Here is a 60,948-nt window from a genome sequence, read left to right on the forward strand (position 1 = left end):
GTAGAATGCCCTTGGTTTCCATCCCCAGTACCATAAATAAATAAATAAATAAATAAATAAATAAATAAATAAAATATCCAAAACAAAACCCAAGTATTTCATATTCAGAAAAACCATCCTTCAAAATTCAAGAATTTCAGCCGGGCGTGGTGTAATCCCAGTTTGTAATCCCAGCATTAGGGAAGCTGAGACCAGAGAATTACGGTTCCAGGACAGGCTCAGCTACTTAGGCCCTGTGCAACTTAGTGGTGTAGCCTGGGGAATCGAATGCCCCTGGGTTTCATCCCCAGACACACACACACACACACACACACACACTCCAAGAATTTTTAAAATTTATTTATTTATTGAGGTACTGGGTAAAGACCCCAGGGACATTCTACCTCCAAGCTACACCCCAGCCCTATTTTATTCTTTATTTTGAAACAAGATCTCATTATGTTGCTGAGATCCTTACTAAATTGCTGAGGCTGGCTTCAAACCTGAATTTCTCTTAGCCTCCCAAGTACTGGGATTGCACACATAGGCCAACCTGCCTGGCTCCCAGCCCAGTTTTTAAATTGTTTTGTTTTGTTTTGAAACCAGCTCTCAGCTGGGTGTGGTGGCGCAGGTTTGTAATCCCAGTATTTGGGGTGGGCGGGGCTGAGACAGGATTGTGCAGGTTCAAAGCCAGCCTCAGCTACTTAGTGAGATTCACAGCAACTTAGTGAAACCCTGTTTCCCAATAAAATATTAAAAAAAAAAAAAAATGGTCTGAGCCCGGCGTGGTGGCGCACGCTTGTAATCCCAGCATTTGGGAGGCTGAGACCTGGAGGATCACGGTTCGCGGACAGCCTCAGCTACTTAGTGAGGCCCTCTGCAACTCAGTGAGACCCGGTTTCAAAATAAAGAATAAAAAGTAGGGCAGGGGGTGTAGCTCGGAGGCCAAATGCCCCTGGGTTCCATCCCCAAACCCACAAAAAAAAAAAAAAAAAAAAAAAAGGTCTGGGAGTGTAGCCCGGAGGTAGAATGCCCCTGGGTTCCATGCTCAGTACCATCAAATAAACCAACCAACCAGATCTCACTAGGTTGTTGAGTCTCCCTAAATTGCTGAGACTGGCAGCAAACGTGTGATCCTCTAGTCTCAGCCTCCCACGTACTGGGATTACAGGCGTGTGTCAGCAGAACCAGCCACAAATCTGTGTGTGTGTGTGTGTGTGTGTACTGGAGATTGAATCCAGGGACATTCTACCTCCGAGCTACATCCCAGCTCTAATTTATTTTTATTTTGAAGCAGTCTCACGGGGTTGATGGGAGTCTCACACTCGCTGAGGCTGTCTTCCAACCTGCGATCCTCCTGTCTCAGCCTCCCAAGTACTAGGATTACAAGCGTGTTGCCCCTACACCCGGCCACAAATCTCAGGTGTAACAGCCACAGGTCGCCACGATCTCAGGCCCCCCCACACACACACACACTCCAACATTTACATCTGCTGCCTGCCTCTGCTCCTCTTCCCCCCCTAAAGGAGGCGGGAAACGTTTCCCGCGCAGGGTCGAGGTGAGGGTCCACGTTTCCATCCCCCGCTCCAAGTGCCCGCCAGGCAGGTGGAGTAAACCCGATCTCGGTCCCGGATTGAGGACACGAGGTTTATGCCCTATGCTGCCAGCAGCCAGGGGAGGAACCAGCGACCGACTTGAGCAAAAGGTATCTATCTAGGTGCAGGTTTCTGGCTGGACTGAACCGAAGCGCCAGCGAGTCCCTCCTTCCCGCGGAGCCGCAGACCGAGCCGCCAACTTGGCAGCCTCCGCAGGTCCCCGGCCAGGCGCGCTCGGGATCATCGATCAGCTCGAAGTTCTACTGATCCAGCCCCGGGGGGGAGGCGGGCCCGTTTGGCCTCAGGTGGTCTAACAGGCGCCGGGGACAACCAATGGCGTGGCGCAGGACTCCGCCTCTTCCTTCCGATTGGCCGGGAGCCTGCGAGCGGGGCGGAGAGCGGCCCCAGGCTCGGGGAGTCGGCGGGAGCCGGAGCGGGTCGCACTCCGCCCGCGAGCTGGGAGGTCTCCGCGCCCCGCCGTCCTCGGCCCGCTCTGCCCGCCGCCGCCATGGCCCAGTGAGTGGCGGGCGCGTGCGGCGGGGCCGGGCCGGCCTGGTTCTCCCGGGGCCGGGCGGGCGGAGCTCCGGGGCTCGCGGAGGGGGCGGGCCGCCCCCCAGGCGACGCCGCGACCCCGGCCCCGCGCAGCCCCGAGGCCCGCGGGCGGCCTCCAGCGCCGGCGGGAGGGTGCGGAGGGAAGCAGGTCTGCGGCCGGTCCGGAGCGATCCAGGCATCACGACTTTCTTTGTTCTTTCAGAGCTGACATCGCCCTGATTGGACTGGCCGTCATGGGCCAGAACCTGATTTTGAACATGAATGACCATGGCTTTGTGGTAAGTGGGCCCGCGCACGCCGCCGACCTCGTGGGTCTGCCCGTCCATTAGCCGGATGTCGCAGGTGCCACGGAATCGGGACGCGCTTCCCGTTCGGTGCTTGGTTTTATTTGGCTGCTGTGGCCTTTTTGTACGAGAAGTGCCCTTTTAGTTGTGGGTGTGGAAGGCGTGTCCCCGAAGTTCAAGGAAGAGGTTTCCGGTAAGGCCCAGTCTCTCAAGTACCCTGCAGTTCCTGGAAAAAGACTCCCGTAGTAAGGTTTAGTATCCAAACTAGAAATGATTGAGGAAGGGGACGTCCTGCTGGGTGTAGAGCTCACTGGGCAGTTCCTTTCTTTCTTCCTGAAAATTGAACCTAGCTCCTTTCTTCCTTTCTTTTTTCTCCTTTCCCTTTCCTTTCTCCCTCCCCCCTCCCTCCTTGCACATGCCAGGCAAGCCCTGTACAACCGAGCTTTCTTTTTTCCTTATGAAGAAACAGTCTTACTAAGTTTCCCAGGCAGGCCTCAGCCTTGTGATCCTCCTGCCTCGGCCTCCTGAGCAGCTAGGATTTCCAGTGTGTCACCCCACCTGGCTAGAACGCTTAACTTTATTCCCAAGTGAGACCTGGAGAGCGTGAAAGTGTCTTGTCCAACTCCTGGCTCAAGCAGTAGTCATGCTTCGGCTTCCTAGGTGGCCCAGACTGTAGGTAAAGGGCCACCATTATCTTTCTAGATAATGAAGGCCGAGAAGCCGGGGATAGGCACACGCACACACAAAGAAGCGGGGACAAGAGACGAAGCCCCGTGTGGGACTGACTGGTGCCTTGATCTGATTCTGAATCCGTGTGTGTGTGTGTTTCTGGGGATTGAACCCAGGGAACATTCTACCTCTGAGTTACACTCCCAGCACCTTTTATTTTTTGTTTTGAAACAGAGTCTCACTAGGTTGCCGAGAGTCTTGCTAAATTGCTCAGGCTGGTCCCAAACTCAAGATCCTCTGTTTTATCCTCCCATGTAAGATTCTGACTCGTAACCAGTAGTGACTCTTTTTCTTTATTTTTTTTGGTGGTACTGGGGGTGGAACACAGAGGCTTTCTACCTCCGGGCTACATTCCCAGACCTTTTTTCTATTTTATTTGGAAACAGGGTCTCACTAAGTTGCTGAGAGCCTCACTAAGTAGCTGAGGCTGGCTTCGAACCCGTGCGATCCTCCTGTCTCAGCCTCCCAAGCGCGGGGATTACAAGCGTGCGACCAGCAGTGACTTAACCTCCCCTGCTCTGTGTGGGCAGTTGACCTTTGCCCCAGTCCCCTGCTCTTGCAGCCCACTGAGGGGAGCTAACTTCATAGGGATCGACCAGCACTGCGGAGAGGAGTGGGAAAGGCGGCTGGGGCCCCCAGAACCTTGGGCTGCGTAGACGTTGCACTGTTGCTGGGGCCCCAGTCTGAAGGTCCTGTGTGCCCAGATCTCCTAACAGCCCTTTTGTCTTTCTAGGTCTGTGCTTTTAATAGGACAGTCTCCAAAGTGGACGATTTCTTGGCCAACGAGGCCAAAGGAACCAAAGTGGTTGGTGCGAAGTCCTTGGAGGAGATGGTCTCCAAGCTGAAGAAGCCGCGGCGGATCATTCTCCTTGTGAAGGCTGGCCAGGCCGTGGACGACTTCATTGACAAGCTGGTGAGGCCGGCTCCGCGCTCAGTTTGGTTATTGTTCCGGCCTCTTGAATCTCTTTTACTTCGGGGACTTTTCAGTTGCAGTTTGGGGAGATGAACCATTCGGTCCTGAGGAGATGATTGCTTAAGGGTTTCAGTGTTGGTTAACTTGATGGGTGCTAATTAAGTAACAGTGTGTCCTCTGGGGTAATGCTTGGAGGTATTCAGTAAGAATTTGTAACAGTAAGAATTGGAACAGTAGTGATCTGTGAATATTTCTCTGTCTTTGAGAGTCAAAAAGATCTTAGCCCTAGCCAGGTGTGGTGGCCCACGCTTATAATCCCAGTCCTTGGGGGGGCAGAGACAGGAGGATGGCGCAGGTTCGAAGCCAGCCTCTCTGGCTTAAGAGACCCTATTTCCAAATAAAGATAGGTCTGGGAGTGTAGCCCTGAGGTATAAGGGTTTCCAGGAACTCAGTACCACCAGGGGGAAAAAAAAGATCTTAATCCTAGTGCCCCCTCAGGGAATGGAACCTCGGGCCTTGTGCATTCTAGCCGAAGCAAACTCCCTGCCCCAAGATCTTACAGTTTTGATTTCAAAACAAAGAATAAGCCAGGCCTGGTGGTGTGGGCCTGTGATCCCAGTACTTGGGAGGCTGAGACAGGGTAACCACAAGTTCAAGGCCAGCCTGGACGACTAAGTGACATCCCATCCCGTTTCAAAGTAAAAAGGTGAAGGTGTAGCTTGGAGGTAGAATGCCCCTGAATTCAATCCCCATTTTGAAACCAGGTCTCGCTAAGTTACTGAGACTGGCCTTGAACCTGTGATCCTCTTATCTCAGCTTCACAATCACTAATAAATGTCAATGTCCAAATTTAGAAAGAGAAATTTTTCTCAATGTTTCTTTCTTTTTTTTTTTTTTTTTTATGGAGCCTGGGATGGAACCCAAGGATATTCTACCTCTGAGCTACACCCCCAGCTCTATTTTTTATTCTTTATTTTGAAACAGGGTCTCACTGAGTTGCAAAGGGCCTCACTGAGTAGTTGTGGTTCTCCGGGTTGTCTGTGAACCGCGATCTTCCTGTCTCAGCCTCCCAAATGCTGGGTTTACAAGCGTCCTCCACCACGCCTGGCTATTTTTATTTTGAAATAGGGTCTCACTACGTTGTGGAGGACCTCACTAAGTAGCTGAGGCTGGCCACAAACCCAGATCCTCCTGTCTCAGTCTCCCAAATACTAGGATTACAAGGTTGTGCCACCACGCTGGCTTCCCAGCCTTTTTTTGTGTGTGTAATTTTTTTTTCATTTTTGTGGTATTGGAGATTGAACCCGTAGGTATTCTACCTCTGAGCTATACCCCCAGCCAGATTGTGTGTGTGTGTGTGTGTGTGTGTGTGTGTGTGTGTGTGTGTGTGTGTGGTACTGAGGATTGAATCCAGGATCATTCTACATCCAAGCTACACCCCCAGCCCATTTTTTATTATTTATTTTTAAACGGTCTCATTAAGTTATGGTGGACCTGACTAAATGTCTGAGGTTGGCTGCGAACCTACAATCCTCCTGTGTCAACCTTCCAAGTGCTGGGATTACGAGTGTGTACCACCACACCCAGCCTATTTTTATTCTTTATTTAGAAACAGTGTCTCATTAAGTTGTAGAGGGCCTCATGAAGTAACTAAGGCCTTAAACCTTCGGTCCTCCTGACTCAGCCTCCTAAGTATTGGGATTACAAGCTTGGGCCACCATGCCCAGATTTTTTGTAATTTTTCAAAAATGCTCTTACTAGCCAGGCAGGGTGGCACATGCTTGTAATCCCAACATTTGGGAGGTTGAGACAGGTGGATCAAAGGTTCATAGCCAGCCTCAGCTACTTAGTGAAGTCCTTTGCAATTCAGTGAAACCCTATTTCAAAACAAAGAATAAAAAATAGGGTTGGGGGTGTAGCTCAAAGATAGAATGCCCCCAGGTTCCGTGCCCAGTGCCACAAAAAAACAAAACCAAACCACTCTCACTGGGTTGCTGAGAGTCTAAGTTGCTGAGGCTGCCCTTGAACCCGCCAGCCTCCTTTCTCAGCCTCCCAATTACTGGGTTTACAGGTGTGCACCACCACCCTGGTAACCATTCTTTTTGAGAAGAGTCATGTTTAACTGTAGGGTTGTTTCCACAGGGAGAAAAATTTGTAACCATTCTGTTGCCATTGTTAAATAAATGGCCTAGAAGGGAAGGACAGCCTGATAAAGACAGGACACATGAAGTTACTGTGCAGCTAGATGCCAGGCTGCCCATGATAACTACCACGTGCACTGAACACCAGTAGATTCTTCTCCAACATAGGGAAGTACTGAGCAGCAATAAAGCCCACCTGATTCGTGTGCTCAGGGAGAGCTCAGTCTCTTCCTGCAGTCTCCAGCTGTGGCCCAAACCATGCACTCATATGTTGAACCATTGGACCGAACCACTAGACCTGTTCGGACCAGGCCCCTCCTTGGTCTGCCCACAGGTTCGTGTTTGTTTGTTTGTGGTGTTGGGGATTGAGCACATGGGCATTCTACCTCTGAGCTATATGTCAGCCCCTTCTGTTTTTTTATTTTGAAACAAGGACTTGCTAAGTTACCACATGCTGCCGTCCTCCTGTCTCAGCCTCCCCAGTACTAGGATGGTAGATGTGTGTCACTGTACCTGGCTTCCACGGATTTTACGGGATGTGGGGGTTTTGCGTGTATGGGGGTTACTGAGGATGGAACCGAGGGGCCTTCTACCTCTGAGCTCCACCCCCAGCCCTATTTTTTATTCTTTATTTTTTTGAAACAGCGTCTCAATAATTTGCGAAGGGCCTCACTAAGTAGCTGAGGCTGTCCACGAACCATGATCCTTCTGTCTCAACCTCCCAAATGTTGTTTTTGCAGAACTGGAACTGGGGATGGAACCCAGGGGCATTTGACCTCTGAGCTACACCCCCAGCCCTATTTTTTATTTATTCATTTAATTTTGGGGGTCTGGGGATGGAACCCAGGGGCATTCAACCTCCAAGCTACACCCCCTGTCCTATTTTTTATTCTTTATTTTGAAACTGGGTCTCACTGAATTGCAGAGGGCCTCACTAAGTAGCTGAGGCTGTCCGCGAACCGCAATCCTCCGGTCTCAGCTTCCCGAATGCTGGGATGACAAGCGTGCACCACCACGCCGGCTGCCAAGGCATGTTTTATTTGGCTTTGTTCCGTCCTAATGCTAGCCTCTGGTTACAGGTGCCATTGCTGGACACTGGGGACATCATCATTGACGGAGGCAATTCTGAATATCGGGATACCACGGTAAGTGCAGTTCAGATCCTCCACATACTGCCGACATGCTGGAAAGAAGAACCAGCTTTGCACTTGTGACCCCGCAGTGACCTGCCCCGTGGCCTGGAGTGGGAGTTCTTAGGCTCTTTTCTTCTGAGTCTCCCTCTCTCTCTCTGGTTCTTGTTCTCTCTCTTTTTTTAACCTTACTTCCAACATTTCAACCTTTCTTCTTCTAAGATACAATTGATGAGCCGGGGAGGGTGGCAGGTGCTTATGATCCTACCCAGTACTTGGGTGTCTGAATCCCACATACAGTTCAGGAGAGCCCAGGCCTGGTGGCGTAAGCCTGTGATACCAGTCCTCGGGAGGCTGAGCAAGAGGAAGCATCATGGATTTGTTTTCCTCTCCTTCAGAGGCGGTGCCGAGACCTCAAGGCCAAGGGGATCTTGTTTGTGGGGAGCGGAGTCAGTGGCGGCGAGGAAGGGGCCCGGTACGGCCCGTCACTCATGCCAGGTGGCAACAAAGACGCTTGGTAAGTGCCGTTGCTGGCGCCTGCATTTCAGCACAGCCCGCCAGGCCCCGGAGAGCAGCTGGAGCAGTTCTGCGCCGACCTCCACGCTGGGGCCGGGGGTCAGAGCCAGGGGGCAGAGGAAATAGTTCTTTCTTCTAGACATTTTCTATTTGTACTTTTGGCAGTGGGGGTTGAACCCAGGGGCATTCTACCTACAAGCCACACCCCCTAGTCATTATATTTTTTTTTTTTTTTTTTTTTTGCGGGTCTGGAGATGGAACCCAGGGGCATTCGACCTCTGAGCTACACCCCCTGCCCTATTTTTTATTCTTTATTTTGAAACCGGGTCTCACTGAGTTGCAGAGGGCCTCGCTAAGTAGCTGAGGCTGTCTGCGAACCGCGATCCTCCAGGTCTCAGCCTCCCGAATGCTGGGATTACAAGCGTGCGCCACCACGCCCGGCTATTATATTTTTTAATTTGAAGCCCTCACTAAGTTGCTCAGGCTGGCCTCAAACCTGCGGTCCTCTTGTCTCAGCCTCCCAAGTACGGGGATCATAGGTGTGCACCACCGTGCCCGGCTGTCTCGACATTTTTTTCTCCGGTATAGCATCTATGTGTGTGCTCCCTCTTGTCTTCTGTTACTCCCTCCAAGACTGCTTCCAGAAGGTTTAGCTGGGCCGACAGGAAGCACTGCAGGGCAGTCTGTGCACTGACTGCATTAGTAGTCAGGTCTGCCGCTAGTAGCCAATGTACAATCTGAAAATAACTATTATTTTAGTACTAGGAATGAAACTATTATTTTAGTACTAGGAATGAAACCCAGGGGCATTCTATCTCTAAGCTATACCCCCAGCCCTATTCTATTTAAATTTTTTAATGTATTCATTTTTGCGGGTCTGGGGATGGAACCCAGGGGCATTCTACCTCTGAGCTACACCTCCTGCCCTATTTTTTATTCTTTATTTTGAAACAGGGTCTTACTGACTCACAAAGGGCCTCACTAAGTAGCTGAGGCTGTCGGCGAGCCTCGATCCTCTAGTCTCAGCCCCCGAGTGCTGGGATTACAAGTGTGCGCCACCACGCCCGGCGTTCGGTGCTTGTTATGAGCACTTGTACCTCCCCTCAGAAAGCAGCACCTTGGGGCGGTGCCCCTGAGTGCTGGACTGAGACCCCGGCCCGCCTCTGGCTGAACTGCACCGTTTCTTTCCGCAGGCCTCACATCAAGACGATCTTCCAAGGCGTTGCTGCAAAAGTAGGCAGCGGAGAACCGTGCTGTGACTGGGCAAGTTCTGGGCCCCTGGAGCCCAGTGGGCCGCCTGGAAACCTCGGCGTGGGCGCCGGCACAGCGAGCGGGGCCCTGGTGTGGTCAGCTCATGGCCGCACTCTCAGTCCCAGCCAGTCCCCAGCCCGTGGCTAACAAGCACGCGTGCGCCTTCACGTCCTCTCGTCTCACTGACGCCTCCGAGGCTGGAGGCGTTGCTGTTAGGCACAGCCTTCCTCAGTTCAGCTCCGAGATGGCTCCTTAGGGTGTTTGTCAGATCGGTGTGCGGCTTGCTGTGGGGGAAAGGAGGAGGACCGGGTGGGCTCCTGTGTCTGGGGCCCTGGCCATGTACGCTCAAGGATCCCCTCCCTGTACCTTGGGATTTGGGTTTTCTGTGCATGGACCCTCACAGCAGTGGCCTGGGGCAGTCCTCAGGCCTCTCCCCTTCCTGTATTCTTGTTTCTGGGGGTCAGCCCTAGCCCACCCTGCGGCTTCTGCCCGCATCGTAGCTGGGGGAGAACGCCCACCGGGGAAGGCGAGAGCTGGCCATCCCCCAGGAACTGATGGTGACATTGGGCAGCTCTCTTCCCCGCGTGGACTTGGGCTCTTTATCTGGGCGTTGGGTTGGTGACCTCCAAGAGCTCCCTGGTCCCCCTTCTCCCAGCCGCCCCACGTGCTGAGGTGACTGCCCTGGTGTCACTATGCGAGGTGAGGCTGGTCTTGAGCCTGCGATCCTCCCATCTCAGCCTCCCCAGGTGTGCGCCACCAGGCTTGGCTGCCCTTATGTATCCTAAACAACCCTGATTTTCCCTAGCCTTCAGGCTGAGGCCCAGGTCACTGGGGAAAAAATACTAAAGAGGCCAAAATGAGGGCACCTCAGCTCACTGTTGAAGTAGCAGGAAGGATGAAGCAAGATGCTGTTAGCACAGGGCTGCGTGGCTCGGTGTCAGAATCAGAAGGGGAAACAGGCCAAGAAAGGCTCGGATGCAGGCTTCCACAGTATGGATCCAGGCAGTGACCTCCAGGAGAGAGACCCTCATGGTCACCAGCCGGCCTCGGCAGGTGCCTTCCTGTCGAGGAGACGGTGCTCGTGACAGCCAGGCCGGTGCTGTAAAGGAACTTGACTCCTGTTACTTGGTCCTCATTCTTTGCCTAATGGGCAGCCTTCAGATAATTTGGCGGAAGCTTGTGTTTGGGGAAAGAATGTACTGGTCACAGTCGCACTTGAAACCACTAAGGTCATGTGCTGAATTTCCCGTCATAAATTCATGAACTGTATTCTGACTCTGTCCACCTTGCTCACCGTGTGAGTTTACCTTGCCAGAGCCGGGTGTGGTAGCGCACCCTTGTAATCCCAAGGGAGATTGGAGTCAGACACTGTTTCAAAAATAAAAAAAAATAGTGCAGAATTTCAGTGCCCCTGGGTTCAATCTTCAGTACCAACAAAGCAAAAACATCCTTTCCGATAGTGGGATTCTAGAGGAAAGTGTTTCTGGTGGGCCTCACCTTGGCACTCCCTTCCATTTCACCCCTCAGTAGCCATGAGAAACAACTGCATCTAGAGGCCAGCTGTGGCTTGTCATCCCAGTACTGGGAGGCTGAGACGAGAGGATGGCAGGTTCGTGGCCAGCCTCGGCTACCGAGGCCCTCCACGACTTAGTGAGACCCTGCTTCAAAATAAAGAATAAAAAATAGGGCTGGGGGTGTTGCTTGGAGGTAGAAGGCCCCTGGCTTCCATCCCCAAAACTGCCAAAAAAAGAAAATACATCTAGAAAAACTACAAGTGGTTTAATTAGCCGATTTATTTTAACCTCCAGTTGCTAGAAAAAAGTGGTAACTTGAGGAGAAAGAAGATCTTTTAAACGAGGATGGGGGCTGGAGAGGAGGGAGTTGCTCTTAACAGCAGTAGGCGTGGAAGAGCCCGCTGCAGAGCTAAGGAACACTGGGAGATCGTGAAGTACCTTTAGGACGATAAATCAGAAAGGGCTTAAATTACACTGGGCTGGACGGAAGCTGGCGTCACAGCACTCTGTGATTCTTGTTTCAGAAGCTGTCTGCTTCACACTCGCCGCTCTGTACGTAGAGGGAGCCTTCCAGTCTTGGCCGCCGGGGTCCTGGGACGAGCTAGGGCGCCGCCCGCCCCTGAAGGCCTCTTGCTCTCTGTCCCCCTGGCAGGTGGGCGACGAGGGAGCCGGGCACTTCGTGAAGATGGTGCACAACGGGATCGAGTACGGGGACATGCAGCTGATCTGCGAGGCCTACCACTTGATGAAGGATGTCGTGGGCATGGGGCACGAGGAGATGGCCCAGGTGAGTGCCGGGCCCTGCCACCCGCCGCTGCTCAGGGGAGCGGCCACTTGCTACCGGCAATTAGTCCTTCCTCCTTCCTGTTCCCTGGCCAGCCAGTGGCCTGCGTGGCCTCAGCCTGATTCGAGGCAAGCTATGAGTAATGGGACCATAAAACATGCTAGCTAGTCACCAAGGAGCAGCTCCTCGGGAGTCTGGGCGATAATCACTGCCGCCAGCGGCACGCCTCGCTGTCGGGCGCAGAGTCCCTTCCATCCTTCTTCATCCTGCCATCGTCCAGGAAGGCAAGTGGCTTTCTTCTCTGATCAAGTTGGGACTGTCTTCTTGAGAGTTAATTAAAAGTGTGGTGGCGCACGCTTGTTATCCCAGTACTTGGGGGACAGACAGGAGGATCACAGGTTCCGGCCAGCCTCGGCAGCTTACTGAATAAAATAAAATAAAGAATAAAAAATAGGGCAGGGGGTGTAGCTCAGAGGTCAAGTGCCCCTGGGTTCCATCTCCAGACCTGCAAAAAAAAAAAAAATTTTTTTGAACTTAGTGTTTATAGAGACAGTGCTGTTCTTCTTGGCTTCATAACTGATTGGTTTACCTTTTTTTTTTTTTTCTTTCTTTTTTTTTTTTTTTTGGTGGTACTGGGGTTCCTGGAAGCCCTTCTACCTCGGGGCTACACTCCCAGACCTATTTTTACATTTTCATTTTGGAAACAGGGTCTCCTAAGCCAGCGCGCGGCTGGCTTCGAACCTGCGCGATCCTCCTGTCTCTGCCTCCCAAGCGCGGGGATTACAAGCGTGCGCCACCACGCCCGGCGGTTTACCATTTTTGATACTGGGATAGAACCCTGGGTTCCAGGGTCATTCTACCTTGACTCTACATCCATTTATTTTATTGGTTGATTGATTTTTTTCTTTTCTTTTGTAGTACTGGGGATTGAACCCAGGGGCATTCTACAACTGAGCTACACCCCCAGCTCTTTTTTATATTCTTTATTTTGAAACAGGGTCTCACTAAGCAGCTGAGGCTGGCTTTGAACCTGTGATCCTTCTATCTCAGCCTCCCAAGCGCTGGGATGCCAGGTATATGTCATCAAGCCTGGCTGGTTTGCAGAATATGTAATTCAGCAAGCAGATACGAGTGCTTACGGTACGTGCGGAACTAGTGTTAAAGAGGGAACAGCGAGGAGAGCAAAGCTCCTGCCCTTGTGAGTTGGAAAGACAGTAATAATTACATTGTGATATAAAGTTTGTTAGTGGTAACTATTGCAAAGGAAACTAAATGGGTAAGAGGCAGGTTTCTTTCAGTATGTTCTGCTGTGTTGGGGCATCTCACATGCCAGGTAACTCTAATCACTGAGCCGCGCCCCGGCCCTTAGCGGCGGGTTTTAGCTCAGGGGTGATGGAAGGCTTCCGGGGAGATGACAGTGTGCGTAGGGGCCCCGAGTGCAGCGAGGAGCTGGGCCCTAGGAGAGAACAGCTTTGGGAGGAGAAGGCTGGGCTGACCAGCGACGCCAGCTGGTTGACAGAGGTCTCAGTGGGCAGGCAGCGGAAGTGTGCAGACCTCCTGCAGGTGCCGGGCTGTGTGAGCACTGACCAGTGTGCGGGACGGACGAGGCGGGAGCAGAGGTCAGGTAGGGGAGCGTGCCCCGCACAGCCGGCTTCTCTCGTGTTCCACACACAGGTGTTTGAGGAGTGGAATAAGACAGAGCTGGACTCGTTCCTGATTGAGATCACCGCCAACATCCTCAAGTTCCGAGACGCCGACGGCAAACAGCTGCTGCCGAAGATCAGGGACAGCGCGGGGCAGAAGGGCACCGGGAAGTGGACCGCCATCTCGGCCCTGGAGTACGGCATGCCCGTCACCCTCATCGGTATGTCCGGCGCTCCCCCAGCCCTCCTGCCCGCGGTGCTCCCCGGCATCGTGGAAAACCCATCTGACAGGTCTTCCGGGGCCTGCTCAGGCCAGGCAGCCGGCACGGTGCTTTGCTCTTTGCACGTGAGAAGCTGCCCTGCTTTGGAGTCACTTTATGATCCTGACATCCTCCGAGCTCTGACGTGAATGTAGAGGTTGCTGTCCTTCCTGTCCAGTCGTACCTTTGGGATGCTTTAGCATTTGTGGTTTAATTGTAGTCTAATATGTCTCTCTGTTTGGGGTATTGAATTGAGGGGCATTCTACATCTGAGAAAAGCCCCCACCGCATTCTTTTTATTTTCTATTTTGAAATACGGCCTCACTAAATTATTAAGAGCCTAGGCAGGTGTGGTGGCTCACGCTTGTAATTCCAGCTTTTGGGAGGCTGAGACAGAAGGATTACGGTTCTTGGACAGCCCCATCTATTACTTAGTTAAGCACTTTGCAACTCAGTGAGACCCTGTTTCAAAATAAAGAATAAAAAATAGGGCTGGAGTTGTAGCTCAGAGGTAGAATGTCCCTGGGTTTCATCCCCAGTACTGCAAAAAAAATAAATAAATAAATAGACCCTCGCTTAAGTTGTTGAGGCTGGCCTCAAACCTGCCATCCTCCTGTCTCATTCGTCCAGTTACTGGGGTTATAAGCGAGCACCACTATGCCCAGAATAGTTAGCAGCTTTTTAGCTAATCAGAATGGCACCGGGAAGCCAGGCGTGGTGGCACACACTTGTAATCCCAGCATTCAGGAGGCTGAGACTGGAGGATCGCGGTTCGCAGACAGCCTCAGCCCCTTAGTGAGGCCCTCCATGACTTAATGAGACCTGTTTCAAAATAACAAATAAAAAATAGGGCTGGGGGTGTAGCTCAGAGGTTGAATGGCCCCGGGAGTGGGGGGCTGTGTATTCATCACAGGCTCAGATAGACGTAAGAGTATGATCTCCCATGGACCCCCTCTCCTCTCACCCTAGAGCGTGTTCCTTCCCACTAAGGCAGCAGGCATGTGGCTACCTTGCTCTTTCTCTTTGTACTGGGGATGGAACCCAGAGGCATTCTACTGCCAGACCGGTTTTATTTCTTATTTTGAATCAGGGCCTCACTAAGTCGCTGAGGCTGGCTGCAAGCCTGCGCTCCTCCTGTCCCGGCCTCCCAGGTCCTGGGATGACAGGCGTGCGTCACATGCCCGGCCTTAGCCGGCACCTCTCTGGGGAGCTAAGGGGATTGGTCTGGTCTGGTCTCCTCCTTGCACAACACAGGATGCTTTGCCACATACATTGTTGCACAATTGTCTTCAGAAGCTTCCTTCCACAAACACCAAGTCACCCTGCCGGGAGCTGCAGGGAGAACAATGCCTGGGCGAGGCGGAAGTCATCCGCCGCGGAGCCTGTGGGGCTGAGCTGGTGTTCTCAGGCTTCTGTTGATCCCAGAGAACTCAACGTGGTTTATTTGTAGGCCAAAAAGAGTTAAAGAATAATTCAGAGTGAGTGAGTTGTTTGTTAATTGCATTACTGGTGATGGAATACAGGGACATTTTATTGTATGTGAGGTACTTTTCTAAATGTTAAATATGGAGCTGGGCGTGGTGGCGCACACTTGTAATCCCAGAATTCGGGAAGATCAGACCAGAGGATCGTGGTTCGTGGACAGCCTCAGCTACTCAGCAAGGCCCTTCGCAAGGCAGTGTGACCCTGTTTCAAAAATAAAAAGATGCCGGGCGTGGTGGCGCACACTTGTAATCCCAGCATTTGGGAGGCTGAGACTGGAGGATCACTGTTCACAGCCAGCCTCAGCTACTTAGTGAGGCCCTCTGCAACTCAGCAAGACCCTGTTTCAGAGTAAAAAATAGGGCTGGGAGACTCGGCCTCCTAAGGTCTGGAATTACCAATGTGTGCTACCACGCCCAGCTTAATCGTAATACTATGTTGAAGCTAGGTGTGGTGACCCACGACTCTGACCCCAGAATGCCCCTGGGTTCCATCCCCAGTACTGCAAAAATAAATAAATAAATAAATGTCAAATATGTAATAGTGCAGAGAGCAAAGCTTCTGCCCTTGTAAGTTTTGAAAGACAATAATGATTATATTGTGATATAAAATTTGTTAGTGGTCACTATTACAAGGAAAGAGGGGTGGGCAAGAGGCAGGTTTGTTTCTCATTCTGCTGTGTTGGGGCAGGACCCAGGACATCTCACATGCTGGGCAAGCACTGGTCACTGCGCTGCACCCCGGCCTCACAGTGGGTTTTATGACAGTGTGTGTAGGGCCCGAGTGCAGCGAGGAGCTGGGCTCCCGGGAGAGAACAGCTTTGGGAGGAGAAAGTTGGGCTGACCAGTGATCCCAGCTGGTTGGCAGAACTCTCGGTGGGCCGGCAGCGGAAGTCTGCAGACCTAGGAAGTACTCAAGCTTGAACCAGAGGCATTCTCTCCCCAGCCCTATCTTATTTTTATTTTGAAATAGTCTTCCTAGGTGTGGTGGCGCACGCCTATAAATCCCAGTACTTGGGAGGGAGAGACAGGAGGATGGCAGATTCAAGGCCAGCCTCAGCAAGTCCTGAGACTTCATCAACTCAGTGAGACCCTGTTTCCAAATAAAAATAAAATAGGGCTGGGGGTATAGCTCAGAGGAGAGGCCCCCTGGGTTCAGTCTTCACTGCCACAAAACAAACGACATGGTCTTGCTGAGATGCTGAGGCCCCCGTGGACCTGCGATCCTTCTGCCTCAGCTTCCCAAGTACTGGGGTCAGAGTCGTGGGTCACCACACCTAGCTTCAACATAGTATTACGATCAAGCTTTGCGTGGTAGCACACATTGGTAATTCCAGACCTTAGGAGGCTGAGTCGGGAGGTTAATAGGTTCGCTGCCAGCCTCAGCAACTTAGACCCTATTTCCAAATAAAAAATGGCTGGTGTTGTAGCTCAGAGGTAGAATGCCCCAGTCCAATCCCCAGCACCACAAAAATAAACAAATAATCATTCCTAATTTAAAAACTACTTGTTCAATTGGAATTTATATAATTAAATTACTCTAGCCGGGTCGGGTGGCACATGCTTGTAATCTCAGTACTTGGGAGGCTGAGACAGGAGGATCTCTAAGCTATACCTCCAGGCGCCACTGTGCCCAGCATAGTTAGCAGCTTTATAGCTAAACAGAATGGCACCGGGAAGCGGGTTTGTGGGGGTGCACGCTTGTAATCTCAGCATTTGGGAGGCTGAAACAGGAGGGTCATGGTTTATGGCCAGCCTCAGCTGCTTAGTAAGCCCCTTTCCAACTCAGTGAGACTCTGTTTCAAAAATAAAGAATAAAAAAATAGGGCTGGGGGTGTAGCTCGGAGGTAGAATGTCCTTGGGTTCAACCCCCAGTACAAAAAAAAAAAAGAATAAATAATGGTACCAGGAGTGGGGAATGTGTATTTATTACGGGCTCAGCTGTACGTAAGAGTACTGTCTCCCACAGACCCCTCTCCTCTCACGCTAGAGCGCGTTCCTTCCTACCAAGGCAGCAGGTCAACCCTTGTTGCCACCTTGGTCTTTTTTTTTGTGCTTCGGAGACTGAGACAGGAGGATTGCAGGTTTGCGGCCAGCCTCAGCTAACTAGTGAGGCCCTCTGCAATTTAGTGAAACCCTATTCCAAAATAAAGAATAAAAAATAGGGCTAGAAGCCACATGAGGATCTTGGTTTGAGGCCAGCCTCAGCTACTAGAGAAACTAGAACCAAAAAGTAAAAAAATAATAATTCAAGTCCAGCGGGTGTGGTGGTACACGCCTGTGATCTCAGTACTCAGTACTTGGTAGACTCAGACAGGAGGATCACACAGCCTGGGCTACTTAGACCCTGTTTCAAAATAAAATGAAAAACTCGGGTGTGGTGGCGCACACTTGTCATCCCCACGCTTGGGAGGCGGAGACAGGAGGATCGCGCAGGTTCGAAGCCAGCCTTGCTGGCTTAAGAGACCCTGTTTCCAAATTTAAAAATATAAAATAGGTCTAGGAGTGTAGCCCGGAGGTAGAAGGGCTTCCAGGAACCCCAGTACCACCAATAAAAAATAAAAAAAATGAAAAAGATTGGAGGTGTAGCTCAGGGGTAGAATGCCCCTGGAACAATACACACATGTACGTGACACACACACACACACACACACACACACACACACACACACACACCCCTACCTGGTTAGAGGTGGTTTTTGTTTTTGTTTGGTTTTCCAGGGCTGTGGATTGAATTCAGGGCCTGCACATTCTGGGCCCGTGCTCTGCTGTGGGCTGTATCCCGAGCCCTATTTACAGCTTTTTATCTAGTTCTCTCTGACCCCGGTTGAATTCTGTGGGCGAAGGTGAGCACTGAGCTGTGTCTGAGCCCGGCCTGCCCCTGTGCCTCCGCGGGCTCGGCCGCGGTGCTCCTCCGGTGCTCCTCCCGGGCTCTGCCGAGGACGCGGGTCAGCGCTCTCCTCTCTGCCTCCGCAGGCGAAGCGGTCTTTGCTCGGTGCCTGTCGTCTCTCAAGGACGAGCGAGTGGAAGCCAGCAAAAAGCTGAGGGGCCCCCAGAAGACCCGGTTTGAAGGTGACAAGAGATCCTTCCTGGAGGACATTCGAAAGGTGGGCGGCCCGCGGCCGGGCTCCGCTGCGCCCTGAAGGCCGTGGGGCCACAGGCTCCTGGGCAGGAGGGCAGAGGCGGCCTCACCTGGGCCCCGATTCGCAGCCTTTCCTGTAACGTCCCTCCCTGGTGTCCGCTGCCGTGGACGTGCGGCCGCAGCAGTGTCACTGACAGGTCTGTCGCTCTAGGCCCTGTATGCGTCCAAGATCATCTCCTACGCGCAAGGCTTTATGCTGCTCAGACAGGCTGCCGCGGAGTTTGGCTGGACCCTCAATTACGGCGGCATCGCCCTGATGTGGAGAGGGGGCTGCATCATCAGGAGGTGAGTGCGGGCCTGGGGGCCGCTGCCGCGCGCCTGTGACCGGGCCCTGCGCACGCCAGCCTCTGCCTGTCACGGGAACGAGTCAGGGCTCCTCGGCTGCAGGACTGGGATTGTATCTAAGACACAGGGCACAGGCCTGTAGTCCTAGTTCTTGGGAGGCTGAGTCAGAACGATGGCAGGTTGAAGACCAGAGCACGGTAACTTAGTGAGACCCTCAGTAACTTAGCAAGACCATGTTAAATAAAATATAAAATGGGTCTGGGAGTATAGGCTGGAGGTAGAAAGCCTCTGGGTTCCACCCCGAGTACCACAAAAAAAAAGAAAAAAGAAAGAAAGAAAAAGGCTTGGAGATGTCACTTGGAGGTAAATTGTTCCTGGGTTCGATCTTTATGCAAACCCCCCTCCCCTGGGGACGTAGCTCAGTAGTAGAGAACATGTTTAACATGCATGGTCCTGCTTTGATCTCTAGCTCTGTGAAAATAAATAAATAACAATTGTATAGTGAATACCTGCAGACTTTTTTCCTTATTTCCCAATCAATATAACTACTTTTTTACTTTTTTTTGGTGGTAGTGGAGAAAGAACCTGTTGGCATTCTACCTCTAAGCTACAGGCCCAGCCTGTTTATTTTTTATTTCGAAACCCGGTCTCACTAGGTTGATGGGAGGCTCACTAATTGCTGAGGCTGGCCTCGAACCTGCGACCCTCCTGTCTTAGGCTCCCAAGGACTGTTACTGTAGGCGTGCACCACCAGGCCTAAGTATTTACACAGCATGTACATTGTATTAAATATTTGAACTCATGAGTGATTTAAAGTATACAGGAGGGCCGGGCGTGGCGTGCGCATGCTTGTCATCCCAGCACTCGGGAGCTGAGGCCGGAGGATCGCGGTTCAAGGCCAGCCTCAGCTACTCAGTGAGGCCCTCCGCAACTCTCAGACCCTGTTTCAAAATAAAGAATAAAAAATCGGGCAGGGGGTGTAGCTCGGAGGTAGAATGCCCCTGGTTCCATCCCTAGTACACCACCCACACAAAAAAATATCCAGGAGGATTCTATGTCCCTCTTTTTAGTACTGGAGGCTGAAACCAGAGGCATTCTAGCTCTGAGCTACACGCCTAGCCCTGTTTTATTTTATTTTTTTACTTATTTTTTGCGGGGCTGCCTCGGCCTTTCCTCTGAGGGCTCTGCTTTCGCTGGCGGCCAGCTGTAAGGACGAGGACGTCACTTCGCGCTGTCCCCGGGCGCACAGCAGCGGCCGCTTCCTGCTGGGTGTTCAGCTTGTAGAGATCAGATCCGTTGATTTCCTCCTTCCATTTCTTCAGTGTGTTCTTGGGAAAAATAAAAGATGCATTTGATCGGAACCCAAAACTGCAGAACCTGCTGCTAGATGACTTCTTTAAGTCCGCTGTGGAGAACTGCCAGGTACGTAGCTGAGAGCGGGCGAATTCCATCAGTGGGTTTTCTGTGGGTCTGACCTTCCTCTAGGACCTGATGCCTGTGAGAGGTTGTCCCTTTTTTTGGTTGGGAGGGAGGTGCTGGGGACTGAGCCCAGGGGCATTCTCCGAGCTACACCCTCAGCCCTGTTTGATTTTTTTTTTTTTTTTTTTTTGTGGTGATACTGGTGGTGGAACACAGAGGCTTTCTACCTCCAGGCTACACTCCCAGACCTTTTTTTTAATATTTTATTTGGAAACAGGGTCTCACTAAGTTGCTGAGAGCCTCACTAAGTAGCTGAGGCTGGCTTCGAACCCGTGAGATCCTCCTGTCTCAGCCTCCCAAGCGTGTGCCACCATGCCCGGCTAGCCCTATTTGATTTTTATTTTGAAACAGAGTCTTGCTAGGTTGGTGAGAGTCTTGCTAATTGCTGAGTCTGCCCTGAGATTCTCCTGTCTCAACCTCCCAAGTACTGCGGATTACAGGTGAATACACACCCAGCAAGTAGTCCTTCAAAATGGAATGAAGCTGGGCATGGTGGTGCAAGCCTGTCATCTCAGGACTTGGAGGCTGAGACAGGAGGATCACAGGTTCCAGGACAGCCTCAGCTACATAGAGACCCCCAGCAACCTAGTGAGACACTTTCAAAATGAAAATAAAGAACCGGGTCAGGTGACACACACAATCCCAGTACTTGGGAGGCTGAGACAAGAAGATTGAAAGTTTGTGGCCAGCCTCAGCTACTTAGTGAGACCCTGTTCCCAAAAAAAGAATTAAAAAAATAGGGCTGGAGGTGTGTGTGGCTCAGAGGCGAATGAATGACCCTGGGTTCAATCCCGAGTACCAAAAAAACCAGTCAGAGCTGGGGTTGTAAATCAGAGAACACCCCTGGGTTCAGTCTTTAGTACCAAAGAAAGAAAAGGGTTGGGGCCAGGACCAGTTGGCATCTCTGTGGCGAGCCAGCCCACTCACCGTGGCTTGCTTTCTGACAGGACTCCTGGCGGCGGGCAGTCAGCGCCGGGGTCCAGGCGGGCATCCCCATGCCCTGCTTCACCACCGCCCTCTCCTTCTACGACGGCTACAGACACGAGATGCTGCCGGCCAACCTCATCCAGGTAAGCGTGGCGCGGTGCTGAGCGCTGCGGCGCCCGCGGGGCCCGCGACCGCCCTGACCACCTCGCTCCTCCCCAGGCTCAGCGGGACTACTTCGGGGCCCACACCTACGAGCTCTTAGCCAGCCCTGGGCAGTTCATCCACACCAACTGGACAGGCCACGGCGGCAGCGTGTCGTCGTCGTCGTACAACGCCTAGCGGGACACCGCCCCGCTCCTGAGTCCACACACCGGGACATTCCAGGCGCCGCCAGCACTCCTCGAGAGGCCCTTTGCCCTCTTTCCTGCTCAGACTTCTAGCCACGTGTATGAGACTCCGGAAAAGGTCACACAGAGCGTATGCGTAAAGTGGTTCCGAAAGCCAGGGCGCCCTCTGCCCTCGGCTCCGGGTTCGCCCGGGCCTGGCCACGTGCGTGGTGCGTGGCAGGAAGCACTCCTGAAGCGGCCCGCTGGCTGTGCCCTGGCCGGCGCCCAAGGAGAGGGGTCTGCCTCGATCCACCGGAGCCGTGTCACTGGCGGATTTCCCTCTCCTCCGCCCAATAAAGCCTCGCTGTCTTTACACGCCGTCTCCACCCTTTTCCCCTCAGCCACGCTCAGCCCTGGGTGAAATGGCAGAAAGGTCTGCGGTGACTTTCTTTGCATTTAAATCAACTGATTTCCTTCTAATCTTGTTAGTTTTTTTTTTTTCCTTGGTTTTCTTTTTTGGGGGGTGTGGGAGGATTGAACCCAGGGGCATTTTACCTCCGAACTACATTCCCAGGCCAATTTTTTTTTTTTATCTTTGTTTTGAAACAGGGTCTCACTGATTTGCCAAGGGCCTAAGTAGCTGAGGCTGTCCGCAAACCCGGTCCTCCTGTCTCCGCCTCCCAAATGCTGGATTACACGTGTGCCACTATGCCTGGCCTTGCCTCTCTTTTTTTTTTTTTTTTTTTTAGAACTAAGAGAAGCTTGGCTTCAGTAATAGTGAGACCCTGTTTCAAAATAAATAAAATGGGGGCTGGGGGTGTACCTCAGTACTAAAAAAATAAAATAAAAAAATAAAGCGGGAAGCCAGGTGTGGTGGCGCACACTTGTAATCCCAGCATTTGGAAGGCAGAAACAGGAGGATGGCGGTTTGCGGACAGCCTCAGCTACTTAGTGAGGCCCTCTGCAACTCAGTGAGACCCTGTTTCAAAAGCAAGAATAAAAAATAGGCGGGCGTTCCATTTTTCTGGAATGCTTTGGGAAGTGTAAGAACAGTGAGAACAAACTGTCTTGGAACAGCTGGGTCTATGACTTGACCTCTGGCCCCGTCTCTGAAGAGTGCTGGGAAGGACCGGTGGATAAAAGACATCCTTCAGCTTTAAAAGTTCAGGGACAGCCTCGGCTACTTAGTGAGGCCTCCACAACTCACTGAGACCTTGTTTCAAAATGAAGGAAAATAGGGCTGGGGTGTACCTCAGAGGTAGATTGGCCCTGGGTTCCATCCCCAGTACCACACACACAACAAAAAAACAAGTTGCTGGAAACCAGGCATAGTGGCACACACTTAATAGTCCCAGTACTTGGGAGGCTGAGATAGGAAGATCACAGGTTCAAAGCCAGCCTTGGCAACTTAGGGAGGCCCTTAGCAACCCAGTGAGACCCTGTTTCAAGAAAAGAAAAAGGTGCGCCGGGCGTGGTGGGCACGCTTGTAATCCCCATGCTTGGGAGGTGGAGACGAGGATCGTGCAGGTTCGAAGCCAGCCTCGCTGGCTTAAGAGACCCTGTTTCCAAATAAAAATATAAAACAGGTCTGGGAGTGTAGCCCTGAGGTAGAAGGGTTTCCAGGAACCCCGGTACTACCAAAAAATAATGATAAATAAAAAGGGGGGCATTGGTGGTGCATGCTTATAATCCCAGCAGTTGGGAGGCTGAGATAGGAGAATCAAAGAATAAAAAATTGGGCTGGGTATGGACCTCAGGTAAAATGCCCCTGGGTTCAGCCCCTGTTACCACACACACACACACACAAAAGGCTGGAGATGTTTATTTTTCTTTTTTTTGCGGCACTGCAGATGGAACCCAAGGGCATTCTATCTCTGAGCTACACCCCTAGCCCTATTTTTTATTCTTTATTTATTTGTTTTGCGGTACTGGGGGAACCCAGGGGTATTTTACCTCTGAGCAACAGCCCCAGCCCTAGTTTTTAGTCTTTTTTTTTTATTATTGAAACAGAGTCTCGCTGAGTTGCAAAGAGCCTCACTAAGTAGCTGAGGCTGTCCACCAACCGCAGTCCTGTCTCAGCCTTCCAAATGCTGGGGTTACAAGTGTGCCCCACCACGCCCAGCTGGAGGTATATCTTGGAAGCATAATGCCTCTGGGTTTAATCCCCAGTACCAAAACCAAACAAACTTGCCTGAAACCAGGCATAGTGGTACGCACCTGTGATTTCAGTACTTGGGAGGCTGAGACAGGAGGATCACAGGTTCAAGGCCAGTTCGGCAATTTAGGGAGACCCTGTTTCAAAACAAAAAGGACTAGCCCTTTTTACAAGCATGGTGCCGCACACTTATAATACCAGCGCTTGGGAGTCTGAGACAGGATCTCAGGTTCGAAGCCAGCCTCAGCTACTTAGTGAGGCCTTCAGCAACTTAGTGAAACCCTGTTTCCAAATAAAATATAAAATAGGTCTGGGAGTGTAGCCCGGAGGTAGAAAAGCCCCTGGGTTCCACCCCCAGTACCACCAAAAAATAAAAATCAAAAGGACTGAGGGTGTCACTCAAAGGTAGAATGTCCCTGGGTTCAGTCCCAATAAAAGAACCCCTTGCTAGACTAGCTCCCCCCACCCCAGCTCCACTCCTGAGACTCCAGGGGCTGCTCGCCATGCTGACCCTCCGCGAGGCTTGCGAAGGACACTCCGCAAGGCCATGTGCCGACCTTGCTAAGGACAGATGCAGGCTTCCGGAGGGGGAGTGGGCTTCGAAGAGGAACAGAACTGAGGGTGGAGGCTGAATGTCAGAAGGACCTGAAGTATCGGCTAAGTTGCCCCCAAGTGAAACACTGCTGGTCAGTAGGGGAGTCACCCGTAGCAAGAGGCTGTCAATAAGCCTGACGTGGGGCGCACCCTGTGATCACTGCTGGGGAGGCTGAGACAGGAGGGTCACAGGTTCGTAGCCAGCCTCGGTTACTTAGGCCATTTCCAGATGAAAAGTAAAATGTGGCTGGGGGTTAGCTTAGGGATAGCACGCCCCTCTGGTTCAGTCCCCAGTACCGCATGCACAGTGGCTACGCACAGGACTCTCCCGCTGGGCAGTATAACATGGTGCAAGATGACAGAGGCATGCATGCCCACACCGCTCCCTCTGCCCTTACCCAGTTCTTACCTGTGTCTCCCCTCCCTCCCTCCCTCATGTTTGGCTTGGTGACTGCCATTGATGTCTGTTGAATGTTTATCATGTAGGGAGTTTCTCTCTTCCCCCTCCCATCCCCCTCAGGTTGCCTCGTTTGTTAATTTTATGGCTTCTCCATCTAGAGTTCCTCCTACGACCCTTTTTCTCCCTAACTTCCACATATTAGGGAGAGCGTCGCATGAGGTGGGGCTGACTTACTAATGGCATCTGTGAGGGCAGGTGCAAAGCACACTCACGCTCACAATCCCAGCGCTTGGGAGGCCGAGACAGGAGGATCGCAGGTTCTTAGCCGGCCAGCCTCAGCTGCTTAGTGAGGCTCTCTGCAACTTGGTGAGACCCTGTTTAAAAAAAAATTAAAATAAAAAAATTTTACATCTATATAGGGCTGGGGGTGTAGCTTGGAGGTAGAATGCCCCTGGGTTTTTTTAATCCCCAGTAGCGCACACACTCCCAGTGGACTATGGAACCAGCCAAAATGTCCATCAACAGATGGATTACAAAACTTTGGGATCTGGGATACGTGCACAATGGAATTTTACTCAACCATAAAGAACAAAATTGCATCATTTACAGAGAAATGGATGGAACCGGAAAACAATATGCTAAGTGAGACTAGTCAGTTACAAAGATCAAAACCGGGTGCTCTCCCTGTAGGCCTGGGTGGAGGTGGGCATGCAGGGCTCTGCCCTCGTCCACGCCTGAGGCTGGTGGGCACTGCAGCAAAGGGTGTGTGTGTGTGTGTGTGTGTGTGTGTGTGTGTGTAGTGCTGGGGTGCTATTTTTTATTCTTTATTTTGAAACAGGGTCTCACTAAGTCGTGGAGGACCTCACTAAGTAGCTGAGGCTGGCGGCAAACCTGCAATCCTCAGCCTCAGGTACTGGGGTTACAAGTGTGCACCACCACGCCCGGCTCACCTCTGAGCAGTTGAATTCCGGGCAAAGTTCTTCCACCTTTGTGATTCTGTGCCCTCGTGTAAGGCGGGACTTACTAAGGGCATCTCTGAGGGCCAGTGAGATAGATAGCAGGTGCAGACCGCATGAGCGTTGATTACAGTATTGCAAACCACAGCCTGACCTTGCCCATGGTGTGGAGCAACGCTGCCACCTAGTGGCCAGACTATCTGGTGGCTACAGCGCCGTCAAGTCAAAACAGCCAAGCACAGGTCATGTTGGGCACTGTAATGCCTCAGTCCCCGACAGTTTTTAACTCTTCGGTACCTATATATTGCATACATACATGTCACTAAAATAATACTCACTAGCTAAGGAAAACAACTGCTTCAAAATAAGATCTCATGCAACGTACAAAGCACGGGAACTGCCTGGGAAGTAACTCGAGATTATATATATTTTTTTTTAAATTAATTTTTGTGGTTCTGGGGATCAAAACCAGGGGTCCTCTACCTGCGAGATATGAGATATGCCCGCAGCTTTTTATTCTTTCTTTTTTTGTGGTACTCAGGATTGAACTCAGGGCCATTCTGCCTCGGAGCTACAACCCCAGCCCTATTTTACTTTTTTTTTTATCATTTATTTATTTAGTGGTAGTAGGGATTGAACCCAAGGTGATTCTATGTCTGAGCTACAGCCCCAGCCCTCTCCTTTTTTTGGTACTGGGGATGGAAGCCAGGGGCGTTTTATCTCTGAGCTACACCCTCAGCCTATTTTTTATTCTTTAATTTGAAACAGGGTCTCACTGAGTTGCAGAGGGCCTCACTAAGTAGCTGAGGCTGTCTGCGAACTGTGATCCTCCGGTCTCAGCCTCCCGAATGCTGGGATGACAAGTGTGCGCCGCCACGCCCGGCTAGCTCACTTTTTTTCTTTTTTTTTTTTTTTTGTACTGGAGATTGAACCCAGGGCCATCTACCACTGGGCTACACCCCTAGCCCTTTTTATTTTAAAAGAGGGTTTGACTAAATTGCTGAGGTTGGCGTGGAATCTGGGCACCCTCCTATCTCAGCCTCTCAAGTCCTGGGGCGCCTCCAGGTCGGGTTTCACCTTTTTTGTGTGTGTACTCGGGATGCCTGGCTCCCGGGGTTCACTTAGTAACAAAAGAGAGACTCAGAAACATTGGCGTCACAATTTTGGCCTTTGTCACTGGCTATAGCGACTGAGCTACACCCAGAACTTATTTCACGTGTGTGTGTGTGGCACTGAGGGTTGCACAGTGACATTATTGGTGGCGACAGAATGATAAAAGCCCACGGTGCATTTCGCAAGGCACACCAGTATTACACGTGGAGTTTACCATAAAGAGTATGGTATTTAAGCCGGGCCTGCAATCCCAGTACTCGGGAGGCTGAGACAGGAGGATCGTAGGTTCATGGCCAGCCTCAGCTATTTAGTGAGGCCCTCTGCAACTCAGTGAGACCGTGTTTCAAAATAAAGAATAAAAAGTAGGGTTGGGGGTGTAGCTCAGAGGTAGAATGCCCAGTACCTGCAAACAAAATAAAGGGTGCGCTCCGTATCCCTTTTTGGGGGGCATTGTAACAATCGTGCCTAAGCACACGTTTTTGCCGAAAGCTGGTTGTCAATTGGGCAGATGCGGGGTCTAGGAGGAGGAGGCTCAGAAGGCCGCCAGGAGCCGCCGCCAGGGGGCGCGCGCGGCGCAGAAAAGAGCTTCGCGCTTTGACCCTCTGCGCGGCCCGTCGCCCGGCGCTGCGGCGGGAAAATACGACGGAGCTATTGGGGCGCCGCCTCTTTCTGCCGTCGCGCGCCTTCTGGATCGGTTCGGCGATGGAGGAGGAGGCGGAGGCCGACGAGCAGCAGCGATTCACTTATCAGCAGGTACAGGATAAACGGCGTCCCGGTAGGCAAGGGCAGCGTCGAGCTCCCGCAGGAGGCCCAGGCCCAGCGGCCCCGGCCGGCCGGCCCAGCCCCGGGCTCTGGCCCCTCGGGGCCGCCGCCGCCGCGCGCTGCGCATGCGCTTGCCGGCAGCGCGGGGGGTGCTGGGAGGCGGTTTCCACGGCAACGCGCAGGGACGCCGCGGCGGCGCGCTGGGCGGCGGGTTCTGCAGGGCGAGTCCCGCGGCTGCCGGGCTGTTTGGGGGGTGAAGGCGCAGCCTTCCCTTCGTAGGCGGGGTTGTGAGAGCGGGATGTAGGCGTTGACGGGAGGTTGGGGGGCGCAGTTAGCGTGGGCGGGGGCCAGTTATCCCGCTGCCCCGGCCATGGCCATGTCCCCGGATGCCGCGGGCCCCAGCCTCGGCGCCTCCAACCCGTGGTCGCGTTGATTGGTCCAAAAGGCAGTTTTCTTTTTTTTTTTCTTTTCTTTCTTTTTTTTTTTTTTTTTTTTTGCGGGTCTGGGGTGGAACCCAGAGGCATTTGACCTCCGAGCTACACCCCCTGCCCAATTTTTTATTCTTTATTTTGAAACAGGGTCTCACTGAGTTGCGGGGTGGGGGGGGGCTCACTAAGTAGCTGAGGCTGTCCGCGAACCGCGATCCTCCGGTCTCAGCCTCCCAAATGCTGGGATTATAAATGTGCGCCACCACGACCGGCTCAAAGGGCAGTTTTCTGCTTTGCAAAATACGCACTGGGATTACAGGGTAGCAGAACCAGGAGAACTTCACTGTCCCGTGAAGAGATGAAAAGCCGGGCCCGAGGGAGCAGCCCCTCAGGATTGGACTGAAGACGCACACCGAGCGAGCTCAGGGCTGGTGGCGTTGAGTTTCAGCCGCTTTCTCAGAAGTTCAGACCTTCAGAAATGTGAAGAATTAGCCGGGTGTGGTGGCGCACGATGCCAGCACTCGGGAGGCTGAGACAGGAGGACCGCGGTTCGAGGACAGCCTCAGCTGCTTAGTGAGGCCCTCTGCAACTCAGTGAGACTCTGTTTCAAAATAAAGAATAAAAAAATAGGGCTGGGGGTCTAGCTCTGAGGTAGAATGCCCCTGGTTCCATCTCCAGTACCGGAGGGGGGAGGGATGGCGCCGGGAACACCCGTAGGACAGTTGCCCCATTCGCCACTTGGTAGCATTTTTCTCTCTTCGCTCTCATGTCTATCTCTCTCACATCTTATAGCACCCTGCGTTCCCAGGTGGTCTCCCACCCAAATACTAACCAGGCCCATCATGCTTACTGGACAGAAGAGCAATGCTAGAAGACATGCTAGCATGCCGGAGGTCCTGTATTTAATCCCTAGCACTGGGAAAAAAAAGTTCAGAGCCAGGCATGGTGGTGCACGCCTGTAATCCCAGTATTTGGATGGCTGAGACAGGATTGCAGGTTTAGAGTCAGCCTCAGCAGCTTAGCAAGACCCTGTTTCCCAATAAAAGACAGGGCTGAGAATGTAGATTAGATATAAGATGCTCATGGGTTCAACCCCCAGCAATGCCCCTTTAAAAAAAAAGGGTCAGGTTAGTACTTATTCTGATTTAATTAAAACAGTTTGGAGCTTCATTGGCACATCCTGTAATCCCAGAACTTGGAGGCTGAGATTGGAGGATTGCAGGTTTGAGGCCAGCTTCAGCAATTTAGGCCTTGTTTCAAAATAAATAAGGGCCAGGTGTGTTGGCACATGCCTGTAATCCTAGTGCTTAGGAGACAGGCAGGAGAATTGCAGGTTCTGAGCCGGTCTCAACAATTTAGGGAGCTCTCAGCCACTAATGAGATCCTGTTTCAAAACAATAAAAAGGGCTGCCGGGCGTGGTGGCGCACCCTTGTCATCCCAGCATCCGGGAGGCTGAGACCAGAGGATCGCGGTTCACGGACAGCCTCAGCTACTTAGGCCCTCCACAACCTGGGCCCTGTTTCAAAATAAAGAATAAAAAAACAGGGCAGGGGGTGTAGCTCAGAGGCCGAATGCCCCTGGGTTCCATCCCCAGACCTGCAAAATAAATAAATATAAACAAACACATAAAAAGAGCTCAGGGTGTATCTGGGAGGTAGAATGCTTCTGGATTCAATCCCTAATACCACTCACTAAATCAAATAGTATAGCCCAGAGGTAGAACACCCCAGTACTGCAAAGAGAAAAAAGTTTGACAACCTTTAGATTTTTTAAATTAAAAAAAATTTTTTTTGCAGTACTGGGGATGGAAGCCAGGGGCATTTTACCTTCGAGTTATACCTCTAGCCCTATTTTTTTTTTTAAATTTATTTTGAAACAGGGTCTCACTGAGTTGCCAAGGGCCTCACTAAGTAGTAGCTGAGGCTGTCTGTGAATGGCGATCTCCTGTCTCAGCCTCCCAAATGCTGGGATTATAAGCATGTTTCATCATGCCCAGCTTATCCTTTAGATTTTAATATTTAATACACATCTTCCTCAAACAAGGGTGTTCTCTTAAATTATCTTAATGAACTATCACATTTAAGTTTAATATTGATAAAAATCCCATTATAAAATGTATAGTCAGCGCCGGGTGTGGTGGTGTAGACTTGTAATCCCAGCATTTGGGAGGCTGAGACATGAGGATCACGGTTTGAGGACAGTCTCAGCTATTACTTAGGCCCTTTGCAACTCAGTGAGACCCTGTTTCAAAAATAAAGAATAAAAAATAGGGTCAAGGGTGTAGCTGGAGGTAGAGTGCCCCTGGGTTTTATCCCCAGTACCGCAAAAAAAAAAAAAAAAAGTGTAGTCAATATTCACAATTCTTCATTTAGCCCCCAATTTTTGTTGTTGTTTTGTGATACTGGGGGTTGAGCCCAACTTCATCTTACCTCTGAGTACACTCCTAGCCTTATTTTGTTTTTTTGTTTTGAGACAGGGTCTCGCTAAGTTACTGAGGCTGGTCACAAACTTGTGATTTCTCAGTCTCAGCCTCCCAAGTCCTGGGATTACAGATGTGCACTACCACACCTGGCCGACATTGATGGCAAAGGTCTGATGGGAGGTAAACAGCAAGGGCTGTCCTTTTCATTTTTTTATTCTCAGCCCCTAGAACAAGAATCTGGCTCTCAATAGATATTAAATGCTTACTGATTAAACGAGACTGCAAAGATGGTCTGAAATTTGTTTTGTTTTTTTTTTGTTTGTTTGTTTGTTTGTTTTTTAGTGGTACTGGGGTGGAACCCAGAGGCTTTCTACCTCCAGGCTACACTCCCAGACCTATTTTATACTTTATTTGGAAACAGGGTCTCACTGAGTTGCTGAGAGCCTCACTCAGTAGCTGAGGCTGGCTTCGAACCCGTGCAATCCTCCTGTCTCAGCCTCCCAAGCGCGGGGATTACAAGCGTGCGCCACCACGCATGGCTTATTTATTTTTATATTTATTTATTTTTGTGGTTCTGGGGATGGAACCCAGGGTCATTTGACCTCCGAGCTACACCCCCTGCCCTATTTTTTATTCTTAATTTTGAAACCGGATCTCACTGAGTTGCAGAGGGCCTCACTAAGTATCTGAGTCTGTCTGCGAACTGTCTCAGCCTCCCAAATGCTGGGGTTACAAGTGTGCACCACCACACCTGGCTGCTTATTTTTAATTAATTATTATTATTATTATTATTATTATTATTATTATTATTTTTCTGTGGTACTGGGGATGGAACCCAGGGGCATTCTACCTCTGAGCTACAGCCTCAGCCCGATTTTTTTATTCTTTATTTTGAAACAAGGCCTCACCGAGTTGCAGAGGGCTTCACTAAGTAGCTGAGGTCGTTGGTGATCCCAGATCTTCCTGTCTCAGTCTCCCGAATGCTGGGATGACAAGGGTGCGCCACCATGCCAGGCTCAGACCCTATTTCAAAATAAAAAAAAATAAAGTAGGGTTGAGGCTGTAGCTCAGAGTTAAGACACCCTGGAGTTCAGACCAGGAGGTTGTGGAGACAGTAGAGAAAACTTCTGGGAGCTAAAAACATTCGGAAGGATTTTTTTTTTTTTTTTTTTTTTTTTTTTTTGCGGATCTGGGGATGGAACCCAGGGGCATTCGACACCCTTTGCCTTAGTTTTTATTCTTTATATTGAAACACGGTCTCACTGAGTTGCTGAGGGCTTAAGTAGCCGAGGCTGTCCGTGAGCCGCCAGCCTCCTGTCTCAGCCTCCCGAATGCTGGGATTATAAGATTGCGCCACCACACCCGGCTTTAGAAGGATTCTTGTCTTACGCTCCCAACCCTGCCCTTAAAAAAGGTCCTCAGAGTGGCCCCATCCCTCCCAGATGAAGGTTGAAAGTTATTTGACTCCTCCCACCAAAGGCCTCAGTTTACCCAGTCCCGTAATGTCTGCAGGTAAGGAACAAACGTAGATTCTTCTCTCCACCCGACTTCTACCCAGGTCCTAGACTTGTGGTCTTGCGTTTCCTTCCCAGCTGCCTGGACGGTGAGCACTTGGGGATCAGTTGCTGTTTGGGGTTCAGCTGTGACCAGGTCCACTTCAACTCTGCCCTCAGCACACACAGGCCCCGCAACCAAGGCTGTTGCTTGGCATGTTTTGCTCTGGGTTTTATTTATTTGTACTAGAATTGAACCTCCAGGTGCATTCTACCTCCAGGCTATACCCCTAGCCCTTTCTTTTTTGTGTTTTTTGTTTTTTTGGTGGTACTAGAGGTCGAACCCAGGGGCTTTCTACCTCCAGGCTACACTCCCAGACCTATTTTATATTTTATTTGGAAACAGAGTCTCACTAAGTTGCTGAGAGCTTCACTAAGTAGCTGAGGCTGGCTTCGAACCTGCGCGATCCTCCTGTCTCAGCCTCCCAAGCACTGGGATTACAGGCGTGCGCCACCACGCCCGGCCACCCCAGCCCCTTTTATTTTTCATTTTGAAATGGGGTCTTCATAAGCTGCTGTGGCTGGTTGGGAACCTGTGCTCCTCCTGTCTTAGCCTCCCGAGTACTAGGATTATCGGTGTGCACCACCTTGCTAGGCTCATTTTCTCTGCTTTAAGATTCTTCCTCCTCTCCTAGTACTTTACTCATTTGCATGAAGAAGAGAGAGATTTTTCGGTATTTAAAATGGTTTTCAGTATTTAAATGGTAGAAGCCGGGCGTGGTGGGCACGCTTGTCATCCCAGCATTTGGGAGGCTGAGACCTGGAGGATCGCGGTTCGCGGACAACCTCAGCTACTTAGTGAGGCCCTCTGCAACTCAGTGTGAGACCCTGTTTCAAAATAAAGAATAAAAAATTGGGCAGGGGGTGTAGCTCGGAGGTCAAATGCTTCTGGGTTCCATCCCCAGAGCCCCCCTCACACAAAAAAATCCATAAAATGGTTGTTGAGCCGGGCGTGGTGGCGCACGCTTGTAATTCCAGGACTTGGAGGATCGCAGATTCAAAGTCAGCCTTAGCAACATAGTGAGGCCCTCGGGAACCAGTGAGTCAGCTAGGGATGGTGGTACACACTTTTTTTTTTTTTTTTTTGCAAGTCTAGGGATGGAACCCAGGGGCATTCGACCTCCGAGCTATACCCCTTTCCCTTATTTTTTATTTTTATTTTTTATTTTGGTGGTACTGGGGTTCCTGGAAACCCTTGTACCTCCAGGCTACACTCCTAGACCTATTTTTTTTTAATATGTTTTTATTTGGAAACAGGGTCTCTTAAGCCAGCAAGGCTGGCTTCAAACCTGCGCGATCCTCCTGTGTCTGCCTCCCAAGCGCGAGGATTATAAGCGTGCGCCACCATCCCTGACAGTTTTACTTATTTTTAACCATACTAAGGATTAACCCCTCTGCAGCCCTTTTTAAAAATTTCTTATTTTAGCCGGGCGTGGTGGCGCACGCTTGTAATCCCCGCGCTTGGGAGGCTGAGACAGGAGGATCGCACAGGTTCAAAGCCAGCCTCAGCTACTTAGTGAGGCTCTCAGCAACTTAGTGAGACCCTGTTTCCAAATAAAGTATAAAATAGGTCTGGGATTGTAGCCTGAAGGTAGAAAGCCCCTGGGCTCCACCCCTAGTACCACACACACACACACAAATTTTTTTTTCCTTATTCCGAGACCTGGTCTCCCTAAGTTGCCCAGGCTGGCCTCCAACTTGCTGGCCTCCGACTTGCAGATGGGATTATTTGCCACCATATCCAGCTAGTCTTGGGTTTTTTTGGGTTTTTTTTGCAGAGGCCTCACTAAGTTGATGAGGTTGACGTTGAACCTGTACTCCTCCTGTCTCAGCTTCCCAGTGCTGGGATGTGGGGAGCTCTTACTTGCAACCTCACCCTGAGCTATGTTGCTGTTCTTTTCTTCAGAGGCTAAAGGCAGCAGTTCACTACACGGTCGGTTGTCTTTGCAAGGAAGTTGCATCGGACCAAGAGATGCCGTTCAGCAAACAAACCATCGCAGCCATTTCGGAGCTGACTTTTCGACAGTGTGGTACGAAGCCCGGGTCTTCCTCTATGAGTTCCTGAGCCCCAAAGATTGATCCGCCTGGGAGCGGTGTGTGAGTGGGGGCTGTGTGTGTCCAGTTCACGCACAGAACGTCATCAGCTCGGCGTGGTGGTGCACACCTGTAATTCTACTACTTGGGAGGCTTGAGACAGGAGGATTGCAGGTTCAAGGCCAGCCTCAGCAACTTAGTGAGGCCCTGTTTAAAAAAAATTAGGAATGGTGGTTTAGCTCAGAAGTAGAATGCTCTTCTACTTAATTTTCTAAGACCACAAAAAAGAAAATAAATAAGGCCAGGCGTGTTGGCGCACGCTTGTAATCCCCGCGCTTGGGAGGCGGAGACAGGAGGATCACGCAGGTTCAAAGCCAGCCGCGCGTGCTGGCTTAGGAGATCCTGTTTCCAAATTTAAAAAATTATTATTATTATTTTTTTTATTTATTTTTTTTTTTTTGGTGGTACTGGGGTTCCTGGAAGCCCTTCTACCTCCGGGATACACTCCCACGGGCTACACTCCCAGACCTATTTTATATTTTTTTATTTGGAAACAGGGTCTCTTAAGCCAGCGCGGCTGGCTCCGAACCAGCGCGATCCTCCTGTCTCCGCCTCCCAAGCGCGGGGATTACAAGCGTGCACCACCACGCCCGGCTAAAAAATTATTTTAAAAAATAGGTCTGGGAGTGTAGCCCGGAGGTAGAAGGGCTTCTAGGAACCCCAGTACCACCAAAAAAATTTAAAAAAATAAAAATAAGCCGGGCGTGATGGCGCACCCTTGTAATCCCCACGCTTGGGAGGCTGAGACAGGAGGATCATGCAGGTTCGAAGCCAGCCTCTGCTGGCTTAAGAGACCCTGTTTCCAAATAAAATATAAAATAGGTCTGGGAGTGTAGCCTGGAGGTAGAAGGCCCCTGGGTTCCATCCTCATTACCACCCCCCAAAAAAAATAATAAATAAAAATAAAATAAATAAAGAGGGCTGGGGGTATAGCTCAGAGGTAGAACACCTCTGGGTTCCAACACTAGTACAAGGAAAAAAATCATCATCATACTCTGCATGAAACACTTTTCTTGACCTTAGGTTTGGACATTTTTGTATGTGTGTGGTACTGGGATGGAATCCAGGGGCCTTCTACCTCTGAGCTACACCCTCAGCCCTAATTTTTAATATTTGTTTGTTTGTTTATATTCCAATGCTGGGGATTGAAACCAGGGGCATTGTACCTCCACGCTACATCCTTCAACCTGATTTATTATTATTTATTATTATTATTATTATTATTATTATTATTATTACTATTAATTTTGCAGTACTAGTGGAACTCAGGAGCATTCTACCTCTGAGCTACACCCCAGCCCTATTTTTTATTCTTTTGAAACCTGGTCTCGCTGAGTTGCTACTTAGCCTCACCAAATAGCTGAGGCTGGCCTCGAACCACTATCCTCCTATCTCAGCCTCCCCAGTACTGGGATTATAAGTGTGTGCCACTATGCTCAGCATTTTTATTCTTTATTTTGAAACAAGGTCTCTCTAAGTTGTGAAGGGCCTCACTAAGCAGCTGAGGCTGTCCAAGAACTACTCTCAGCCTCCCAAGTACTGGGATCATAAGCAGGCGCCACCATACTCAGCTAGGTTTAGACTTTATTTTGTTTGTTTTATTTTTTTGTGGCACTAAAAATTGAACCCAAGGGTATCCTACCTCTGAGCTACATCCCAGTCCTGTTTTTATTTTTATTTTATCATCCTTTTCTTTCTTTCTTTCTTCCTTTTTTTTTTTTTTTTTTTTTTTCTTTTTGCAGTACTAAGGATGGAACCCGGGGCCTTCTACCTCCGGGCTACACTCCTAAACCTATTTTATATTTTATTTGGAAACAGGGGCTCTTAAACCAGCTGAGGCTGGTTTCGAACCTGCGCAATTCTCTTGTCTCAGCCTACCAAGCGCGGGGATTACAAGCATGTGCCACCATGCCTGGCTCTAATTTTTTTGTTTGTTTGTTTGTTTTTGGTGGTACTGGGGTTCCTGGAAGCCCTTCTACCTCTGGGCTACACTCCCAGACCTATTTTTATATTTTTATTTGGAAACAGGGTCTCCTAAGCCAGCGCGGCTGGCTTCGAACCTGTGCGATCCTCCTGTCTCTGCCCCCCAAGCGCGGGGATTACAAGTGTGCGCCACCACGCCCGGCTTATTTTTATTTTGAAACAAGGTCTGCTTAAGTTGTTGAGAGTCTCTCTATTTGCTTAGACTGTCCTCAAACCTGCAATCTTCTTGTCTCCGGCTCCAGAGTACTTAGATTACGGCCACGCACCGCCGCGCCCGGCTGCTGAACCTGTGATCCTTTTGTCTCAGTCCCTCAAGTACTGGGCTGACAGGTGTGCGCGCTTGCGCCTGGTTAAATTTGTATAGTTTATGGGAAGAATGATTAGGGGTTTTTTTTCCCATTATACCAACACTGGGGCATTAACACCTTTATTTTATTGTGTTTTAAACTGCTCTGATGGCTGAAACACTGGGCATTAAATTTTTTATTTCAATTCTTTATAACATTTTTTATCATCCATAGTTTGACAGCTGAACCTGTGGCACTGGTACTTGCTTGACTGTAAAGGAAATGAATGCCCTTGCAAGCTCTAACTTGTCACAGAATTTAAAGGATGATTTCTAGAAACCAAAGGTGTAGTCACGATCAGCGGGAGGCTGGGAATAAAGGGGGGGTGCGCGGGAGGGCGAGGACGTCGCGACAATTAAGAGGCTGAGGCTATGGCCCCAGGCCGGGCTGCTGGAGGGCCTCCGCCTCTAGGAGGGTCTGTTCGCCAGGCCCTGCGCTGGCTGCTGGCTGCGAACCCTGAGGCCCGGCTTCCTTCCTCTGCTGAGACAGCGCAGGGGTGACTGAAGTGCGTATCTTTCTCTTTCAGACAATTTTGCCAAAGACCTTGAGCTGTTCGCCAGGTGGGTAGTGAACTGGCGTGTGCGGTGCTGCGCTTGCCGACGTTCTGGTGCATTTCCGGAGCTCTGGCTCTTCCGTGTTGGGGGAGGAGGCGTGGACACCCCAACTCTAGTCAGGATTCCGCGGGAACATGACGTCTGCTTTAATTGCGTTCATTCAGACGGCTCTTGGCACTTTCTGAAGTCCTCTAAGCATTTTTCCTGTAAGAACTGAAGTTACAGAGTGCCATGTTGGAACGGTCTGATTCACATCTCTGGGGCTCTGAATGTGTGGGCGCCTGCTTTTAAAGCCGTGTCTGGGGTGCTTTGATTGTGCAGAGTCTGGGAACACGGCGGCCGCCCTCTAGGAGCGGGCCTCTGACTTCCACGGCACTGAGGCACACAGGTGTGCAGCTTGTGATGGGCAGAGGCTTCTGTCGCCACCTTGTTGGGAGTCGCACGGACCCTGGGAACAGTGGGGATTTGCTTTCAGCTGGTAAAGCTTGAGGGTTTTGTTTTGTTTTGTGGTACTGGGGATGGAACCCAGGGGCATTCTACCTCCGAGCTTCACCCCCAGCCCAATTTTTTTTAATTTTTAATTTTTTTTTTTTTTTTTTTTTTTTGTGGTACTGGGGATGAAACCCAGGGGCTTTCTACCTCTGGGCTATACTCTCAGACCTATTTTATATTTTATTTGGAACCAGAGTCTCACTAAGTTGCTGAGAGCCTCACTAAGTAGCTGAGGCTAGCTTTGAACCTTTGCGATCCTCCTGTTTCAGCCTCCCAAGCGTGGGGATTACAAGTGTGTGCCACCACGCCCAGCCTCCCAGCCCTATTTTTTATTCTTTACTTTGAAACGGGGTCTCACTGGGTTGCAAAGGGCCTCACTAAGTAGCTGAGGCTGGCTGAGAACCACAATCCTTCCTGTCTCAGCCTCCCAAGTGCTGTGATCACAAGCGTGCACCGTGCACCGCCACTCCCAGCAGGCTTGAGGGTGTGTGTGGGGGGGGTCGTCCTGAGGCTTGAACCCAGATGCATTCTACCTCCGGGCTCCACCCCCAGCCCGATCGTACTTTTTTTTTTTTTTTTTTTGGTGGTACTGGGGTTCCTGGAAGCCCTGCTACCTCCGGGCTACACTCCCAGACCTATTTTTACATTTTTATTTGGAAACAGGGTCTCTTACGCCAGCGCGGCTGGCTTCGAACCTGCGGGATCCTCCTGTCTCCGCCTCCCGAGCGCGGGGATGACAAGCGTGCCCACCACGCCCGGCTGTACTTTTTGTGTTTTGAGACAGTCACACTAGGTTGCTGAGAGTCCTCCACATCACTGGCTGGCTGGGAACTTGCCGCATCCTGTCTCAGTCTCCCGAGTGTGGGGATTACAGGCCCGGCTAAGCTTGGGCTGGTACGGCTGCCTTGGGCTGTGCTCGGCTCCTCCATTAGTGGCTCCGGTGATTGAAAACAGAGACCAGGAGTCGCTCCTGCGCGGCCGCTGGAGCGAGCAAGGCGGGGAGGGCCGGGCTCCCCGCCCCGCCACCCTCCGGTTCCCGCCAGCCTCTCGCAGCCCGGCCTCTCCGCCGTGCTCCTGCTCCGAGAGAAGTGCACTGTCTCGGATGGGTATTTTGAATGAATTAAGCCCTTGGGTCCTTGAGGGCAGGCTCTAAATCTTTCCTCTCCCTAGATATATTAGTTCCTAAAACCCGCTCGGCACCGGCAGCTTGGCCGAGAGGGATGGATGAGAGAGTATTATGGGCTGCTCGTCACTCACGCAGCCTTCTCATCGTGAATTCAGGCGGTTGCCGCAGCTCGTCCCTCCAGGAAGTACATTCGTCACCTGTATTTGCCATTTTTTGTGTGAGCTTTGGGGAAAAAAATGAAAAAATTTAAATATTTCTGTAAAAATTCCACAAACAAAAATGTGATTCGGGGCTGGGGGTGGAGCTCAGCTCACTGGCGAGTGTGCGCTGAGCATGTGGGGTCCCTGGGTTGGTCTCTGCACACAAAAAAAAACAAAAAGGAAGAGGAAAGAAAGAAGATAGGCCACGCCTGTAACCCTAGCACTTGGGAGGCTGAGACAGGAGGAGTGCGGGTTCGAGACCAGCCTTAGTAACCTAGTGACACTCTCAGCAGCCTGCTGAGACCCTGCTTAAAAAGGCCTGGGGGTACAGCTCAGAACTAGAATATTCCTTTTTACCCCAATAAGTTGTATGAATATAATGCACCAATAAAAATAAAGAAAGAAAATAAGAAAAAAAAAGAAGTAGAATATTCCTGAGTTCAACACCCAAGACCACAAAAATATATAAATAAAAGGAACTTAAAGCAAAGTAGAGTACTGAGCATATTAGCAGATTGAGCTTCCGGAGACTCCGTGGGCTATATAGATCTGTAGATATGCATGGTTAATCTTAAAGCAGGCGTGGTGGCGCACACTTGTAATCCCAGCATTTGGGGGGCGAAGACAGAAGGATCACGGTAGGCAGACAGCCTCAGCTTACATATGAGGCCCTGTGCAACTCAGTGAGACCCTGTTTCAAAATAGAGAATAAAAAATAGGGCAGGGGGTGTAGCTTGGAGGTAGAATGCCCTGGGTTCTATCCCCAGTCCCGAAAAAAAAAATAAAATAAAAAGGTAAGCTCCAGAAAGTATATTACTTTTATGTAAAGGGTTTCTGGAAAGCGCGACTGTCAGAGGCTTCCTGGGGCTACCTTGTCACCTGCAGGGTCCCGTGTGTGCTCCTGAGGCCTCAGGCCTTGCCTGAGAACCCGAGGGCCCCAGGGCCAGCGAGGCCATGGCCAGAGGAGGGACCCGGCTCCTGCCAGCAAGCCCACAGCGCAGATTTTCCCTGAAGCCTCGTGCTTTGTCTGAATCCACCTTTGTTTTCATATATTCCAGATTGCTTCCACACAAAAAACTTGTTTTAGCCAGGCTTGGTGGTACATGCCTGCAATCCAAGTACTTGGGAGGATGAGACTGGAGGATCACAGGTTTGAGTACAGCCTCAGCAAGTAGTGAGACTCTCATCTACCTAGCAAGACCCTGTTTCAAAATAAAAGTAAAATCCCAGCGCTTGGGAGGCTGAGACAGGATCGCACAGGTTCGAAGCCAGCCTCAGCTACTGAGTGAGGCTCTCAGCGACTTAGTGAGACCCTGTTTCCAAATAAAATATAAAATAGGTCTGTGAGTGTAGCCTGGAGGTAGAAAGCCTCTGGGTTCCACCCTCAGTAACACACACACACACACACACACACACACACACAGTAAAAAATAGGGTTGAGGGAGTAGCTCAGAGGTAGAATGTCCCTGGGTTCATTCTCCAGTGCCAAGAAATAAAGGTTTCTTTGTGTGTATGGTACTAGGAATTGAACCCAGGGACATTCTACCTCTGAGCTACACCTCCAGCCCTTTTTTGCAATTTCTATTTTGAAACAGGGTCTCACTGGGTTGCCAAAAGCCTCACTGAGGTGCCGAGGCTGGCCTCCAACTTTCTATCTTCCTGTCTCAGCCTCTTAAGTACTGGGATTACAGTCATGCACCACTATGCCTGGCTTGTTTTTTTTTTTTTTTTTTTGTTTGTTTGTTTGTTTATTTTTGTAGTACTGGGAACTGAACTCAAGGGCCTTCCACCAACAGGCTACACCCCCGGATCTATTTTATTTTTTATTTTTACTTGGAAATAAGGTCTTGCTAAATTTTTTATTTTTATTTGGAAATAGGGTCTTGCTAAATTGCAGAGGGCCTCACGAAGTAGCTGAGGCTGGCCATTAACTTATGATCCTCCTGTCTCAGCCCCCCAAGTATTGGAATTACAAACATGGTCATGATGCCACACCTGGCTTTTTTTGTTTGTTTGTTTTTGTTTTTTGGGGTACCGGGGGTGGAACCCAGGGGCTTTTCTGTCTCCGGGCTATCCTCCCAGGCCTATTTTATATTTTATTTGGAAATAGGGTCTCACTAAGTTGCTGAGAGCCTCACTAAGTAGCTGAGGCTGGCTTTGAACCTGCGTGATCCTCCTGTCTCCGCCTCCCAAGTGCAGGGATTACAAGCGTGCGCCACCGCGCCCGGCTCGCCTGGCTTTTTTTTATCATAAGCCAGGTGAATAAAATTGATATTCCCAAAAGGTCACTTTGTGGAGCTTTGGGTGCTCCTTATCAGTCTCTACTTCCATGATTGTGATTATTTCAGCTTGAGAAATCTGAAATATGTATTATTTTAGGCTAGATATATATTAAAAAATGGACTGGGAAACCAACCAGGATTTGCAACAGTGTAATGATGAGAAAATGTACTTAAATTCCAAATAATCAAGCCAGGTGAGGTGGCTCATGCCTGTAATCCATACTTGGGAGGCTGAGACGGGAGGATCGCGGTTCGCAGCCAGCCTCAGCTACTTAGTGAGGCCCTCTGCAGTTTAGTGAGACCCTGTTTCAAAATAAAGAATAAAAAAGGGGGGGCTGGAGGTGTATCTCAGAAGTAGAATGTCCCTGGGTTCAATCCCTAGCACCACACACACACACACACACACACAAGTAGTGAGACTCATCAACCTAGCAAGACCCTTTTCAAAATAAGAAAATAAGTCTGGGAAATAAAATTAGCTCAAAAGTAGGATGCCTTTGGGTTCAATTTTCAGTACTACCAAAAGAAAGAAAGAAAAGAAAAGAAAAGAAAGAAAGAAAGAAAGAAAGAAAGAAAGAAACCCAGATACTCAGTTCACCTGCAAGCTTTGGAAAACCATCTCCCAATTTAAGTTTGAATTTCCTTTAATAAGCTTTGAAATTTCTAGTCTTGTAATATTGTTGATGTGTTAAGATCAAAACATTTAAGATAGATATTTTATTGTAAATAAAGTCTAAGAACGCCGGGTGTGGTGGCGCACGCTTATAATCCCCGCGCTTGGGAGGCTGAGACAGGCGGATCGCACAGGTTCGAAGCCAGCCTCAGCTACTTAGTGAGGCTCTCAGCAACTTAGTGAGACCCTGTTTCCAAATAAAGTATAAAATAGGTCTGGGAGTGTAGCCTGGAGGTAGAAAGCCTCTGAGTTCCACCCCAGTACCACCAAAAAATAAAAAGTAAATAAAGTCTAAGAAAATTTGGGGAATTTTTTTTCTTTATTTTTTTTGTTTCTTTTTTTGTGGTTCTGGGGATGGGACCCAGGGGCATTTTACCTCTGAGCTACAGATCCAGCCCTATTTTTTATTCTTTTTTTTGAAACAGGGTCTTGCCGGGCGTGGTTGCGCACGCTTGTAATCCCAGTAGTCGGGAGGCTCAGACCGTTGAATCGCGGTTCGCGGACAGCCTCAGCTACTTAGTGAGGCCCTCCACAACTCAGTGAGACCCTGTTTCAAAATAAGGAATAAAAGATAGGGCAGGGGAGCTGGGCGTGGTGGTGCACACTTGTAACCCCAGCATTTGGGAGGCTGAGATGGGAGGATTGCGGTTCGAGGACAGCCTCAACTACTACTTAGTGAGGCCCTGTGCAACTCAGTGAGACCCTGTTTCAAAATGAAGAGTAAAAAACTGCAGGAGGTGTAGCTCGGAGGTCAAATGCCCCTGGGTTCCATCTCCAGACTCACAAAAAGAAAAAAGAATAGGGCAGGGGGTGGAGCTCAGAGGTCGAGTGCCCCTGGGTTCCACCCCCAGCTTTATGCTGTGACAAGCAGATAGCGTCAGCCAGGACAAAAAGACATGTGATACTTGCACATTTAGCAGCATATGAAGAAGTAATTTGGCCAAATAGTAGAGTGTAATTTCTGTGTGATTTTATATTTAACTCAGCAGATAGTGAGGACTAATATGTGCTGACGGCTTTGCTCGTTATTAAGGATACAAAGATTCCTACATATTTCAAATGACAAAGTTCTTATTTATTTTGGGCAGAAGTTAGTAATAGCAAGAAAGGATGTGGTCAGAGCAATTAATTACTGAATGGAGCCAGTGATCTCATTGCCTCTCCTAGCCAGGGGAAGGGCACGGGAATGAGACTTGGGGTCCAGGTTGTGAGCGTCTCCGGCGTGGAGGATGCTCTCTGCTCTGCCCAGGCTGTTGGGTGTTAACAGCCTCCAGGGAAGCTGGGTACCAGCAGGCAGTCACGCATGCTCTTTCCCGTAATGGAGCCCTTGGAGAAGAGCTTTGGGACGTCAGTATAAGTAAAGCCACGCTTCACGGACGTTCTTTGTCCTTTAATGTCCACATAAGCAGAGACCATCTGTATCTTAAATCTCATGTTCCTTCACTAAAGTTTACACCGGCCTTTTTCTTGCTCCCTCCCTGGTGGTCCCCGTGACAAGGAGAAGCACTTTGGAAGGGTGGCGGCTGCTCAGACCCTTCTGGGCCGTGCCCCCGGCCCTCGCTTTGCCCCTCTGTGGCTTAATGACCTTAATCTAAAAGATGCTACTTAGGAATCCTTGTTAGTTTAAAGGCTCACCGTGAACTTTAGATTTTGTCAAAACTTTAAATAATACCAAGCATTCCGGTGACTTGTTTCTGCCCTTCCTACAGACATGCGAAGAGAACCACAATTAACACCGAAGACGTGAGGCTCTTAGCCAGGAGGAGTAATTCACTGGTGAGAGATGAATTTCCTTCCTCACCCCCTTTCCCAGCAGAACACATTATTCCCAATTAATCACTCGAAGCTATGAATTTAATCCCCAGGGCACCTTGCATTAAAAACTAGCGACGGTTGAACCATTCAGACCTGCCTGTAATTTATAGGCTTTCTTTCATTAGGATGGATCTTGTGAAGCCAATTTGAAAATTTCTAATCGGCACTCTCTGGATTTCATAATTGGCCTGTTTTGTAATGTCTCAACCTCGGGGCTCATGTTTCATTCACAGCGCGGGGTCGGGCCGGTCGCGGGCTGGTTTCCCTGTGCTGTCCACGGTTCTCCCGCCGGGCCGGGTGTGGAGGAGTGCCTGTGAGGCCGCATGTCTTTTCAAGTCTAGAAGTCGTTTTGACCAAGCCCTCACCTCCCAGATGACTGCTTGCACTCACAGGGGCTCTGACCTTTCCACACTAGTCCTGTGGCCGACGGCCGACCCAGGAACTGGGACGGGTCCTGCCTGAGTCTGTGCCAGCAGTGACACGCTCCACGCCCCCCCAGCCTCTAGTTAACGTGGTCTCCCCGGGGTAGGGTTTTGTCAACTTCATCTCCATTGCTAGCACAGGGCCTGGTGCACGGAGTGCTGTGTAAAAAGTTGTCCAGTGAACACACTTTACGGGGGCTCTCTGTCCCCACCCCACCCCCGCGGTGCTAGGAATTGAACCCAGGAGCTTTCTTCGTCTGAGAATTTTTGTTTTGACACAGGGTTTCTCTAGGTGGCTGAGAGTCTAGCTAAGTTCCTGAGGCTGGCCCTGAACCTGTGGTCCTCCTGTCTCAGCCTCTCAGCTACTAGGATTACGGGTGTGCTCCACCATGCCTGGCTTCTTCGTCTGCGCGATCCTCCTGTCTCCGCCTCCCAAGCGCGGGGATTACAAGCGTGCGCCACCACGCCTGGCCGGCTTTATTCTTTATTTTGAAACAGGGTCTCACTGAGTTGCAAAGGGCCTCACTGAGTAGCTGAGGCTGTCCGCGAACCACGATCCTCTTGTCTCAGTCTCCCTAATGCTGGGATTACAAGTGTACACCACCATGCCCAGCGACCTGTATGTTTTTATTTATTTATAATTAAAAAAATTTATTTTGCAGCATGGGGAATGGAACCCAGGGGCTTTCTACCTGAACTATATCCCCAGCCCTATTATTTTTTCTTCTGTGGTACCAGGGATTGAATTGAGGGGCATTCTACCTCCGAGCTACATCCCAGCCCAATTTTTTATTTTTTATTTTGAAATAGGGCCTCGCTAAGTTGCTGAGGCTGGCCACGAACCTCTGATCCTTTCTCAGCCTCCCAGTCCTGGGATTACAAGCATGCACCACCATGCCCTCCTTTCAACCAAATTCTTTGAGTGGAATTAGTTCAGGGGGGTGTAGTTACTACTATTATTTTTAGCTTTATAAAATGGTTTACAAATAGGCTTTATATAGTTTTGTTTTGTTTTGCTTTTAGCTAAAATACATCACAGAGAAAAGTGAGAAGATCGTTCAGTTTAACCTGGAACAAAAGGCAAAGAAAAAGAAGAAGTCAGAGGACGGCGGCAGAAGCTCAAGGGAGCCGGCGGCAGGAGCCTCAGTGGGGGAAAGCGAGGGCTGACGTCTTGGAAGGCGGCGGGGACGGGAGGATCGCAGGCTCGCAGACAGCTTCAGCACGCATTGAGACTCAGCAACATAGTGAGACCCTGTTTCCAAATTAAAATAGGCCTGCGGGTGTATGTAGCTCAGGTAGATTTCGCCTGGGTTCAATCCCCAGTAGCACACACCCCAAACAAACAAACTTAGGGCTGGGTAAAGAAAAGGCAGGCTTCAGCGGGGGGAAATAGAAATGTGTCTTGCCGCAAAGGAAATTTTGAAGGGATAAGTAGACATTCAAAAGAAAAAGGCCAGGCGGCTTTTTGGGCCGTCTTTGCAAAGTCACTAACTGGGAATCTAGAAAACTGGGCGGGCCAGCAGGCACTCGGCCTCACTCCAGAGCTCGCAGGAGTGTGCGAACGGTGAGCCTGGGCCGTCTGGGGACCGCAGCTAAGTGTGTTAGCAAGTAAACGTCTCAGAGTTTTTCAGGCAAAACATCATAGTTATTCTTTTTTCTTTTATATATAACCTGCTCAGACTAAAGGGCCATCTCTGGAAGATGAATAAAGCTGTATTTATTTGGCTGTGTGATTACTGATGTTGTTTATGGACACATGTACCTTTGACCACCAGGTAAAAATAGGATGCTTGAGACGGGTTCTTTTTATTTGCTGAAGGTTCTTTTCTCCAGAAACTGTTGATATGGCTTTTCTCTGGTGATTGTGTAGGTCAGCTGTGGTTCATACTGGCAGCTGCTTGGCTTACCATTGCAGACGCTTCAGGGAGCCCTCCGTGGTAGTTTGTGAGAGAGGGTGTTCCCAGGGACCCATTCTGCTGTCTTCCCATGTTGGGTTTCTGTCTTGCCCAGCGGGGCAGTAGCTGGGGGAGGGGCTGCATCTCTGGGCCATTCTGTGTGCCAGGATTTCTCTGCGCCGGGTTTCCTTATGCTGCCTCACTGGAGCTTCTCGACCATGACTTCTCCGGCTTCACCACCACACCCAGCGGTAAGCTGTCCTTTAACTCCTCCTCAAGACTGCAGGGAGCCGGGTGTGGTGGCGCAAAACGCTTGTGATCCCAGCATCTGGGAAGCTGAGACTGAGGATCGCGGTTCGCAGACAGCCTCAGCTATTTAGCGAGACACTTTGCAACTCAGTGAGACCCTGTTTAAAAAAATAAAAGGACGTCCGGCATGATGGTGCACACTTGTAATCTCAGCATTTGGGAGGATGAGACAGGAGGATCGCACAGGTTCAAAGCCAGCGTGAGCTACTTAGTGAGGCTCTCAGCAACTTAGTGAGACCCTGTTTCCAAATAAAATAGGTCTGGGAGTATAGCCCGGAGGTAGAAAGCCCCTGGGTCCCACCCCCAGTACCACCAAAAGAATACAAATAAATTTAAAAAGACTAGAAAATAGGGCTGGGCATGTAGCTCAGAGGTAGAATGCCCCTGTTCCACCCCCAATACCCCCCAAAATATTTTGGTACAGAAATAAGGGACCTAACAGTACACAGTGGAAGAGCCGCAGGTCGTACGAGTTTTACCCGGAGTCTTCAGATAGTCGGCGGGAGGCGCGGCTCAGTAGTACGCATGCACGGCCTGTGTGAGGCCCTGGGTTCAGTCCCCGGCACTGCAGAAGCCCTTCTGAAGGGTGTGAACCAGAAAACCAGTGTCCAGGCTCACTCCAGGAAAGAGCTGCCGGCTCTTAGGTGAGAGCCTGCGGTGCTACCGGCCATCTCTAGTAGGTCTGAAATGGCATTTCACATCTCACCAGCCATCTATCTTTGTTGGGTGAAGGGGTCCAGGCATTTGTGTGATTCTAAAACTCCTACTGGTGTGGAGAAACCAGGAGGTGCCAGAGAAGTTCCCAGCAGTGGTACCATCCTTGCCACGTGAAGACTGGCACGGTTTCTCAAAGGTGACTGACTTTGCCGGGCCTGGTGGCCCATGCTTGTAACCACGGGTCTGGCTTGCTGGGCAGAGGGCGGCACTGGGCACGACCGCCCAGGCCGTCCTTGTCCGCCGGTGGTGAAGCCGGCGATGCCGTCAGTTCCCGCTGAGTTCTCACTGCTCCTCGTTTCTTTGGCTCGTAGCAGGTGCAGTCAGACTTTATCTTTTGGATGCTGGCAGTGGGACTCAGGCCCTCATGCATTGCTAAGCACGTGCTCTGCTATTGAGCTAAACCCCCGGCCCCTTGGTGCTGCTTTTGTATAGGCGAAATTTCACCTTTCGAGTTTCTTACTGAGGGCTAATTTTACATTATGTTAAATCACTTGGTGTTGTTCTCACGCTTCCTGCTTGCCGGAGGCATAATTAGGAGGAAGTAGAACTTCCTCAGAAGCGAGCGCACGTTCGTTCCAAAATAAGAGCAGATTCACTCTAAACACAGGAAAGGACCTAAGGCTTTAATTAAGGGGCTAAATTCAACTCCAGAAGGCTTCTGTGGAGACTGATTGCCGGGGCTTCTACGTCACTGCGGGAGCGTGAGGGAAGAGGGGTACAGGTGTTGGGTCGACACGTATAGACACATAAACAGCTGGTGCTGGAGCTCCAGATACCTCGGGCTCCAAAGAAGAGGCCCGCGTGCATGGAACAGTGACTTCAGGGCTGCCAGGAGCAATGGGCGGCAGCGGGGCTGGAGGGACGTGCCCGTCGGCCTGCGGGCTGCTGCTGCTACTGCTGCTGCTGTGGGGCGCCGTGACCACGGCCCTTCCCCTGGAGGGCAGCCCTGCCGGCCAGGACAGCACGGTGAGTACTGCCCCGCTCAGGCACACGGCGCCCCGCGCTCGGCTCGGCTCAGCCCTTTCCTTAGCCGCGGATCCCCTCGCATCTGCATGGCCACGCACGTGTGTGTGTGTGGGGGGGGTGCACACGCACTTCCGTGTGTGTATAAGAGCTGCAGTTCGCAAACAGGACATCACACCGTCCTGAACTCGAGTGTCCTCAGCTGCCCCGTGACACTGTGATGTCGCTGGTCCCAACCCATGTTGGCTGCCAGAGACCTCTGCAGTGGAGGGCGCGCCTCTCTGCCCTCTGCATCTGCAGGACGCTGAGTGACCTCAGGGTTTGCTGGTGGAGTGGCTTCCGTCATTAGTCCCACACACTTCCAGAGCCTTAATTTATACACATCGCCACGTTCTCGCTGGCTCGGGTTAATTGCCATTGCGTTTTCCACGATGAGAATTTGTAACGTCGGAGGGCGATTTCTCTTTTTTTCCTTCTACTTTGAAAAAGTTCCAAGAGAGCCAGGCGTGGTGGCGCACGCTTGTCATCCCAGCATTCGGGAGGCTGAGACCTGGAGGATCGCGGTTCGCGGACAGCCTCAGCTACTTAGTGAGGCCCTCTGCAACTCAGTGAGACCCGGTTTCAAAATAAAGAATAAAAAATAGGGCAGGGGGAGTAGCTCGGAGGTCAAATGCCCCTTGGTTCCACTCCCAGACCCGCAAAAAAAAAAAAAAGTTCCAAGAAAGAGTGCATAAAGTTGGCCATTAAAAATGGATTTTTCTCCAAAATTACCAGATGAGTTTCTGACTGGTCAGTCATCACCAGATTACTCCTAGAAGCTGCCTAAGGAATTTGAAAGCCCAGAATTTAGTATCTCTGTTCGATCTATCTTGGCGAGCAATTTGTGGATATCCAGGAGTATGTCCAAAGGTGGGAGAAAGCAACTTAGCCCGGGCCGCCTTGGGCCTCCTACTTTGGGGCCACTCGGGGCGATGGGAGAAATGACAGGTTTCCTAATCTCTTCTAATTAAGGACCTCAGCCAAGCATATAGGGCAGAACCAAGCAGGTCCTCTTCCTTGTCTAAAAACTGTCGACTTGTCTCTGATGAGAGCAATTTTTTTTAAAGTTTTCACTTTCTCATCCTTTATTTATTTATTTAGTGGTGCTGGGAATTGCATGCCAGGTAATGGCATTTTCATCCTTTAAGTGGAAATGTGATTTATCGTGGCGGGGCCTCTTATTCCTTTTTTTTAGAGTAAGGACAGGATCGTCTTATGTCTTTATTGCCGCTGAGCCAGAGGGTTGATTTTCCTTTGTCATTTGCTTTACTTTAAAAGCATACGCAGGAAGTGGCCAAGATGAAGAGAAATGAGCTCCTGACCTTCCTGGCCTGGTGGCATGAGTGGGCCGCGCAGGCTGGCGCCGGGGCCCTCGTCGGAGGGGACGTCAGCGAGGCGTCCAAGCGGCAGGAAGACCCACGCCCTCCCCAGCCCCCGCGCCGAGAGACGACGCCCTGCAAGAATTTCTTCTGGAAGACCTTCTCCTCCTGCAAATAAACTCCACCTGGCCACTCATGTGAAGGGTAACGTGAGCCCAAATAAAGTGTGTTGAGCAACGGGGCTCCTGCATCTTGAAACAATTTCTTCTCCTTCCCATTCATTTGAAAATGTGTGTGTGTGTGTGTGTGTGTGTGTGTGTGTGTGTGTGTGTGTGTGTTACTGGATATGGAGCGCACGGGCGTTCTATCTCTGAGCTATACCCCCAACCCTATTTTATTTTATTATTTATTTTATTTATTGAAACAGAGTGCTGGGCGTGGTGGCACACACTTGTAATTCCCTGTGCTTGGGAGGCTGAGACAAGAGGATCACACAGGTTCGAAGCCAGCCTCAGCTACTTAGTGAGGCTCTCGGCAACGTAGTGAGACCCTCTTTCCAAATAAAGTATAAAATAGGTCTGGGAGTATAGCCCGGAGGTAGAAAAGCCCCTGGGTTCCAGCCATAGTACCACCAAAAAAAAAAAAAAAAGAAAAGAAAAGAAAAAGAAACAGGGTCTTACTAAGTTGCCAAGGCTGGTCTGGAACCTGCAATCTTCCTGTCTCAGCTTCCCAAGTACTGGAATTATAGGTATATGCCACCATGCCCAGCTGAAAAGTATTTTTTACTCAGATTTTAATAATGCCCAATACAAGTCAGGCGTGGTGGTACACGCTTGTAATCCCAAAACTTGGAAGGCTGAGATAAGAGGATCACAGGTTCGTGGCCAGCCTCAGCAACTTGTGAGGCCCTCTGCAACTTAGTTAAGCTTAGACCCTGTTTAAAAGTAAAGAATAAGCCGGGCGTGGTGGCGCACGCTTGTAATCCCCGCGCTTGGGAGGTGGAGACAGGAGGATCACGCTGGTTCGAAGCCAGCCGCGCTGGTTTAAGAGACCCTATTTCCAAATTATAATATAGGTCTGGGAGTGTAGCCCGGAGGTAGAAGGGTTTCCAGGAACCCCAGTACCACAAAAAAATAAAATAAATAAATAAAGGAAGGAAGGAAGGAAGAAAGATAGATAGATAGATAGATAGATAAAGCCAGGCGTGGTGGCGCACACTTGTAATCCCAGTGCTTGGGAGGCTGAGACAGGAGGATCGCACAGGTTCAAAGCCAGCCTCAGCTACTTAGTGAGGCTCTCAGCAACTTAGTGAGACCCTGTTCTCAAATAAATTATAAAATAGGGCTGGGGGTGTAGGCCAAAGGTAGAAAGCCCCTGGGTTCCATCCCCCAGTACCACAGTAAATAAATAAATAAATAAATAAATAAATAAAGCCGGGCATGGTGGCGCATGCTTGTAATCCCAGCATTTGGGAGAGTGAGACTGGAGGATCATGGTTCGAGGACAGCCTCAGCTACTTAGTGAGGCCCTCTGCAACTCAGTGAGACCCTGTTTCAAAATAAAGAATAAAATATAGGGCAAGAGGTATAGCTTGGAGGTAGAATGTCCCTGGGTTCCATCCCCATACCCGCAAAAATTAAATAAATAAAATTTAAAAGATAGGGCTGGAGGTGTAGCTCGGAGGTAGATGCTCCTGGGTTCAATCCTCAGGACTGTAAACAAAATAATAGTAAGTAATAATAACAGTGCCCAACACTGGCATATTTGGAACTGAGTAATTAGGAATCCCAAGTGAATACTTTTATTTATTTTTATGGTACTAGGGACTGAAACCAGGGGCATTCTACCTCCAAGCTTTACCCCCGCCCTTTTTCTGTTGGTTTTGAAACAGGGTTTTTCTTTTAATTATTTTTTATTGGTGTGTTGTATTCATACATCATAATGGGATTAAAAAAAAAAAAACTAGTGTAGACATCGATGCACACATCTCCCAGTTATCCCTTCCCAGTCCCCCCTTCCCTCCCCAACCCTCCTTTCCATGCTTGGCTTAGTGGTTGACTTTGCTGAAACAGGGTTTTGATGGTTGTTGAGAATCTCACTATGTTGCTGAGGCTGTCCTGGAACCTGCACTCCTCCTGTCTCAGCTCCCCAAATACTGGGATTACAGAGGTGTGCCACCACGTCTGAAAAGTGTTCCCAAGTGAACACTTTTTATAAAGATTCTGGTGGCTCTTGCCAGGCACAGCGGTGCGTGCCTCAGTCCCAGCGAGGTGGGAGGCCGAGCAAGGAGAATTACCAGTTGGAGGCCAGCGGGCAACTTAGTGAGATTCTGTCTCAAGAACAAAAAGTTTGTGCTTAGTGGTGTCTCGCTGCAATTCCAGTACTTAGGAAGGTGAGGCAGGAGGACTGCAGGTTTGAGGCTGGTCTCAGCAACTTCAAGATTAAGTACTTGGGAGGCTGAGATGGGAGGGTTGCAGGTTCAAGGACAGCCTCAGCAACATAGACTTTCAGACTCCTAGTGAGACCCTGTTTCAAAACAAAACAATAAAAAGGGCCGGGGATGTAGCCCAGAGGAAGAATGCTACTGGATTCAATTTCCAGTATGGGAAAAAAAAAAAGAATAAAGTAACTAAAGCCTGCATATTTAAAGTTCAAGAATAGCATCCCATTTCAGCTCATTTTTATATAAATTGGCTAATTTAAACAATATTTTTGACAAGCTGGGCGTGGTGGCGCACGCTTGTAGTCCCAGCATTTGGGAGGCCGAGACCGGAGGATCATGGTTTGCAGGCAGCCTCAGCTACTTAGGGAGGCCCTTCCCAACTCAGTGAGTCTGTGTTTCAAAATAAAGGATAAAATATAGGGCTGGGGATGTAGCTCGGAGGTAGAATGCCCCTGGGTTTCATCTCCAGTACCGCAAAAAAATAATATTTTTGAGGCTGGAGATGTAGCTTGGAGGTAGAATGCCCCTGAGTTTCACCTCCAGTACCGCAAAAAAAAAAATAATAATAAATAATAATAATAATAATAATAATAATAATAATAGTAATAATAATAATAATACCGTTTTTGAGACTGGGGATGTAGCTCAGTAGTACAGCGCTTGCCTAGCATACGCGATGCCCGGGGTCTCATCCCCGGCACCACAAATTTTACAAGCAAAATTTTAATGTTGTGCTCAGTGAACGAAATGATTGTTCCTCATGTTTTAGCTAAAATTAATTTTAAAACTAATGTTATGTTAATAAATATGCTGACAAACCTATAAAAGTTATATTCAAATTTGCTCTTCTGTACCAGCTTTAATTAGTAACTTAATATTAATCTGTTACAATTCTTTTAATGGATTATGGCTTCAGTTTTGCTTTGTGAGGAAAGATATCTACTGATAAAGCTATTATTTCAAAGCAGATCCACTGAGCAGCCCTGCCTGCTAGCCTGGAGCCTGCTGGCTTCAACTCGCAAGACAAAGCCTCACATGTGGGCTTTTTCGTGACAGACGCATCTGTATTATACAATCGTGGATGATTGTCACACTGGCTTCTCTGTTGCTCAGCAGTTTCCAGCAAATAGTGCTTAAATGCGGGAGCGTTCTGTTTTCTGTGATGTCAGGCCTGCATTGAGCGGGATTCGGGTTGAATGCTTGAAGTTAGAGCCAGGCAAGCTACTCTCAAAGCCCTTTTCACATGGAAATTCTCCATAGCGCAGAAACCTTGATTACACACATTGTTTATGATTAGAGTCAGATTCTAAAGAAACATCTGCTGTGAAGGTTTTATTTATTTATTTATTTATTTAGTGTGTGGTACTGGGGGTGGAACCCAGGGGCTTTCTACCTCTGGGCTATACTTTATTTTTATTTATTTATTTTTTTTGGTGGTACTAGGGGTGGAGCCTAGAGGCTTTCTACCTCCGGGCTATACTCCCAGACCTTTTTTATATTTTATTTGGAAACAGGATCTCACTAAGTTGCTGAAAGCCTCGCTGAGTAGCTGAGGCTGGCTTCGAACCTATGCTATCCTCCTGTCTCAGCCTCCCAAGCGGGTGGTGGTGGGGGATTACAAGCGTGCGCCACCACGCCCGGCTTGGGCTATACTTTATACTCCCAGACCTATTTTATATTTTATTTGGAAACAGGGTCTCACTAAGTAGCTGAGGCTGGCTTCAAACCTGTGAGATCCTCCTGTCTCAGCTTTCCAAGTGCTGGGGTTACTACGCCCCGCTAGGTGTGAGGGTTTTAGATGCTAAACTTTATTTAAAAGTCTATTAGGAGCCTGGTGTGACGGCAGTGCATGCTTGTAATCCCAGCATTCGGGAGGCTGAGACCAGAGGATCGAGGTTCGCAGACAGCCTCAGCTACTTAGTGAGGCCCTCTGCAACTCAGTGAGACCCTGTTTCAAAATAAAGAATAAAAAATAGGGCAGGGGGTGTAGCTCACCCCCTGGGTTCCATCCCAAGTACCTCAAACAAGGAAAAACAAAGTCTATAAAGTATCCAGGCATGGTGGTGCACGCTTGTAATCCCAGTACTGGGGAGGCAGAGACAGGAGGATCACAAGTTTGAGGACAGCCTCAGCAAGTAGTAAACCTCTCATCAACCTGGTGAGACCCTGTTTCAAAATTAAAATAAAATACGAGCCTGACATGGTGGTGCACACTTGTAATCCCAGTACTTGGAGACTGAGACAGGAGGATCACAGGTTCTCAGCCAGCCACAGCTACTTAGTGAGGCCCTTTGCAACAGAGACCCTGTTTCAAAATAAAGACTAACATAGGTTTGGGGTGTAGCTTGGAGGTAGAATGCTTCTAGGTTCCATCCTCAGTAAATAAATAAATAAATAAATAAATAAATAAGCAAACAAATAAATAATAGCTCTAGGGTGTAGCTCAGAGATCAAATGCCCCTGGGTTCAATCCCTTTGACAAAAAAATAAAAAGAGCCGGGCGTGGTGGCGCACGCTTGTAATCCCAGCGCTTGGGAGGCTGAGACAGGAGGATCGCACAGGTTCGAGGCCAGCCTCAACTACTTAGTGAGGATCTCAGCAACTTAAACCCTGTTTCCAAATAAAGTATAAAATAAGTCTGGGAGCATAGCCTGGAGGTAGAAAAGCCCCTGGGTTCCACCCCTAGTGCCACAAAAAGAAAGAGAAAGCAAAAAGAAATCTCCCTATGGGGGAAGATTACTCGAGAGGGGCCCTGGCAACAGGTACAGGGATCACTGCATTGGGGTCTTGCAGTGAGGGAGAGATTAGACTCAACTCCATAGATAGTAAACGTATTTATTTATTTATTTATTTATTTATTTATTTATTTATAGTGGTACTGAGCATGGAACTCAGGGGCATTCTACCTCCAAGGTACATCCCCAGCCCTATTTTTTATTCTTTATTTTGAAACAGGGTCTTGTGAGTTGCAAAGGGCCTCACTAAGTAGCTGAGGCTGGCCACGAACCCAGATCCTCCTGTCTCAGCCTCTCGAATGCTGGGATGACAAGCGTGCGCCACCACACCCGGCCTGTAGAGATCCCTCCCCAGCATTTGGGAAGTGCCTGAGATTCAGGCTAATGCTGGGGAAACCGGCCAAGGCTGCTGGAGGACACTGGGTGGTGCCCTCTACTCTGGACACCAGGGAGCAGGGTCTCCGAGAATGACTGCTGACCATTCTGTTTTCCGCTGCGCTGAACTCATATATTCATAATTACTGGCCGAACAAAGTCTAATGTGATGACAGAGGCTTAATAGCATCCACATTTTCAAACAGCAGCTTCAGGAGAGTGATAAGTAGGTCAGTGCACTGGTGGGAGATGCCCGAAACGTGGCTGACCTCTAGGACTTTGTCGTGTGTGTGTGTGTGTGTGTGTGTGTGTGTGTGTGTGTGTGTGTGGTGCTGGGGATGGAACTCAGGGTCATTCGACCTCTGAGCTCCACCCCCAGCCCAATTTTTTTTATTCTTTATTTTGAAACAGGGTCTCACTGAGTTGCACAAGGCCTCACTAAGTAGCTGAGGCTATCGCAAACTGGGATCCTCCTGTCTCAGCCTCCCAAATGTGAGGATTACAAGTGTGTGCCACCATGCCCAGCTCCAGACTTATTTAAAAAAATTTTTTTTGGTAGTAGAAATTGAACTCGGGCATTCTACTTTGGAGCTACATCCCCAGCCCTAGTTTTTATTTTTATTTATTTATTTATCTTATTTTAGTACTGGGGACGGAACCCAGAGGCATTCTACCTCCAAGCTATACCACTACCCCTATTTTTTCTTCTTCTTTTTTTTCTGTGGTGTTGGGGATGGACCTAGAGGCTTTCTACCTTCGGGCTATACTCCCAGCCATATTTTCGTTTTCTTTTTTCTTTTTTGGAGGGTCTGGGGATGGAACCCAGGGGCATTCGACCTCCAAGCTACACCCCCTGCCCTATTTTTTATTCTATTTATTTATTTATTTATTTTTGGTGGTACTGGGGTTCCTGGAAGCCCTTCTACCTCCGGGCTACACTCCTAGACCTATTTTATATTTTTAAATTTGGAAACAGGGTCTCTTAAGCCAGCAAGGCTGGCTCCGAACCTGCGCGATCCTCCTGTCTCCACCTCCCAAGCGCGGGGATCACAAGCGTGCGCCACCATACCTGGCATCTATTTTTTATTCTTTATTTTGAAACTGGGTCTCACTGAGTTGCAGAGGGCCTCACTAAGTAGCTGTGGCTGTTCGAGAACCCTCTTGTCTCAGCCTTCTGAATGCTGAGATTACAAGCGTGCACCATCACACCCAGCTCCTATTTTCTATTTTTTTTTTTTTTGGAAACAGGGTCTCACTAAGTTGCTGAGAGCCTCACTAAGTAGCTGAGGCTGGCTTCGAACCTGTGCGATCCTCCAGTCTCAGCCTCCCAAGTACTGGGATTACAAGCGTGTGCCACCATTCCTGGCTCTTTTTTTTTTTTTTTTGGTGGAACTGGGGTTCCTGGAAGCCCTTCTACCTCTGGGCTACACTCCCAGACCTATTTTCATATTTTTATTTGGAAACAGGGTCTCCTAAGCCAGCGCAGGTGGCTTCAAACCTGTGAAATCCTCCTGTCTCCGCCTCCCAAGCGTGTGTGTGTATGTGTGTGTGTATATATATATATATATATATATATATATATATATATATATATATATTTTTTTTTTTTTTCCCTTTTGGAAACAGGTTCTCTTAAGCCAATACGGCTGGCTTCGAACCTGCACGATCCTCCTGTCTCTGACTCCGAAGCGCGGGGATTACAAGCGTGCGCCACCACGCCCGGCCTGTAATTTCCAATACTTGGAAGACTGAGACAGGAGGATTGCAGGTTCAAAGTCAGCCTCAGTAATTTAGCCAGACAGTTTTCAAAAAATTCTAATGCAGTTTTTTGTTTGTTTGTTTTTTGTTTTTGTGGTACTGGGGATGAAACCCAAGGACTTTTCCACCTCCGGGCTATACTCCCATACTCCCAGACCTATTTTATATTTTATTTGGAAACAGGATCCACTGAGTTGCTGAGAGCCTCACTAAGTAGCTGAGGCTGGCTTTGAACCTGTGTGAACCTTCTGTCTCAGCCTCCCAAGCGCTAGTATTACAAGCATGAGCCACCACGCTTGGCTAGTTTTCAATTTTTTTAAAAAAAGGGCTGGAGGAAGCTGGGCGTGGTGCAGGTTTGTAATCCCAGCATTTTGGAGGCTGAGACAGGAGGATCCGGGTTCTCTGCCAGCCGCAGTTATTTAGCGAGGCCCTCTTCAACTTAGTGAGACACTGTTTGAAAATAAAGGATAAAAAAAAAAGCCGGGCGTGGTGGCGCACGCTTGTCATCCCAGCATTCAGGAGGCTGAGACCGGAGGACCGTGGTTCGCGGACAGCCTCAGCTACTTAGTGAGGCCCTCTGCAACTCAGTGAGACCCGGTTTCAAAATAAAGAATATAAAATAGGGTAGGGGGTGTAGCTCGGAGGTAGAATACCCCTGAGTTCCATCCCCAGACCAAAAAATAAAATAAAGGATAAAAAATAGAGCTAGGGTGCCCCACTCAGAGGTAGAATGCCCCTGGGTTCCATCCCCAGTACTGAAAAAAAATGGGGGGCTAGAGGTATAAATGAGAGATAGCATTCCTGTGAGTTCAATCCCCAGTACCCGCCCCACAAATATATATATATTTGGGGGGACTTATTTTGGTGGCCATTCAAGCAACATGGTATTGAAAAATATTGAAGAAACTCCAGCATGTGCATTAACCTATTGGTTCGCGTCCCTGGAACCGCACAAGTGCCGTGTGATTGCATTCTAGTAAATAGCCTCGTTTGAGCCGGGTGTGGTGGTGCACCCTTGTAATCCCAGTACTTGGGAGGCTGTAACAGGAGGATAGAAGGTTTGAGGCCAGCCTCAGCTACTTAGTGAGGCCTTCTGCAACTTGGTGAGACCCTGTTTCAAACAAATAGGGCTAGGGGTGTAGCTCAGAGGTAGAATGCCCCTGAATTCAATCCCTAGACACACACACACAGACACACACACACAACTTTGAAGTTCTGAGCCTGAAAACGCACCATACCCATAGAACTTGGGTAGTGGATGGGTGCTCAGACACATCATTCCCAAGGTTCTCAAAACCTCAAGTAGCACAAACCCAACTAAAAACATCTTTCTTTTTTTTTCAGTAGTGGAGAATTCCAGTGGAACTGGTAGAACCCAGGGGAATTCCACCTCTGAGATACACCCCCTGCCCTGTTTTTTATTCTTTATTTTGAAACCGGTCTCACTGAGTTGCAGAGGGCCTCACTAAGTAGCTGAGGCTGCCAGTAACCGTGATCCTCCTGTCTCAGCCTCCTGAATGCTGAGATTACGAGCGCGCGCCACCACGCCCGGCCCAACTAAAACAATCTAATGCAAAGCTCTACAAAAAAGGGGAGACAAACTCCAGGGAAAAAAATTGAATGACTAATTAGGAAATTAAATAGCTAGGCAATCTGGTGAGTAAAGGCATATTAATAATTCTTATAATTAACTGGGTTTTTTTTTTCTCCTTTACACAGACTACTATTATTTCTTTCTTTTTGGAAAATGAAAAATCCATTAGTTTTTTTTTTTTTTCCCTCTTGCTTTTACCCAGAAATTAAGGGCTGGTAAGTGGTAATTAGCTTGGCTTCTGTCAAAGCCAATTGCCTGATGGGGACCGACATTTGACTCCAGTTAAAGAACAGGAGCTGGCTAATGGAGAGTTCATTAGTCCCGGCTGCTTTCTGTGACTTTCTCTTCTCCGACCAGGAGATCAGGCAGGCCCTGACTGCGCTCTCCTCTTAGACGTAGTGCTGCGTCGCTACATTGGGCCTGGAAGTCCTGGAGGCCCGGTGCGCAGGGAAGGGGAATGGTGCCGCTGATCTGGTCTGTTTGCAGCTGCTTTCGCTGCACATCTGGGCTGGTTTGCAGACTCCCCATTGATGGGGCTCCTCCCCACCCTTCTCTCTGCCCTGGGAGAGGAATGAATCCTCTCCTGGGTCTGCCGTGTGCACCCCCCAGGAGACCCTCGTGTAACACTTTCATCCTTGGGGCTGGGGGTAACCTAGTGTCCCGTGGTTTAACAACATGGATTTGTTTCACTCCAAACCCCAAAGTGCTTTTGCCAAGATTCTATGCAGTTGAGATGCTTGGTGCTCTTGTTTATTATTTATTTTATTTTTGTGGTACTGGGGGTGGAACCTAGAAACATTCTACCTCTGAGTTACACCCCCACCTCTTATTTTATTCTTTATTTTGAAACCAGGTCTCACTAAGTTACGGAGGACCTCACCAAGTAGCTGAGGCTGGCCACAAACCCGTGATCCTCTTATCTCAGCCTCCCAAGTACTGGGATTATAAGTGCGCGCCACCGTGCCCAATTAGTACTCTTGTTTAAAGTACAGAATACCTGGGCTGGGATGTAGCTCGTTGGTAAGGCACCAGCTTTGCAGGTGTGTTGCTCTGGGTTTGATCTCTAGTTCCAAAAAGACTCACAAAAAAAGACTCTCCCCCATAAAGTATAGAATACCAATACCAAAACTCAGACCAGTCAGCTAAAGCTCTATGTATTATTATTATTATTATTATTATTATTATTTTTATTTATTTATTTATTTATTTTTTTTTTTTGCAGTACTGAGGATGGAACCCAGGGACATTCTACCTCTGAACTATACCCCCAGCCCTAGTTTTTATTCTTTATTTTGAAACCGGGTCTCACTGATTTGCAAAGGGCCTAAGTAGCTGAGGCTGTCCACAAACCTTGATCCTCCAGTCTCAGCCTCCTAAATGCTGGGATTACAAGCGTGCGCCACCACGCACGGCCAACTCTATGTATTTTTGTTTGCTTTTGTTTGTGGTACTGGGGATTGAACCCAGGCGTACATTCTATCACTGAGCTACACCTACAGACCTTTATTATTATTATTATTACTATTAATTATTTTATGGTACTGGGGATTGAACCCAGGAGTATTCTTACCTCCATTGTACCCTCACTCTTTTTAAAAATTATCATTGATTTTGAAACAGAGCCTATGTTGCTGAGGCTGGTCTTGCCCAAACCTACAATTCTCCTATCTCAGCCTCCCAAGTACTGGGATTACAGATAATCATCGCCATGCCTGGGTTCTACTGTGTATTAGACAAAAACACTTTTCATATAGTAGGGCAAAGCTGGAAGCATCTCACTGGTAAAGAGAGATAGCATTCTGTAAAATGGTGAATAGAGATACCATTCCTGAACCCAGTTTACAACTGTGCAAAATAGAGTGCTCACTGGGTTATGGACTACTCTTAACAGGACCACCAGCCTAAGGGCTGTGGGTAGAAATGTCCCGGCAGTTATGTTGTCGACATACTGGATTTTCTGAGTTGGCGCTGACTCCAGGTATATTAATATACCTATACTGATTCCTATATTGGTATACCACTCCAGTGACCTGGACGTAGAAACGTAAAGTGTGTGCAGACCCAAAAGAAAACACAGACGTGGGGAGAGTGCTAGAATTAGAACCAGAGGACCTGCCTTTGAGTCCTCTGATTAGCCCGTGACATAAGTCACAGCCACTCACCGAGGCCCCAGTGTGCAATACGCTAGCACACAGCGGACTATAAATTGCTAGGAAAATCCTCGATGGGCATCACTGCCCCTCCAGGGGCATTCTGAAGGTTGGGGATGCCCTGACCTGTCTCACTGACTGATGGTTACTTCTGGCATTGAGCACGTGACTGTGTGGTATTAGTTTTTCTGCAATGCACAGGACAGAGTTGTCCAGTACCGTGTGGATCTTTTGAATATCACACTAGACAATCGTATGGATGAGCTGTTCAAAATTAGTCTGGAGCCAGGCGTGGTGGCGCATCCTTGTAATCCCAGCATTCGGGAGGCTGAGATGGGACGATGGCGGTTCGCGGACAGCCTCAGCTACTACTTAGGCCCTTTGCAACTCAGTTAAACCCTGTTTCAAAATAAAGAATAAAAAATAGGGCTAGGGATGTATCTCAAAGGTAGAATGCCCCTGGGTTCCCTCCCCGGTACTAAAAAAAGAAAAAGAAAAAAAAAAAAGAGCCTGGAACCTAATTCTGCTTTGTTTTTTATTTGTGATACTGGGGATTGAACCCAGGGGCGTTCTACCTTTAAGCGATACCCCCGCCTTCTGTTTTAGTATATTGAAACAGGATCTAAACTGCAGAGGGCCTAAGTAGCTGGGGCTGGCTGCGAACCCGTGATTCTCCTGTCTCAGCCTCCCGAGGACTGGGATGAGGAGCACTGGCTGTCCTCCTGGCTCCCAATTCCGTGTTATATATAAATACAAATGGGTTAGTTGTTGTTTTGCGGTTGTAACATCCTTGGGGTTTCTAGGAATACAGTGGCTCTTTGGTAACTCGAGGATAGATGTGTTATTTTTTATTTATTTATTTTTTGGTGGTACTGGAGGTGGAACTCAGGGACTTTTCTACCTCCGGGCTATACTCCCAGATCTATCTTATAGTTTATTTGGAAACAGGGTCTCACTGAGTTGCTGAGAGCCTAAGTAGCTGCGGCTGGCTTCGAACCTGTGCGCTCCTCCTGTCTCAGCATCCCAAGCACAGGGATTACAAGGGCGCGCCACCACGCCCGGCTAGGTGTTATTTTGTTCAGAACTTTCTGTTGGGGAACTCCCCTTATCAGCTGCTGCTGTGGCGTGTGAGTTGACAGTCAGCAGGGCCCGCCAGTCTGCTTCTGTCAAACCCACCGTAACCTGATGTGTAAGTACAAGGACCTGATGGCTTCAATATGCGTTTGGCTGCGTCCCCAGTGAACTAATACGCCATTTTATCGGACACCATTTCCTTTTGCATTTTCTCTTTGTGTGTGGTGCTGGAGATGAAACCCAGGGCATTCTACCTCCGAGCTATGCCCTCAGC

The 60,948-nt window shown here is 49.5% G+C and overlaps 3 protein-coding genes across 4 annotated transcripts; all 3 read left to right on the plus strand.

Moving 5' to 3' along the window:
* Positions 1-2,079: 2,079 nt before the first annotated feature.
* Positions 2,080-20,944, plus strand: PGD (phosphogluconate dehydrogenase; the record flags this gene model as incomplete). Of its 2 annotated transcripts, XM_080692324.1 has the most annotated exons (13): positions 2,080-2,090; positions 2,329-2,404; positions 3,873-4,052; positions 7,273-7,338; positions 7,722-7,840; positions 9,033-9,102; positions 11,257-11,391; positions 13,063-13,252; positions 17,749-17,879; positions 18,066-18,199; positions 19,522-19,621; positions 20,626-20,748; positions 20,825-20,944. In XM_080692324.1, exons 1-13 carry the CDS (start codon positions 2,083-2,085, stop codon positions 20,942-20,944), a joined length of 1,452 nt encoding a protein of 483 aa, XP_080548450.1. In that variant the 5' UTR covers positions 2,080-2,082. The 2 variants fall into 2 exon arrangements, with proteins under 2 accessions (XP_080548450.1, XP_080548451.1); XM_080692325.1 differs by lacking the exons at positions 2,080-2,090; positions 7,273-7,338 and having other exon boundaries at positions 2,336-2,404.
* Positions 20,945-26,851: 5,907 nt separating this feature from the next.
* Positions 26,852-44,470, plus strand: CENPS (centromere protein S; the record flags this gene model as incomplete). The annotated part of the gene is made up of 5 exons (XM_080691278.1): positions 26,852-26,902; positions 33,222-33,345; positions 36,266-36,299; positions 42,776-42,842; positions 44,327-44,470. 5 exons carry the CDS (start codon positions 26,852-26,854, stop codon positions 44,468-44,470), a joined length of 420 nt encoding a protein of 139 aa, XP_080547404.1.
* Positions 44,471-47,061: 2,591 nt separating this feature from the next.
* LOC308259939 (cortistatin-like) lies at positions 47,062-48,723 on the plus strand (the record flags this gene model as incomplete). The annotated part of the gene is made up of 2 exons (XM_080691279.1): positions 47,062-47,190; positions 48,505-48,723. 2 exons carry the CDS (start codon positions 47,062-47,064, stop codon positions 48,721-48,723), a joined length of 348 nt encoding a protein of 115 aa, XP_080547405.1.
* Positions 48,724-60,948: the final 12,225 nt, after the last annotated feature.

Source organism: Muscardinus avellanarius (genome assembly GCF_963383645.1).
Source record: "Muscardinus avellanarius genome assembly, chromosome: 3".
NCBI classification, from domain to species: Eukaryota; Metazoa; Chordata; class Mammalia; order Rodentia; family Gliridae; genus Muscardinus; species Muscardinus avellanarius.